Raw genomic sequence first — 72,089 nt, forward strand, 5'->3', positions numbered from 1 at the left:
GAGAAAAAAATATTTAATTAAAAATTAAAAATTATTTTGACAAAAATCTTTAAAAACAATTCCTAAAATCTATTACCTGATCCTATATTTTAATTTCAAGATCCTAGTGCTACCATTGATAAGTCCTTCAACCACTATGATTAGGCAATGACCTTTTAACAATCTTGGGCTTTCCTTTATCCTTGAAACTTAATAGGTTAGCTTTGATTGAACCTTACACCTTATGTTTGAAGGCAAGTCAATTTTCTATCTAATGGCCCATATTTTCGAAGTGATAATCACACCTAGCATCAACATCAAACCACTTAGGATAGGAGTTTTTTATAGCTCTAAAGGAACTCATGCAATCAAATGGTTTTTGAGGAGTTGTGGGAATAGCTTAGTGTAAGTCACAAGGATTGGATCAATGATGGCTCTCTCTTTCTTTTTACTCAAAGAGTTTTTGGGTTAAGCAATTGTTAGACTTACAAGTGCGGGTCTTAGAATAGAATTAGGTGTCTATGCCTGATGGTTCATTGGGAAACTTGGCTACTGGATGGGCTAATAAGTGCTAGGGTTTTAGAAAGCATTGTTCAATATTTGGAAATAGTGTGGCCATGTCCCAATCTATGGGGGTTGAATGGGAAAAAGTCTTGTTTGGGATGCCAGAAAAAGTTCACAAAGAATGATTGGTTGGGGATAAAGATTTGGGTATGAGCCAATTTAAGGAGTCTATGTGAAGTTAAAAGGACCTATCCCATCTGCTTCCTTTTAACTTGGTATTTTTTTGGGCCATCAAATGCATTAACATGACTTAGATAAGCATCAATACTATAAGAGGCTTTTTGATCCGAACACAATGATTATTTAATAAACAAACAAACTGAAAGTGATGAGGACTTTTGAAACCTAGTTGCTTCAATATTTTCCATTAAATTAATAAGTTGCATTTTTACTTCTCGCAGGTTATGCCCAAATTCTTCTTAATTTAGTTCCAAGGCTTGAATCTGCATTTCTAATTGATCACCCATATCTTCTAAATTGCTACCCCAAATAAAACAAAAGAATGCTATGTTATGATATGATGAATGCATTACATGAAAGATGATGATTTATGAATAAGTGAAATGCATGAAATAAATGAAAAATAATTGCAATCCTACTAATGTTAACATGATTCATTTAAAAAGTAAGTAACAAACAAGAATAGAGCTAAAATCTAATATAAAGAAAGAAAAAGACAAAACAAGTTAGTGCATAACTCACGTATAACAAAAGGTATGTGACCAAATTTTGGGTTATTTCTACAAAAGGGAAGGACATGGCTCTACCTATGGGTTAAGTCAATTATGCTTGCTATACGCATGTTTTTATTCATAATCTAAAGATTTTCAAATTAATCCTTACACATTGTCTATGACAAACTAGTAAGGCACTCAAATCTTCACCTATCACAGGCTACCAACGAAAAGGATTCAATTTTAGTAGGAGTATTTCACTAGCCATTATAGAGATTATCATCTCATGAGAGTATAGATACTTTACTCCCTCCTAAGACAGAAAGAGCCAGGTGTAGAACCCATGTAATGCATATACATGTGATAGTGTGTATGAACAAACACATAAATCTTTATTCACAATTTTCCCAAGTCCTAGAAAGAATAAACAAAATAATAATAAAGTTAGTAAATGTAACAAAAAAATCAATAATTTAAGTCCAATCAAACCAAAAGTGAGGATAGTTTAAAATTAATTAATTGCCTAACTCTTTATTTCCTCAACAGAGTCGTTAAACTGTCATAACTATAAGTCCATAAATCTACCATTAGACATAACCTAAGGAATCGTAACCAATCTTGACTGTTAAGGTGTGATTGGCCATTTAAATGAAACTATCTCTTTGAGGAAATCCTGAACTTGACTAAAGGTTTATATAAGAATAGGTTGTTTTTAAGCTTCATAACTAAGTTTAAGAGTTCGATTACATATGGAGAAGGTTATAGTATCCCCATACACCCGTCCAAAAGACATTACCATTTCATTTCAAATTATCCTAATGATCTTTGGTTTTAATGGTCTTCAACTAAATTTTAATGTTTAACTATTGAAAATAATTTCTAAGATTTTTTCATCAATCTGGCAGAACTCCTATAAATACTTCATCACCTCAAGAGTAGTCAAGAATCCTATTCATTTTTTTAACAGACTTCGTCATCAAAAAAACTTATTTATTTATTTTTGTTAGATTTTCTTTTATTGAAACTATATCTAATTCTTCCACCATTTGGATCGAAATCTCATTTAAAAATTTCTTAAATAATCATCCATTTGCATTATTAAGAATTTTATCCTTATAATTTATTCTTTATTTTTGGTAAGATTTATTTCTAATTTTTATTGTATTAAGATATATCTAAATTTTTCACCATTTAGGTTAAATTTAGCAATATCTTTCTTATAAATTAAACTACTACTACTACTACTACTACTACTACTACTACTACTACTACTACTACTATTATTATTATTTTCTAATTTTTAGAATAAAAATAAAATGCCAATTATTATTTGAAATCTCATCCAAAATTTTCCACCATTTGGGTTGAATTTGGAAAAAAAATTTACCTAAAAATCTCTTAGAAATTTAATCATTTATGATTTTCTTAAGATTTTATCATTGGATAATTGTCATGTACTTTCAATAAAATTTATAAGTTATATATATATATATATTTGGTTTAGAAATGAACTCAATTACCTTTATTGCAATTTTGTCTAAATTATTTCATAATTCGGGTTAAATTTAAAGAAATTCACCACTTACAGATTTCTTAAAAAATTTACTATTTAAAATTTTTAAGAATCTCATCATAAAATAATTATCAATTCAATCCTAAAATTTTATTAAATTTATTTAGATTTTTTAAAATAAATACTAATTATTGTTATTAAAACCTTATCTAAATTTTTTACATTTTTGGTCAAATTTAAAAAAATCTCTCACTTAAAAATTTTATAGAAATTATCCATTTGTAACTGCTAACAATTCCATCTTCGAATAATTATTTTTTATTGTCGTAATTTTATTAAAGTTTTATTTTCACATTTATTAAATTATTACAACTTAGAATAACCTCCCATAAATATTTTCCTAAAAAACATAATATATCAAAAATATATAAATAAAATGAAACAAAATAAAGAGAAAAGAACAAAAACAAACAAAAAATAATATAAAATTCATAAAAATAAATAAATAAAATGAAATTAAAAACAACAAATTCATAAAAATAAAAAATGAAAATGAAAAACAAAAGCAAACATGTTGAACAGGTAGGGTCGCAACAGGTTGGCACATGGATCCTAACAAGTCAATGCGTGAATCTTGTAAAATTTTAAAGGTTAAAACGACGTCGTTTAGCTATTGTATAAATAGCCTAATTTCTTCTTTTCTTCCTCAGATCACATTTTCTCTTTCTCTTTTCTTTACTTCTCTCTTTACATGATTTCTGGTCGTTAGTTTCAACCCAAGTTCATAAAAAAAACTCAATGATTTTCTAGAAATATGGTTAAAAAAATTCAAATTTCACTGAAAAGTCACCAAAAACTACAAAATTCACCAAAAACCTCATCGAAAAATTCAAAGTTTGGTTGAAAAACTAAAGCTTTTTTCAAAATTTTATAGAAATATTAAAAAAAATCCAAAATTTCAATCTAATACTTTTGATTTCCTAGATCTTTCAATTACACTAATCCCTTCCAATTAAAACTAAATCAATTTCCAAAAACAAATTTCTCTTAATTCAGAACCCCACTACCAGACCAATGTTTTTCTCTCGATTGTTTCCATGATTGCTATCTAATTGTTTTTATGTGTTTTCTATGTAAAATACTGACTTATTTATAAAGAAAGATCATAAGAGTTTCAACTCACTTAAGATTAGATTTTTTTAACCTAAAGATTATCACTAAAGTAATTCTAATCCCAAATTGCTTCTAATGAAGGCAAAATCCTCACCAACATTAGCCAAATTTCAAACTTCAAAATTTTCAATTTTTATTTTTTGAAATAATAAGATAATTTAAAGATAAACAAAATCAACAACAAATTAAATTTATAAAATAATAAAATAACAAAAATTAAAACAAATAATAATAATAATAATAATAATAATAATAATAATAAAAGAATAAAATAAAATGAATAAGATAAATATATATACAAATAAATGCAATAAAAGTAAAAACATAAAATAATAATAAATATAAATAAATAAATAAAAATTAAACAATTGAATTTGAAACAAATCTAAACCTAACCGATTTGAACTTCAAAGTAAATAAAATGTTTACTATACAAAAAGATGGAGTTATTGATGAATAAAAAAACCTTCTATTGGGCATTTCAAAGCTAACATAGTAATGAAACTTCGTTATTGAACTAGATGGTGCCTTTAACCATTTACCGAGGAAAAAAAAATTTAACTACAGAGCCAAAAACTAGCTTTTGCCAGTGGATGGTAAGAATATTGGCTAAGTTTTACCACATTATGCTTTTCTCTTGCTTCTCATACAGCATTAGCTCATTTTTTCTCATATTAAATCTAGACTAACTAGGAAGAAAGTCACCCCTCAAAAAAGAAGGAAATAGAAATGTACTCCCTATGCCAATCATGGGCTCTTAATCAAAGCTAAGAGTAAGAGGAATGTCGAAGTTAGCTCATTCCTATATATCTTATTGACCCTCTAAACAAGCATAGCAGCTGCCTCTTTCTATTCATTTAATGGATTTAATTCAGTGAGCTCACTTTTTAAAGCTTCTCTCTAGATTTACAGTTAGCTCATTGTCTTTGATTCCTTCTCAACAACAACCAATAAGTCAAATTTTGATGACCCACCAACCTTCTTGGGGGTAACCCATTCAGTTACCCAACTGGAATAATCCAGATACAATTGCGTTGAATTTGTTCACAAGCATGGTCTTTTCAAATAGATGGTAAGGAGTAATGAAAATAAATGATTTAGGGGTTGAAAGAATGCTGAGAAATGACATAAAAATAGGTACATAACAAATGACCCAAACAGAAAGCTCAGCCTCTAGTATAAACATGGTTAGAGGAAGAATTATGCAAAACAATATAAAAGAATAGAAGGTATTAGAAAAGTGAGGTCCAACCCCATAGGTTATTTGACTATTCAAAGGCTATGGGCCTTGTGTTTTTAGGCATCTTTAAGACATAATAAAAGGTGAGGGCTGGGTTTTAGTGAAAAAAAGAGAAGAAACAGAGAAGGCGTTGAAGAGAATAAAAGCAAAGCCAAAAAATACAAAAAGAAAAGAAAAAAAAGAGAGTTGGTTGAACAGAAGTCAATCTATGATCCGATTGAGCTAAATCAACAAGTTTATGATTTAGAGTTCTATATTTTGAATAATGAAGATAGGCTTTGAAGCTCTCTATCAACAAATCTAGTGTGTATTTGTTGAGTCACCTATTTGATGAGATTTTTTTAATTATCTCTTTAGTTATTGATTAGCTCTAGTTTTAGCTAGAGAAGAACTTTGTATATCCATTATTTAATAGTAAAGATTTTTTTCTGGTGGTATATGATTTTTTCCTCTACACTAGAGGGTTTTCCACATAAATCTTGTTATCTTTATTTTTCTTGCTTTATTTATTGTTGATTTTTGTCTGTTACTATAGGTTTATTATGATATATTACTTCATGTTATTATGTTTATTGCTTCAAACCTAACAAATGGTATCAAAGCGATAATTATTTTGAGACATTGATACAAAAGTAGCCCAAGAGAGGGTGATACATGCTCCATGAGAAAATTAATAGTATCAAATTATTCAATTTGAAAGCTTATGATGAAAGATTATTTATATTACAAAAATTTGTATGAGTTGGTATTGGGTGATTCGGCTAAACCAACAGATATAAAAGATGAAAGTTACAAGAAGTTGGACAGAACAATACTGGTTATAATAAAAAAATGGGTTGATATCAGTATGTTTTATCATGTAGCGCAGGAGACAGATGCCCACATTGTTTGAAAAAACTTAGCAGTACTGTATGAGAGAAAAGTAGGTATGAATAAAGTTATGCTTGTTAAAAAGCTTGCAACTTTATAGTACATGGATGGATGATTGATTATAGAGCACTGAAGTGTTTTTCAAGATATATTTAATCAGATGACTACTATGGAGCTTAAGATGGATGAGAAAATGAAGGTGTTATTTTTTTTTTTGGTTCTTTACCAGATAGCTAGAATACTCTAGTTATAACTATTCTTAATTCAGCTTCTAATTACAAAATGACATTGAAGATGGTAAAGGATAGTACACTTAATAAAAAAGCAAGGCAAAAAGATTCAAACTCTAAAAATCAAGCTCTGGTCATAAAAAATAAAGATAGAAACATCAATGATGTTAGAACTTAAAAGGCCATAGTAAGTCTAAACATAGATCCAAGTCTAGAGATAAAGTGAAGTGTTTCTGTTGTGGTAAAGCAGGTCACATAAAATGATACTACAAAATCTTAAAGCAAGAGCAAAAAGATGAGAAAGGTAAGAGTTCAGATAATGACATGTTGTAGTAGTGAATTCAAATAATGATTCAGTTATTTTGATTTGTACACATGATTATTGTAATCATGTTGGTGATCTTAGCATTAAGTGGATAGTTGACATAGTAGAGGCATATCATTGTGTTCCTAAAAGGGAATTATTTACAACTTACAAAGTAAGAGACTTTCATTGCACTAAGATAAGAAATAAGAGTGTGTCATAGATTATTTGGATTAGTGATATTGTTGTACAAACAAGTATGAGCTACATGTTGACTTTAAGGGATGTCAAACACATTCTTGATATGAAAATGAATTTGCTTGCTATTAATGTCCTTGATAAAGAAGGGTATGGGAGTCGACAAAAGAATAGGCAGTGAAAGCTTCTCAAAGGATCTATGGTAGTTACAAGGGAAAAACTATACTGTACAACGTACAAGACATGGATGCAATTGAACGAAAATAGATAAATGCTATTAAGGATGATGGTTCAATAAACTTATGGTACAAAAGGTTGACACACATGATCGAGAAGGGGTTACAAGTTTTGATAAGGTAGTCTCTCATTTTTTTGACCAAAAGAATGTCTCTCGATTCATATGATCATTGTTTGTTTGGTAAACATCATAGAGTTTCTTTTCGTAAGAGTTCTTAGAGAAAAAAATATATTGAAATTGATTTATTCTGACATATGTGGTCCTATTGAGGTTAAGTCATTAGATAGTCGAAGGTATTTTATTACTTTTATTGATAAGGCTTCACGTAAGACTTGGGTGTATATGTTGAAAAATAAAAGCTAAGTATTATAGTATTTTCAAAAATTTTATGCCATGATAGAAAAGATGACAAGACTACCCTTAAAGTGTATTCAAACTGATAATGGTAGGGAATACACATCCAAAGACTTTGAAGAGTATTATTTAAAGCATGGGATCAAGCATAAAATGACAGAACCTGAAACACTGTAACATAATGGTGTAGCTAAAAGGATAAACCATACCATTGTGAAAAAAGTCAAATGTATGTTAAGGATAGCAAAATTACTAAAGCCATTCTTGGGTGAAGTAGTCAACACAGCTTGTTATTTACTTAACAGATCACCATCAGTTCCTTTGAGCTTTGACATTTTAAAAAGAGTGTGGACAGGTAAAGATGCTTCATACTCTCACTTAAAAGTTTTTAGGTATAAAGCATTCATACACATGCCGAAAGAGTAGAGGTTAAAGCTTGACGATAAAGCCATACAATATGTGTTTGTAAGATATAGTGATTTGAAATTTCGCTATAGGGTATGGGATCCAGTAAAGAGAAAAACAGTCAAAAGCAGAGATGTGGTCTTCCATGAAAAAGAAACTATAACAGACCTTGAGAAAAATGAAAAGATTACATGACTTACTATTGAATGTGATATTTCAACACCGATAGGGGTTCCACAAGAAAGAGCCATAAATGGTGAAAATAAGTAAAAAATAAAACTTAAAGATATGAAGAAGCCAGCCACAGTTAGTGATGAGCCAGATGCAATCAATTTTTAGCAAAAAGAGTTACCTTCAACATTAGATGGTGTAGAATTTCAGCCTAGGAGATCTACTAGAAAGCATAGGCCATTTACCAAATATCCAAATTCAAATTTTATTTTAGTTACTAGTGAGGGGGAGCTAGAGAGCTTCCAAGATATACAGGCTACTCCAGATAGAGAGTATTGATTAAAAGTAATGAAAAAAGAGATAAAGTCATTATGAAAGAGGATACTTATGATCTTGTTAAACTTTCAAAAGGAAGGAGGTCATTTAAAAATAAATAGGTGTTCAAGTTAAAAAAGGATGGTGACAAGCTTGTGAAGTACAAAGCTTGATTGGTGGTGAAAGATTTTTTTTAGAAACGAGGCATCGATTTTGATAGAATCTTCTCTCCAGTTGTGAAGATGAGTTTCATTCAAGTGGTATTGGGATTAGCAGCTAGTTTGAATCTTGAGCTTGAGCAACTTGATGTCAAGACTACATTCTTGCATGGTGACTTATAAGAAGATATTTATATGAATCAGCCTGAGGGTTTTGAAGTGAAAGAGAAAGAGCACTTAGTTTGCAAACTAAAAAAAAACTTGTATGGCTTGAAACAAGCTCCATGATAGTGGTACAAAAAGTTTGATTCTTTTATGGTGAGCTATAGCTATAAAAGAATGGTAGTGAATCCTTATGTGTATGTTAAAAAAATTTTTGATGGTAACTTCATTATTCTCTTATTATATGTTGATGATATGTTAATTGTAGGACAAGATGCTGGTATGGTTCGTAAGTTGAAATAACAATTATCTAAATTCTTTGACATAAAGGATTTAGGTCTAGGAAAACAGATTATTGGTATGGACATTATTCGAAATAGAAGAGCTAAAAAACTATGGTTGTTACAGAAAAATAGATTCAATATGTAACATACTAAATCAATTAGTAGTCACTTACCAACCATTTTCATCTGAGTAAGAAATCTTATCCGGTGACTAAGGAAAAGTAACTAGCTATGTCTAGTATTCCTTATTCTTTTGCAGTCGATTTTTTTATGTATTTTATGGTTTGCACATGGCTTGACATTGCTCATACAGTTGATGTAGTGAGCAGATTTCTTTCTAATCCAAGAAAGGTTTACTTGGAAGCAATAAAATGGATTTTCAAATATTTGATGGATACTTCAAAAATGTGTTTGAATTATGGAGTTTCACAACCAATTCTAGAAAAGTTTACTGATGCTGACATAGTAAGTGATCTTGATGGTAGGAAATTTACTTCAGGATATTTGTTCACTTTTACAGGAAGAACTGTATCTTGGCAATCTAAGTTGTAAAAATGTGTTGCCTTGTCAACTATAGAGACTAAATATATTGTAGCAACTGAAACAAGTCAAGAAATGCTTTGGATGAAACATTTTTTCTTGAATTAGGGTTGAATCAAAAAGAGTATATGATGTTCTGTGATAGCTAGAGAACTTTAGATTTGAGTAAAAATGTCATGTACCATTCTAGAATGAAGCACATTGATGTTAAATATCACTGGTTATGTTCAGTGATTAAGGAACTATAGATGTTATTGAAAAAAGTCCATACTGATGAAATATAGCAAATATGACTAAAACAATTCTTAAAGAAAAGCTTGAGCTCTATAGTAACTTTGCCGGAATGGGTAGCCAGAATGGGTTCCTTAGCCAATGTATATTCTAAATAAAACTGATATGGTGATGAATCTCTTTTTAATGAGACGGGAAGGGGAGATTGTTAGGAAAGTAAGGTCCAGCCTCATGGGTTATTTAACTATTCAAAGGCCATGGGCCTTGTGTTTTTAGGCTTCCTTAACAGAGCCCTACATAATAAAAAATGAGGGCTAGTTTTTGGCGAAAAAAGGGGAGAAACAAAGGAAGCGTCAAAGAGAGAAAAAGCAAAGCCAGAAAATAGAGAAAAAAGAGAGAAAGGAGAGTTGGTTGAATGGAAGTCAATCTGCGGTTTGATTGAGCTAAATCAGTAAGTTTATGATTCAGAATTTTACATTCTAAATGGTGAAGATTGGGTTTGAAGCTCTCTAGAAATAAATCCATAGTGTATTTACTGAGTCACCTATTTGGTGAAACTTTTTCAATTGTCTCTTTAGTTGTTAATTAGCTCTAGTTTTAGCTAGAAAATAATTTGTATATCCATTATTTGATAGTGAAGATTTTTTTTTTGTGGTCTCTGATTTTTTCCTCTATACTAAAAGGTTTTTCACGTAAATTTTGATGTATTTTATTTTTTTATATTATTAATTATTAATTATTATCTATTACTGTAAATTTATTATAATATATTACTTTTGTATTATTATATTTATTACTTCAAGTCCAATAAAAGAAAATGATAAGTTTCCTCGAAAGAATAGCAGTATAAAATTTGCTCTCTTCCATATTGCTATCTGCATAATTACAGCATTAAAGGTACTTCAGTATACTGTTAATAAACCACAACCGTCAGAGATTAGAAGTGGCGTAATAATGTACCTTGGAAGTTGTGACTGCTGGAAGGCATAAGCGGAAAAGGTGCATGGGTCATGAATGCCAGGGATGTTGATGCTTCCTGTAAGTGTCATAAGACTCTGGGACTTCATAAAGGACCTAAAAATTTTACACAGTAACTGGCCATTGTCAGGACATTCTATGAATCTTCCATCACAAAAATCTTTAACTAAGCACCTTCTTTTTTCATTTCATTTTCCACCAAGGGTTAGGCGCTTAATTTTGATCATTTGTACCTATCATTCTTAAACTGAAAATTTTTACTGATCAACAGACTGATCTAGATTAACTAAATGTACATATAGAATGTTGCATGTATCTTACTCTTGATCTACGTTAAACCATTAATCAGTTTTGCCAAATCGGTGAAAGTATGATATGCAACGGCCAAAATAAGAAAATAGAAAATTAAATGAAAGTCAATTCAAGCAAAAAGAAATCAAAGTAGCGTAAAATAAGGGTGCATTTACATCATTAAGGAAGATGAATTTCCAACCATTGAGATGTGCACGAACAGCTATGTCCATGTCCTCTGCAGTTGTCCTTTCAAGCCAGCCTCCAGATTCCTCAAGAGCTTTAATTCTCCAAACGCTAGCAGTCCCATTAAAACCAAAGAAATTTAAAAATGCACCATTAACTTGCTGTTCAACTTCAAAGTGGAAACATAAATTAATGTTCTGGAGACGAGTCAACAAATTCTCACCCTTGTTCATAAAAGTCCATCTAGCCTGCACTAACCCTAACTCAGGATTGTCCTGCAAGACAAGGGAGACATACATGGTAAAAGCCTGATCATAAGCTGATCTTATGCAAGGAACTTAAACAAAAATGATTCTGGTTTGTTTCTCCTCACCTGGAAGTGTGCCACAGTTTGCTTTAGAAAATCTGGGTTAGGTTGGAAATCAGCATCAAATATTGCTACAAACTCATACGCCGTACATACCCGCAGCCCGTCGCAGAACTAAGATTCTCAGCCTTGTAACCAGTTCTTACCATGCGTTGTCAATAAATTATGTTGACACCCCTTTGGTTCCATGTAGCAACTTATGCTTTAATTAAATACTGGATGCTTTCTTCATCAGAATCATCAAGAACCTGAATCAATAATCGATTCTTTGGCCAATCAAGTTGGCAGACAGCAGAGATAGACTTCTCATATACCTGGACGAGGACAGTGAAGAAAGCTATCAACATTAGGAAAAATCAACACAATATGCCTAATATTACTATATTCCACTCTTGGATGTCCTTGTCAGCAAGCTAAATATTATCTATCACGGGAACTTATTTGCTATTCCATTAGTAAGCTAGCCTGAAATAATAGCTATTTAGAATTATCATAATGGTTTTAGGACTGTTAAATGAATTTGGAAAACAAAAGAAATAGAGTCGTCATTGATTTTTTTTTACTAGATATGATTGATCACCTATTAAAATTTATATTTTTAATAAATTTTTAAAATTAATTAAAATTTATTAAAAATATAATTTTTTGGTCTGCAAAAAACAGTTTGGGATCAGAAGTTGGTTACACATAAGGAAGGATTAACATCCCCACAGTACCGGTTTAACATGAAACCAATTAATTATATGTTATCTTTTAATAATAGCTAAAATTATTTTAATTTTGGCATTTAAAAATTAATTTCCTTAATTTTCTTTGAAAACCTATTTTTATTTTTTTGCAAGCTTGACAAATAAATAAGAACCGTATATCGAGAAATTCCTAAAAATTTCAATACTCTGGTGATATTAAAAAGAACCATTTTACCTAAGAAATTTTTAAGATTCGCTACTTGAAATTCTCAAAAATCCTATCCTCGATAGTTCATATTTATTTTCATAAAATATGATATCTGCAATTTTAAAAACAAATAGTATTTTCTAAAAAAAAAAACTCATTTTAATGACATTTATAAAAAGTGAGAAATCTTTTATCAAAAATTAATCTAAATGCTCTAATACATTGGAGGCATTTTAGATAGATTTTCTTACCTAAAAATTCATAAAGAATCAATACTCGGATTTCTTTAGGATCTCATCCTTGAAAATTTTTTATTTTTTTAATTATTAAAAGTCATGTAATCATATAATTATCTACAAATATATTTATTTTTTAAAAGCACACTTTTATTTTTTATAAAACAAACTGTTCAAATTAAAAAAAAAATGATTATAAAATGAAAATTCTTCATATTGAAAAAAACTTCTAAATATTCCAATACTTTGACAATTTTTAGAAGATTTTTCTCACTTAAGGAATTCTCAAGAATCATTACTTGAATTTTTCGAAGTCCCATCATTAAAAATTTTTATTTGCATTTAAAACCATATAATGTAGACAATAAAGTAGAATATGCATACAAAAAATATAACACTTATTATGTTCTAATCTTCTTTAATTATTTTCCGATCATTACTAACACCTTTGAAGGGAACAAAGTAAATAAAAAATTTTATTGAAAATTTTCCTAGATACCCTGATACTTTGGTGGTATTTTAGAAAAAATTTTGCATATAGGAATTTCTTAGGAATCTTTACTCGAACTTTTTTGAAATCTTATCCTCGAAAATTTTTATTCACTTTGTTCTTTTTAATTAATTATTTTTTCTAATTTTTAAACTTTGATTATGCCAATTTTATTGCTAAAAGAGTCATTACACATTATTATTATCATCTGTCAAAACTTCAAAAAAAAAAATAAATAAAACTTTTTTATTGGATATTTTTCCAAATACTCCATTACTTTGGTAGTATTTTTTAGAAAAATATCCTCACCTAGATATTTTAGAGAATCACTACTCGAATTTCTCTAAAATATCATCCTTGGAAATTTCATTCAATTTATTATTAATAAATGAAGAACAAATTTGCATTTAAAATAAATTAAGGTGCAAAAAACTAAATTGCATAAAAATCAAAGTGAACATAGAAATTTAACCAAACTAGCAATGAAAGGAAAATGCATGGGATTTAAATTATAATCATATTTGAAACAACATTAGAGAAATAAAATGATGATATAAAACATACATGAAAATTAGCCTTATTATAAAATTGCAGCATCTTTTCAAAACTTTGTAAAGTTGTTAACAATCCAAACAGGAAGAATAAGACAAGATTTTGAGCTAGGTGAAACAATACTATTAACAAGTGAAAAAAACAAAAATAGAAAAAGAAATTCTAACTTTCCCATAAGTCTTCATCAAACCATAAAGACTAGTAGATTCAATAAATATCTAAAAATTAATGACCACGTACAACATAGCATTAAACAAATCAACTTGAAAATGTATTGACCATAAGTTCCATGAAGTCAAGCCAAAGATGCACATAGCATGTAAAAAAGAAAAAAGCCAATTCAGTCAATACTAAGCTATATAAATGAAAACACTGTAGTAGCTAAAAACAACAAAAAAAAAAAAGTAATTGAAATCATGCTGCATGAATAAACAATGAAAGTCAACTTGAAACCTTTTTTACCTTGGCTTGCTTATTCTCTTCCCATTTCAGCAACTTTCTCTCTATTCTTTCTGGTAGCTTTTTCTTTTTTCTTCCTTCAGTAGCTTCTTCTCCGACCTTTTTTTTTTTTAGCAACCCTCTCTTTTTCTTTCTTTTTTCTCATCCTTCACACTTTTCCTATTATGTTGTCTCCTCTTTTTTTTTTTTTAGTAACTTCTTTTTCATCCCTTTTTTTACGTATTTGGCTCTTTTCTTTCTAGTCTTTCCTTTCACTTTTTTACATTGGCTTTTTTTTTCTCTAGCCCATCATTCTTTTCCTTTTACATTGGTTTTTTTCTTTTCTCCAGCCCTTCCTTTTTTTTTTACATTGGCTACTTCTTTTTTAGCCTTTCTTAATTTCTTCAGTTTGCCTCATTTTATGAACCCTTCTTAACCAGCAGACTCATCTTTACCAACCACTCTTTTTTTTTTAGCTATTTCTTTCCTATTTTTCTTTTTTTTTTTCGTTCAGCTATTTCATTCCTCTTCTTTTTGTTTTATGTTGGCTCCTTTCTTTTTCAGCCTTTTAGCCCTCTTCCAACCTCATTTTATTTTACGTTGTCTCTCTCCTTCCAACCTTTTTTTTTACGTGTTTGGCACATTTTTAGCCAACACTCCATTTTTTCCAACTCTTTCTAGTCTCCTTAAAAGTCAGCCACCTCAAAAAAAAATCTCATTTTTGATGAATATAGATCCTAGGATGAGATTTCATCCAAAGGTCAAAGCTTGTCTTTTTATTCTTTTTAAGGAATCACCTTTAGCCATTGGATTAAGATCAATAAAAGATCTAATGGTTCACATTATTCATTGCAAATGTTAGAATTGTATTCCCTTCAAACACATAAAAGACCATTTTACCCCTAGTGTAAATTTTTTGATATTTAGGTCATTTTCTTAGAAATCAATGTTTCCATGCTCATTTTTGAGATTTTAAAACACCAACAATTATGAAATATTATAAAATTGAGATCTAAAAAGTTTCATGAAAATCTAAGCTTGGGAAAGTAAAATTATAAAAATACCTTTATATGCATATTTTGGTAACTTCACACTTTTCGAGTTATTGCTATCATTTCAAAATGCACCAAAAATCATGAAATATTAAAATCTGAGCTCAGAAAGGTCAAATTACGAAAATATCTTTATAAGGGTATTTTCATAATTTCACACTTTTCGAGGTACGAATGTGATTTTAAATGCATCAAAAATCATAAAATATTATAAAATTAAGATCTAAAAAGTTTTATAAAAATTTGAACTCATGAAGGTCAAATTATGAAAACATCCCTTATAACAGTATTTTGCTAAATTTGTATTTCCCCAATGCAAAAAAAAAATGTAGCATTTTAAAAATCACCAAATTTGATTTTAAACCATATTAATTTCAATTAGACTTTGAACTCTAAAGATTAACACCAATTCTATTCATTTTGATCAAATTTTGTGTAAGTTTGATTTGATTTGACTTTGAGGTTTACCTATTTTATTTATTCTTTACTTTCCATACATTCACATGAAAAAATATCATCAATATAAATCCTATGTGAAAAAGTTTGACAATAATCATATGGGTCTTTTTTTGCTTTATTTATTAGGCCTAAATATTGATGCATTTTATGGGCTCTTTAAGAGGCCTTTTTACAATCTTCAAATAGACTTTGTTCAACTATACTAAAATGCTTCGGATAAAATTTGATGTTTACAACTACCTTCTTTGCATATTTTTAAGAATAAAAAATAATGCAAAGATATAGACAATAATTTTATCTAGATGATGATTTTGAAATTTTTGTTTTGTTTTTTGTTTTTTTTTTTTTTGTAAATTAATAAACTAAACAAATTTAAGCAAAACTCAATAACTTTCGAAAATAAAACAAGAGATCATGCCCAGAGGTCTTACAAATCTCAACATCTTTGAATGCTTCTCTCAATTAGAGCATTGAAACTTTAAAAATTTTAAATGATTCATCTGAAGGTCTTGGAGATTATGTTTGAAGGTCTTACAAATCTCGACATCTTTGAATGCTCCTCTCAATAAAAGGCATTAAAACTTTGAAAATTTAAAATGGTTTGCCCGGAGGTCTTAGAGATTATGCCTAGAGGTCTTACAAATCTCAATATCTTTGAATGCTTATCCTAATAAGAGTCATTGAAACTTTCAAAATTTAAAATCTTTTGCTCAGAGGTCTTAAAAATTATCTGGGTGCCAACTTAACCGGACTTAAGTTTTATCTTGTACCATACCTCATCTTTTTCATTTTTTCAACAATCTATCTACTTTTTGTAGATCATTTTTCTTTTAACATTTCAAACCTTTTTGATATTTTGATATCTTGTCAAACTATTTTTTCTCATTTTTCATGATAAACTTTTTTCTCTCTCTCTCTCTATTTTTTCTGTTTTTCTAATATTTACAAAGTTTACAAACACAATTCTGATACAAAATGTCTATTTCCATCAAATGATGCAAATGCAAATGTCGATGTGAATGCAAATGTCAATTTGAATGCTTGATACAAATACAAATGAATTTTTCACGATGCAAATGACAATGTTCCTTTCATGTAAATGCCCCTACAAATACCCTTTTTTTTTCAAGATGCAAAAACCATGATGCAAATGCAAATTTCTTTCTTATGGTGTGAATGCAAATGTCTTATACAAGTGCAAATGCAAGTGATGCAAATGCAAATGTCTTTCTTGTTATATAGATGTAAGTGATGTAAATGTAATTTTTTTTTTTTGTGATGTAGATGTGAATGCAAATGTCTTTCTCATGATACACATGCAAGTGTAAATACAAGTGATACAAATGCGAATGTCTTTTTTGTGATGTAGATGCAAGTGATGCAAATATGAATGTAAGTGTCTTTCTAATGATACACACGCAAGTGCGAATGCAAATGATGTAAATACGAATGTCTTTTTTTTATGCAGATGCAAGTGATACAAATATAAATGCCTTTTTTTGTGATGTAGAGCTAAAATAAATGTCTTTCTCATTATGCACATGCAAGTACAAATACAAGTGATGCAAATGCAAATGTTTTTTTTTTTTATGCAGATACAAGTGATGAAAATGTAAATTTCTTTCTTTTTTTTTGTGATATAGATCTAAATGCAAATGTCTTTCTCATGATGCATATACAAGTGTGAATGTAAATGATGTAAATGCGAATGTCCTTTTTTTATGATATAGACACAAGTGATGCAAATACAAATATCTTTTTTTTGTGATGCAAATGCAAGTGATGTAAATGCGAATGCAAATGTCTTACTTATGAGGCACACGTAAATATGAATGCAAGTGATGCAAATGAAAATATCCTTTTTTGTGATGTAGCATGTAAATTAAATGTCTTTTGCAGTTGATGCAAATTCAAAGACTTTTTTTTATTTCATTCATTTTTTTCAAAAAAAAAATTGTTCAAAATTTCAAGGTTCACTCTTCACCAAAAACGATCTTAATATCTTGTACAAAAATGCTCAACTAATTTTCAAACTTTTACAAGGTAATCATAAAATTGTCCCACATAAAGTGTTTTCATAATCAATGAGAAAAATTTAAGACACATAACTTTCAAATCTCTTGTAAATTGCTTATTACTATTTGGAATGCTTATGGATGGCATGATTGGCAATTCAATTTTTTCATTGGTGGGCATATTTCAAAGAAAGCTCGATGATTACCATTTGGGATGATTTATAATTCAAAATTTTCATTGATAGGCATATTTCAAAGAAGGCTCAATAAGGGTTGTAAAGATTTCTCTTGGGCTCACAAAAGAGATAATTTTTCTAAAACACTTTTCTTTTATTGAAAATATGATACTTCAATGTGCATCAAAACTAATCAATATTTTTTTACGAAGATTTAGGAAGAGAATAGGGCTAGCTTTGCAAAATCTTTAATGGGTACTGATCCTTTAAAAGGTTTTGCATTGTGACTTTTTGTTTTGGATAAAAGCTTGGAACTCTAAAATTCTTTTAGGGTCTCAAGAATGGTTGTAGCTCTAAATTGCCTTTTCTGGATTTTCACCTTAGAGCTATATTTTTTTAACAATGAAGAACTTGGTAAAATCTTCAAGGATATAACTCTTCAATTCAAGTGTCCACATTTGATCAGAATGGACTTTTCAAGGTACGTAATGTAGGCCAAGGTTTGGGGTTCTAAAAAAATGGATAAATAGGTTCAAAATATATTATTCACGGTAATTAGGCCAAGGATCATACGGAGTATTCTCTGGAAAAAAAGCCATGTGTCTATCTTTCTTTGCTCTTTTTTCTTCTTTTTCTTTTTTTAGCACACCATGCACTTAAAAAATTCAAAACTAATCTGAAAGAGGAAAAGAATTTTTTTAAAAGGGGTTAATGATCCAAATAGGAAATTATATAATAAGTGGGGATTCAAAAGATTCATGATCATTTTTTTAAGAGAAACTCTTTAATTTTAAGCCTTTATACTTAATCTAATATGGACATTTCAAAGGTTGTAACATAAGTTAAGGTTCATCATTGTCAAAGAAAATGATTGAATGGCCTAAAACAAGTATTTAAAGGTATTTAAAACTAAGGATCATTTTTTCGTTTGAGGATACACTTTGAAGTCTATTTTTTTTTTCGCTTTCCACCTATTTTATTCTTCTTTTCCTTTCATTTAATTTTTCATTTCTTTTTTTTAGCTTTTTTTTAGCTAAGTGGATATAAAACTTATTATGAACTTTCATATTTGAGCATTTACCCTAACATATGGGATTCCATTCGAACATCCCTATTCTTAACCCTTAAATGTGTTCTTTTTTGCCTGCCAGTGTGGAAACTGATCCTTAGTTAGGGTTTATCTTGAAATAATTCAATCAAGCTCAAGGGGTAACAAAGGATAAATTTCTATATTTTTGAAAAGATAATGAAAGACAGCCACTTATTATTTCAAGTATAAAAACTTAAATTGAAGAGGAGTTCTCTTTAAGAAAATGATCTCGAAGAAAAGTTTTCATTTCCACAGTTTCTTTTGTTATTTTTTTTGCTATTTTTTCTTTATCTCTTTTCCAAACTTTGAATTTTTATGACTTTATTGGACTTTGTTTGAATTTCTTAAGTGCATGATGTCACAACCATTTTTTTATTTCTTTATATTTCTTTTCTTTTTTTTTGGTTTTTTTTTTGGACATTTGACTCCATCTTTAGCAGTCAACTTCTTGAATTCTATTTTGAAGCTTTATTCACTTTTTGCTTCGGACTTTCATTTTCGAAGTGTATGTTAGATGTTTTCAATATCAGACACTTTTTTCAAGTTGAGCTTTTGAAGATATTTTTATTTTACCCCTTAATGTAAGAAAATCCATGATCAAGGTTTATTGTAGGAACAATAAATTTAATAGGCTCAAAGAAGTAATAAGTGGATAATTTTTCTATAAACAAAGGATAGAGAAAGATGGCCATTCATCATTTCAAACACGATCACTTGGTTAAAAGAAAATTTTATTTGGAGAAATAAATAAAAAACACCTTTTTGTTTTTGTTTTCATTCTTTTTTTTGTTATTTTTTTATAGGTTTTTTATTTTTATTTTTTACAACCATCAATCATTTTTGTGTGATTGATGCCCCATCTTGTTTTCCTACTCAAGGTTCTTATGAAGGCAAAAATCAAATCATATGAATGTCCAAAATTTGATTGCAAAATTCACAAAAAGGTTCATTTTGGTTTCAAATTGTCTAGCATTTTGGTAAAATGAAGGAAAAAGGTATTAAGGCATGAAACAAATTGCCTTAGGCAAGAAGTAATTTTGCTTCTTTTTGTCACTGTGCCTTAAGACATGAAACAACGGTTCAAGCATTTTTTGTGTTTATTTCATCGAAAGAATTTAGATGGTTCAATCATATTCACAAGATATGATACACAATGAATTACCAATTAAAATTTTCAAAGAGTATCTTGCTTGGTTTTCGAAATCCAAAATAACTTTAAAAAATGATCTCTTTTGTTCATTGCCCAAGAAATGATCATGCTTTCAATATATCAAATGATAACAAGGTTCATAAGTGAAAATTCATATCCCTTAAAAGATTAATATTAGTGAGTAAAATTATTCAAAAGGATTGAAACATAGGAGTGGTCAAGGAAAAAGTGTAATGATATTGGATGAGGTTTTATATATATATATATATAATAATCACCAATTACTTTAACATTCTCACCAAAAAAAATGTAAATTTCCCTTTTAAAAAGCCTATATTTTTTATTTGATCTTGAAAACTATTTTATAGGGGACTTTATTGCAAATCATCACATTTGTTTTTTGTGAAATGCTTTTCATTTTATGATTTTGAAAACTAATTATGTGGGACTGTTATTCAAACAAATGCTTAGAGATAAAATTTCATTGAAAGCATTCATTTCTTCCAAAATAAAGCTAACAAGATTAATTTAAATAAAACTTAAGGACACATGCACATGTCATGCACAAAAGGTTAAAGGTTCAAAAGAAAACCATTTTATCTTAATCTTTCAACATGTAAAACTTTCTTCCATATTTCAACTCTTCATATTTTGTAACTGGACAGAATTGAATTCCATTGTTCCATCAGTTCTAGAGCCAGAATACCACTCTTGATAAGATCTTCAACCCTTTCCTTTAGTTGTTTGCATTTTTTAGTTGGATAGCCAATTATACCCATAAGATAATCATACTTGCCATTAAGATCATAACTCTTTGCTAATTGATTAGGTGTTATTTTTAGAGGCACAGGAGTGATGTATTGACCTTCTATTAGCAAAAATAAAAGACGAGAAATAAGGATTGGAAGTTTTTCTTATTTATTTCTTTTTTTTTATTTTTTCCTTGGTCATGTGTTAGGCTTAAACGTAGGGATAGGATTGCGAGTGGTCATTTAGGAATGGAGATTTGCTAAAAAACTTAGATACTGGCTTGGCAGTAGAGATATGGGCTTTGATGAGTACTACTTATAACTAGAAAATAGGGTTGATGAAAAGGATAAGCATTACCTAGAATGAAGTTCTTAGGTAGATGCCCCTTAAGTGTGACTACTTGTACCTCCCCTTTGTTTTTTCTAATGTACTTTCCTTTTCAATATCAATTGCATCATTCAACTTAATTTTACCATTCTTGACTACATTTTCTATCATTTCCTTGGTAATCACATGTCAGCAAAGTCTTTGGAGATATTCCCAATCATTCTTTCGTAATAGGGAGTATTCAGGGAATTAACAAATATAATAAGAATTTCTTTCTCTGACAGAAATGGTTGTACTCAGGCTATCATGTCTCTCCATTTATGTGCATATTTCTTAAAAGTTTCATTGGTTCTCTTTTTCATATTTTACAGTGACAACCTATCAAAAGCCATGTCTAATACATGCTTGTATTGCGCTAAGAAGGCCATAGCCAAATCATTCCAAGAGCAAATCTTACTTCGATCTAGCTGGGCATACCACTTTGTTGTAGACCCAATGAAACTATCTTGAAAGCAATGGATCAACAACTTATCATCATAAGCGTGGTCTATCCTCTTTTGGCAATACATGGTAATGTGTGTTGAACGGCATTTTGTTCCATTATACTTCTCAAAATATAGGATTTTAAATTTTGACAGAATGACAAGATCAAGCACTAGACTAAACTCATTGGCATCAATGCTCTCATAGATATCATGGCCTTTAATTGCCTTCAGTCTCTCTTCCAACAGACCATCTTTATCCTTTATCACCATTTTTCCTTATGGATCTAGCACCTTTTTTATTTACTCCCATTCTTTTGGATTATCTAAATTAGGCACATTAATGGAGTCATAAGGAGTAGGCTTAGGATTTACATTTATCCGAACTGGAGCCAACTTGGCAGAAGTATCAATATAAGGTTAATGAGTTGCTGAAGGTGCTTGTGACATATGAGGGTCTTGAACATATAGATATGTGAACCCAAGTAGACACAATGGTGCTTCAACTGTTGTTTCCTTTTTTGTCCCATGTGTTTCAACAATTCTTTTCCCTTTTGTCAAAGCTGCCAACATTTGTCTTAATTCTGCCAACTATCTATCCATATTATGTTGTATTCCTATAACTATTTCCTTGGTCTCTCTTTAGGCCTTTTCAATTTTGTCCATCTGAGTTGCGTTTTGATTTTCCATAATTCTAGTAAAGCTCAAGTATTGTAAGTGTATAGATTTATCTTGTTTCCTAGGATGCGTTATCCTAAAATCTTTTATTTTCTGCCAAAAGTAAAAAATGCATGGTATGAATTATATTTTCAAAAATATCCTTTTGCTTCTAAGGTTTGACAAAAGTATATTCACAATTATCATCCATTAGCCTTAGCTGACATGAGAAACAATGAATTCAAACAAATAATGCATGATATGCAAGTCAAAATTTATTATTATTAAAGGAGCCTAAATTCCCTCATATATTCAAATCGGGTTATGTAAAGACATTCTTCCACCTCAAAAGTTTGGTGAAAGTGTATTTACAACCATCACTCTTTTTCACGAACTCCTTTAGGTGTATTATTAAAATGAAATGTAAACAAAGATGTTCATTCATTTCCAAAAGTTTCAAGTTTACACATCATGAACTATCCTAGGACTAGGGCCAAAAAGTGTTAGACTTGTTCTTACTCTCCCTTATCTCTAAAAAAATCCAAAAACAATTGACCATAATTTCTAGGAAGTACAATCCTTTGCTTTAAAACTTCTACTTTTTATTCATCATCTTGGGTAGTTTGACTACCACCTACAACATTGCTAGCTATCTCAACATGGATCAATGAAGGATTCCTATAAAATTCTGGCTTCATTTCGACATTAAAACCTAAATATTCAACTTTTCTTAGTCTCTGTACCCTATGGTTCAAAATCACGCAGTCTTCCAAAAAATGGCTCACGACATCAAAATGGTATTCAAATCGGGCAATGGGATCATACCATTTGGGAAAAGATGGTTTGCAGGGTTCAACAGGGATAAAAGCAATGAGGAAGTTTTCTAGCAGCAATGGATATAACTCTATGTAGGACATCAGTATTGGATAGATAGGGCTTTTTCTTTTACTGTTGCAAGAGTTTTTCTATTATATGTTTAGTTTGCTTTACTAAAAAAAATAGTAGTATAGTTGGTCTTAAAGTGAATTAAAAGAATGGTGATGGGATAGCATCTTGAACAAGTGGTTGTGAAATGTGAGGTGGTGGACATGAATTCAAGTGTAGAATTCTCGATGGTTGTATAAAGTTTGGGGGCCTAATCCTAGGTGCTTTAAGAAGAGATCGAAAACAGTCATGAGAAGAATTTAGGTGTAAGTTTGGAATTGGAATGGTTGGTGAGGGTTGTTTGAAACTAAGTAACTCTGTATTGAACATCATGCTTTTGAGTTAAATCATTTGTGTGGCCAATTCACTCATTCCTTTCTTAAGCTTGCCCAAACTTTGGTCACTATTTGCATCACCCAATGCCTTAGTATACTCGAGAAAAGTGTTAGAACTAACAGGAGCCAGTTTATCTTAATTTAATGGAATTGAAAGTGACAACAAGCCGTAAAGAGTAACAAACTCAACCCCACCACTACCTTTAACCATTTATATTAATTGAGCCATCTGTTGTTTTATCTCTCAAAACTCGAGCCAAAATTCCTCTTAATTAAACTCCAATGCACTAATCCTTGCTTCCAATTGCTCTCTTATTTTCACCATTTTGATTCCCACTAAGACAGTCATTTTATTTCAAGACTTAGACCCAAAAATTCTATATTATGACCCTTATTGGATGAATGCCTCAAAAACAATGACACACAGAACATGTTTATGAATACATGAATATGATTACTAAAATGTCATGAAAAGCATATATGCCTAAGACAATGGATTTTTATTTGTTCAAGGACCCAAATGATAAAAATTTCATCAATGAATGTGTATGCAAAAAATGTAGTGTTCTGTTGTAGGGATGGTGGGATGTGAGATGCAATGCATGTTTTATAAAACCCTACCATTCATGATTCCATGAAATAAAATGACATACTTGTATAGGTGATGAGATGTATACCTATAACATATTTGTATAAAATGCATGAACCTACTGTGTGCATGAGATATGTCTATATGGAATGCAATCCATGTGTTGTATTCACCTAATGAGGCTGACACTGCCTTAAGATATATAATAAGACATAGTGCATCACTACCTATTAAGATGTGCATGGGAGGCATGTATCATTTATCAACACGTGCATAAAATGGGATGCATATACTATCTATTGATGTGGATGGGATGCAATGCATGTATTATCTTATTATGATGTGGTCAGATAAGATGCAAATACTATCTATTAGGATGTATGGGATAGGGTGTATATACTATTCGATTTTTTTTTTACATGATGAAAAAATGTATGTAACAGATCAAATGAAAATATGAAAGACAAAACAATATTCAAATTTAAAATTATTTCTTTTTAAAAAAAGAAAAAAAAAATTCAAAAACTTACAATTTTTATTTGGACAATAAACAAAAAAAAATTTAAGAAAAACCTTTATTTTTTATTTTTTATTTTTGATAGCGCTAAAAAATTTCTTCATTTTATTTTAAAACATTTCTAAAAATGCAAATTTTGGATAACCATAAAATGAATGAACTTTATGTTAAAAGATACTTTTTTTTTCTTTTAAAAAAATGCTTTTTTTCTTTTTCAAAATTTTAATTTTACCCATGCCATTGTTGTTTTACACTATTTTAGTTTTATTTACACCATTCATACACCCAAATACAAATTGTATTAGAATGTTTCTTTATGCCCTAATCAAGTAATTTTCTACAAAAAGGATTGGCATGGCTCTACCTAAGGTTGGTCCCCTAACGCTCACAATATGCTGAGTGAGAATTTATACATCTAAAAGGTTCTAAAGTTGTTCATTATTGGCATCCATATAGGACTAGTAAGGCACCCCAATCCTCACCCATTATAGGCTATGAATAAAAAGGGGTTCAATCTGAGTGAGAGTATTTCGCTTGTCATTGCAGAGGTTATCACCTCATGAGAACATAGATATTTTACTCCTTCTTAAAATGTTTAGAGCCCGGGTATAGAGCTCATACATGATATGAAATATGTCAATGTATGTGTGAGAGAAAACAACATTACAATCTTTATCCTACATGCCCCACAATTTATTGAGAACAACATATACATAAAATAAATAATGAACAAATGACATAATTAAAATGAAATGCATGTAAATTTTTTATTATAATTGTTATTTAAAAACAAAATCAAAATCAAGAAAATTAATGTTAAATACCAACTAATACCATTAAATTAAAAGATAACACATAATTAATTTTTTACTTGACTCTCTAGAAAAAGATGTCTCCAGTGGAGTCGCCAAGCTATCATAACTGTTTTAGAGACTACTAGACGTATTTGGAAAACAAAAAAAATGGAGTTGCCACAAATCTTTTTTGGCTATATGTGATTGGTCACTTATTAAAACGTATATTTTTAATAAAATTTTAAAAATAATTAAAATTTATTAAAAAGATAACTTTTGTGGTCTACAAAAAATAGTTTCGATAGTTGGTTACGCATAAGGAAGGATTAGCACCCCTACAATGCCCGTTTAAAACGGTACCAATTAATTATGTATTATCTTTTAATAATGACTAAAATGGTCTTAATTTTGGTATTTAAAAATTAATTTCCTTAATTTTTTTTGAAAACCTATTTTTATTTTTTAGCAAGCTTGAAAAATAAATAAAAACCTTATATTGAAAATTCCTAAAAACTTTTCAATACTTTAGCAATATTAAAATGAACCACTCACCTAAGAAATTTTTAAAAATCATTACTCGAAATTCTCAAAAATTCTATTCACGATGGTTTATATTTATTTTTATAAAATATAATATCTATAATTTTAAAAACAAATAGTATTTTCTCAAAAAAAAAATTTATGCCATTTATAAAAACCAAGAAATCTTTATTGAAAATTAATCTAAATACTCCAATACATTGACGGCATTTTAAATAGATTTTCTTGCCTAAAGATTTTTTAAGAATCAGTACTCGAATTTCCTTAAGATTACATCTACATAGATTTTTTGTTTTTTTAATAATTAAAAGTCATGTAATCATATAATTATCTACAAATATATTTATTTCTTAAAAACACACATTTATTTTATATAAAAAACTATTCAAATTTAAAAAAATGATTATAAAATGAAAATTTTTCATATTAAAAAAAAACTTCTAAATATTTCAATACTTTGACAATTTTTAAAAGACTTTTCTCACTTAAAAAATTCTCGAGAATCACTACTCGAATTTTTCTAAATCTCATTATCAAAAATTTTTATTTACGTTTAAAACTATGTAATGCAAACAATAAAGTAGAATATGCATACAAAAAATATAACACTTATTATGTTTTACTCTTCTTTAATTATTTTTCAATACTAACACCTTTGAAAGGAACAAAGTAAAAAAATTTTATTGAAAATTTTTCTAGATATCCCAATACTTTGGCAATATTTTAGAAAAATAATTTTACCTAAGAATTTCTTAGGAATCTCTACTCGAACTTCTTTAGAATCTCATCCTCAAAATTTTTTATTTACTTTGTCTTTTCTTTCTTAATTAATTAATTTTTTTAATTTTTAAACTTTGATTATATCAATTTCATTGCTAAAAGAGTCATTACACATTATTATTATCATCTGTCAAAACTTTAGAAAAATAGATAAATGAAACTTTTTTTATTGGATATTATCCTAAATACTCCATTACTTTAGTAGTATTTTTTTTAGAAAAATATCCTCACCTAGACATTTTAGAGAATCATTACTCGAATTTCTCTAACATATCATCTTTAAAAATTTTATTCAATTTATTATTAATAAATGAAGAATAAATTTGCATTTAAAATAAATCAAGGCACAAAAACTAAATTGCATAAAAATAAAAGTGAGCATAGAAATTTAACCAAACTAGCAATGAGAGGAAAATGCATGGGATTTAAATTATAATCATATTTGAATAAACATTGAAGAAATAAATGATGACATAAAACATACATGAAAATAAGCCTTATGGCAAAAATTTCAATAGCTTTTCAAAACTTTGTAAAATTGTAAACAATCCAAAAAAAAAAGAATAAGATAAGATTTTGAGTTACATGAAACAATACTATTAATAAGTGAAAAAAACCAAAATAGACAAAAAAAATTTAGACTTCCTATAAGTATTCATCACACCATAAAGACCAGTAGATTTAATGAATATCTAAAAATCAATGACCAAATACAACATAACATCAAACAAATCAACTTGAAAAATATATTAACCACAACTTTCATGAAGTCAAGTTGAAAATGCACATGACATGTAAAGAAAAGAAAGCCAATTTAATCAACACTAAGTTATATAAATGAGAACATTGTAGTAGCTAAAAATAATTAAAAAATAATTAAAATCATGCCGCGTGAAAAAACAAAGAAAGTCAACTTGAAATATTTTTTACCTTGGCTTGCTTTCTCTTTTCTCTTTTTAGCAGTTTCCTTTCTATTGCTTCTAGTAGCTTTTTCTTCTTTTTTTCTTTGACAACTTTTCCTTCAGCCCCTTTCTTTTGGCAACCCCTTTCATTCCTTCTCTTTCTTATCTTTCTTTACCTCCCCTATTCAACTTTTCTCTTTTTTTATGTGTTTGGCTCTTTTCTTTCTAGCCTTTCCTTTTTTTTTACGTTGGCTTCTTTTTTTTCTTCAACCTGTCCTTTTTTTTTTACATTGGCTTATTTCTTTTCTCCAACTTTTTTTTTTGTACATTAGCTTTTTTTTTTCTCTAGCATTTTTTTCTTTTTTATGTTGGTTTCCCTCTTCTTCAACCCTTCTTTTTTTACATTTAACTCTTTTTATTTAGCTTTTTTTAGCCAACAGACTCCTTTCCACTAACTGTTTTTTCAACCATTTCTTTTTTATTCTTCTTTTTTTTTGTTTAGCCTTCTAACCTTTCTTTTCCTTTTGTTTTATGTTGGCTCCCTTCTTTTCTAGCTTTTCAATCTTTTTTCAGCCTTTTTTTTTTATGTTGGCTCCCTTTTTATTTAGCCTTCCATCCCTCTTTTAGCCTTCCCAGCATTCTCTTCCTTTTGTTTTACATTGGCTCTAATTTTTTTTTAGCCTTTCAACTTTTTTTTTTACATGTTTGGCTCTATTTCTTTTCCAACCTTTTAGTCTTTTTTTTTTTACATGTTTGGCTCCATTTTAGCCAGCACCTCTTTTTTTTCCAGCTCCTTCCATTCTCTTTAAAAGTTAGAAATAATGGTATTTAATGTTGTGCACTAAAATGCATCAATGACTCAATAGAAAAAATTGTCACCATCTCCTCTTGCAAATGTTGGTTAGCATATTTAGCTTAGGGATGACATTTGTTATTTTCAAGGTACTTATATCCAAATTTGACTATATTTTATTATAATCAAATTTTATAATTATTTGAATACTTTTGATCTTGCACTCAAATTTTACTCATAAATTATACAAAATCGTTAATTATCTGAATTTATTAAAAATCATTTACCAAGTGAAAAATTGATTTTTAAATTCAATTTAAAATCTATTTTAATTAAGAAAAATTAAATTAATAAATTAAAATTAACTAAAGAATAAATTATAAATAAAAATTATAATTAAAACACTTAATGAATTAATATAATTAAGTATTACATTAATAACAAATAATTTATAAATAAAATATACATAATATTAAAATTTTATTATTTACAATTGGGTTAAGATAGTGGGCACATTAAGATCATTGCTCAAATACTACCCAAACTTATGATAGTTAATAATTTTACTATTCGAATCTTATCCAAATTTGATTTTAAAATACCCTAATATCATTAATAGGATTGGTTAGTGCAAGATACCCATTTATAAGGTACCCATCACCATTCTTAATCCAGCTTATGTTACAAACTATTTTTTTCTCTTTTTTTCTCAAACAATCATAGCCACAGCTTATTCTGTTTATGGTCATGGACTCATGGTATTCAATCTTGTTAAATTTTGAGGCTTGAAGAGTAACTAGTGTAGGTGTGAAACATGTAAACTTTTTTCATAATTTATACATATTACGTAAGGCGCCTACACATTGTCACTAGTCAATTTTTTCGTTCTGCAATTCATTTTCATCTTTTTTTTATTTTACCAAATTTTGAAAATGAAAAAAAAGGCAAAAAGTAAAAAAATCCAAATAGAGGTGAACACGAATCCCTAAGTTGGTCTTTTATTCTCATAAAATATAAATTATACAAAAATTTTAATTTTTTGTATGTAGGACCCAGTTAATACCAAGCTATAAACAAAAAAAAATGATGAATACATGTATAAATATAAAATTAAATAAATAATAAAGCATATACTTTTATATATACTATATGATGACATGAGATAAAAGACAAAATATGTTTTTGATCCACCATCAATTTTTATTAAAAAATCGACTCTAATTGATTCGATATTTTTAACAAAAATACTCATATAGAATTGAGACAAATAAAAATATATTGGATACTAATTGTTTTACCATCCCTATTAACTGCCTAATTTTGTTGTAAAGTTGATCTAATTAAAAGGTAAAATATAAATAAAAAACAAAATGAAATAAACAAACGGGATGCTATGTGAGCACCTTTATTAACATTATTTGTTTACAAAAATTTGTAAATAAAACAATAAAGGAAAAAAAAGAAAACAAAAAATTTTTAAAATAAGAAAAAGAGTAAAAATACTTGTTATCGGATCGAATCAGACTGAAACTTATCAAATACGAATAGTTTTGCCTATCCATCAGCTCTTTTTATTACAAAATTTATATAATTTTAAAAAAAAACAATGAAATAAAAAAAAAACAAATTAGAATGCTACACGGACACCTCAATCAGGTTTTTTTAAATAAATTTTCTAAGTATAAAACAAAAAAAAAATTGTAAAAAAAAGTAAAAAAGTTTTTAAAAAAGAAAAAAAAAATGTATCACATCAACATATTGAATGAGTTTCAAATAATGATCAAAATGAGTAAAATTTATATAATTGATGAATAGATAAATAGATTATATCTTAATTATATATAAATATAGTATTTTTATTAAATTAAGATATTAAATAATAATTTTATTAATATAATACATGTATAAATATAAAATAAAATAAATAATTATCAAATTAAAAAGAGAAAAAGTGAAAAATAGAAAATGAAACATATTTTTAATAATTGATCAAATGGGCCCTACTTTTAAAATTTTTAGAATATTTTAAAATATTAATCAAATAAAAGAAGTAAAAAAGAGAATGTAAATAACGAGAAAAAAAAAAGAACTAAATCGCATTACATGTGTCACACCCTCAATATCAAGTGGGTCATCAAAAATAAAATATAAATAATTATTTATTAAATATATAAAAAAGGAAAACTAGAACAATGAGAAAGTAAAAAGTAAAAAAAAATGTGGCATACTCTTGGCTTTAAGTAGATTCCACATTAAAAAACTAAAATCTTTTTAAAAAAATTAGCTCTTTTTGTTGCAAAACTTATGTAATTCAAAAAAAAAATGAAGGAAAAAACCCAAATTTGATTGCTATGTGGACACAACAATCGGGTCTTTTTACAAATTTATTTAAATTAAAAATAAAAGAATTAAAAAAATTGTCAAAAAGAAAAAAGGAAAGAAAAAAAAGGTGTTACGTTTACACCTTGAATGATAATGCAATAAAAGTTAAAATAAGTAGAATTGATATAATTGATGGACTAATGCATAGATTACATCTTAGTTATTTATAAATATATAATTTTGATCCCAAAAAAAAGGTAAAAACCAAAAAATACAACAAAAAAGAAAACTTCATGTAAAGTAGGTCCCATTTTTAAAAAATAAAATGTATTAAAAATATTTATTAAATATAAAAAATTGCAAAAAAAAAGAAAATATAAAAAAATAAACAATAAAAAAAAGGCAAAAAGAAAGTGAAAAGAAAAAAATGAAATAAGGTGTAACATGTACACATCCGTCAATGTGTACACATCTGTCAATTTTTTGTAAATGATCTAATTTCTAAAAAAAAAAAAAGACAAAAAACAAAAAAAAAATGTTGAATTGCCATGCAACATTAGCAATAAATAGCTTTTTTTTGCAAAATTTATATCATTGATTAAAAAAATAAAAAAAAAACACTAAAAATGAAAGGATTGAAAAAAAAATCTGATATGACGTCGACATAATAATATCAAATGAGCCCATATAATAAATTTCAAAACCTTTAAAAATATCTATTAAATATAAAAAAGACAAATAAAAAAAATAAAAAAGAAAACAATGAAACAAATGACTTGACATGTGATATACCTTTGGCATTAAGTAGATTTCACAAAAATTTTAAATCTAAAAAATTTTTATTAAATATATAAAAAAATTTAAAAAGTAAAAAAAGAAAAAGAAAAAACAAATACATGGCATACCCTTGATATCAAGTGGGTTTCAAAGTAATAAAAATTAAAATAAAAAATATTTGTTAAATATTTAAAAGGAAAAAAGTAAAGGAAAAACTTAATATCAAGTGAGTCCCATACATAAAAAAAATTTATTAAATAAAAAAAAAAAGTAAACAAGTAAAAAAAAAGCAAAAAAAACTACTAACAACACATGAAACACTAAGTTGACTGTACATGTGCAAATTAGAATGGAAGATTTATAAAATAGGGTATAATAAGAATATTTACATTTTATAAGAAAAAATAACTACACAAAAAAAATTAAAAACTCTACAATTAATAATAGGGATTTTGCAACTATTATATTAACATTATTAACCATAATAAGAAGATAGAATCTCTCTACTTCTTCCCACCTTTCCAACGTGAACTTTCCTTTTTTCTTCAAAACGTAAACCTTTTGTGTCTGTTGTCTTCCTTACTTTTTTTTCCTTCCTCCTCCTCTACTCCCCATCTAGTTCATTTGTCTTGCATTCCAATTTCCTTCATTTTTTCAACTGTTTTGTCTTTACAAAATCAAAGTTGAAGGCTTTAGGGTAATTGACAATTTTCACCCATTTTTCTCTATTCAAACTACATCATCTTATTAAATATAGGATCTCTTTCCTTTGTCTTTTAATTTACTCTTGATTCTGAATATTTAATCTTATTGAATTATTGTTTATGCCAATTCTGCAAATAGGTTTATGAGATATCCTATTTTCATTTATTTTAAGTTGAATTATTGTTTATACTATTTTTAATGGTTTTAGATATCATGTTTACAGTGGTCTTTTCAATATCTTATTCTTAATGGTATTTTTCTATTTTCAATAGTCTTTTAAGAAGAAAAATTACAAATGAAAAAAAAAAGATAAGAAAAATAATTGAAAGGCGCATGTGCATGTTCAACTTGGCTATTTGATTGGGTTATTCTTAACTAATTAAATGAATAAATAAAATATAGGTATTCATACTTTATAAGGTCTAAGGTTTAGGGATATGTGATATATACTTTTGGGATATGTACATTGTACTTTTAGGATATGTATATTTAGATACAAGTATACATATATGGTCTTTAAGGACTGAGGAGAATTTACCTACAACATTGAAAAGAACCATTTTCATCAATTCCTATAAAAAAAGCCATTTAATACTGATATCAATGAAGCAAAATTAGTAAGTAAACATATTTTTTGTTGGGATATTTATTGGCAATCATAACTTCATTTTCTTATTAGTGTTATATATCTCTGTAAATCAAATAGGTTTACTCATTCATGCAAATAATCATTGGATTGCAAATTGTGTCAACAGGGTAGCTCGTGAAATTCAAATTATTGATAATCGAACCATATCATTTGGATATATTAAAGATTTAAGGTTTATGCCACATTTTGTCTTTGATTTTTTTTTCCATTTGTTTATCATAGATTAAAGTTTTCTTACTTTTATTATGCACTTCGAATCATAAAGCTGCAAATGATTTAGTGTACTATAAAAAAATTTTGTTCTATTTGATTAGCAATCCGATAAAGAGTTAAGGTTATCTATTTATGTTTTTCTTTTATCATCACTATCTTGGAATTTATTAATAGTAGTAGATTGAGATAAGGCAACCTCATAGCTCAACTCAATAACACAATGCAAATGATTGTGAAGTGTTCTTAATTAAGCACTTACAAGCATTCAATGGCTAGATCAATCTACCACTCATCTGTGTGAGTTTGCTTTATTGAGACATAATTTGCGATGATTAAAACTATACTAATGTTGATTTAGGCTGTTAGCATTTATGTGCTATTTAACTTGTTGAATGCAAGTGGATATAAAAAAGTATAATTTACAATTTGCTGCAAATTTGATTTTGGATTGCCATAACATTGAAAGATACAAAATTGTGCAACTTACTTCAAACTAAGTATAGGAATTAACTGTGAGATATTTGATTGTACTATTGATAAAAGACAATCAATACCTTATGTAATTGATTAAACTAAAAGGTTTAGGTATTTTATTGGAAATGGTTATACTATATTTGTAGATACTTAATACTTTATGTTATTTATTATACTTGATAATGTAATGATATTATGCAATTTTTTGTGTATATTACTTTAACTATGAAGAGTCAGATTTATGAAATTTTACTTATGTATGATATTACGTACATTTGTTGTGGTATTTAAATGTCTTAAATTATTTGAAAATGTGAAATTCTCTTGCCTGTATAAAGGTATTCGATTGCCACCCAACACTTTTTGATCATAGATGAAATAGAAGCAAGGAAGTTGAATGCCTTGATTAAGATAGTCAATTTGCCTTTGATATATTTATGTAATAGAAACAATGAAGTAGAATGCTTTAGTAAAACAATCAATTGCTTTGACATATTTATGTAATAGAAGCAAGGAATTCGATTGTAGTAACAATTGAAGTTGACTACCACCTTAAATATTTTGATAATAGCTAAAACCAAAAAAAGGAAGTCGAATGCCTTGGTTAATGTAGTTGACTACCTTGACATACTTATGTAATAAAAGTAAGGAATTTAACTACCTTAACATATGTGTAGAGCATATATTGTCGTTAGGCTATTAATAAGTCATTGTAATTTTTTTGCATGCAATAGACGTTGCAAAGAATGTAGATTAAAATATGTATAAATAAAGATTAAGATATAGAGATTTGTTAATCTCAACCATGGAGATACTTGCTCTGTTGAAAATTGTTTATCTATGTCGATTACCATTTTAACTATGTTTTATAATATTGCTCTATACATATAATCAAGTACAATCAATTTTTAAAATCAACCACATTAAAGGCACTAAATATCAAAACATCCTCAAGTACAAAGTATAATAATAAATGAGCTAAAAATATTCATTTGTTTGCAGCATGAGGTAGGGAATTAGATAAAGTAACTATACATTATCACTATAAAAAAAAAATTAATACAAAAATAACTTCATTTATGCAAAATGAGACTTTTCTTCCTTTGAGCAATTTGAGCATCATTAGGCAATGCAACAAAAAGACAAGCATCTCAAATCTATATTTTCTTCACAAAAAGTATCAACTATACAATCAAAAAGTTATATTCCCTATCTATACCTTATGCACAAAAACTACAAAAAGTGATTATCCACATGTACAAACTCTTCACACATGTTAAAATCTACTTGTATGCACCTGTGGACAATGAGTTAGTTATCTTTAAAAGATGCAAAAATCAAAACTAAATTCAATAACATCGAATAACTATAATAGTGCAACTAACTAGAGACAAAACATGAATATTGAAAAACTTACAACATGTTAAGCTAGGTTTGGAAATCCATATGATGCTCGATTGTGACCTGATTATTTATTTTTTTTGACATCAAATTACCCACTTAAAAATAAATTATGATTTAATATGTTTCACTCTTGGTCAGCTAGGTGCTCTTTTGGTCATTAGAGACAACAAAGAGAATTCACTAAACGGTCTATTTAGGCTGTTAAATTTAGGTATGTTATAAGTCTTAATTGGAGCCATCATGACCACATAAATCAAGTTTTGCTTACTTGATTTATAAAAGTCATCAAAATATTGGTAAATGTCTCCATGTTTAGCTTTAATGATGGCATAAGCATGAAAACAAGAAATTTCACACATTTGCCACCTAAGACATGTTCATTCTCGAGTAGCCAAGCTCAAAGCCATATCTTTGTTGTCATTATTGACCTTAGCGGTGGAATCACTAACATAAAATATTAAGTCAACTTACCATTTCCAATGTTCTCTAGTAAATTATCCTTAATATTGTATCTAAATTCTCCTCAATCCCTAAATCGCTATGTACATATACTTGTATCTAAATGCACATATCTCTAATGCACTATGTACATATACTTCTATCTAAATGTATATATCTTAAAATCACAATGTACATATCCCTAAGGTAATATATACACATGCCAAAAGTACATATCACATATCACATATTCTCAAACTCTACACCTTATAAAGTATGCATACCTATGTTTTATTTATCCATCTAATTAGCTAAGAATAACCTCATCAAATAACCAAGCCGAACATGCATAAATGTCTTTCCACTACTTTTCTTGTCCCATTTTTTCCATTTGTAATTTTTTTTCTTTTAAAAGGCTATTGAAAATAGAAAAAAACACCATTAAAAACAAGATATCAAAAAGCCAACCCTAAACATGATATGTAAAATCATTGAAAATAGTATAAATAATAATTCAACATAAAATAATTGAAAACAGGATATCTCACAAATTCATTTGCAAAATCAACGTAAATAATAATTCAACAACAAAATCAAATACTCAAAATCAAGAGTGATGTAAGATACAAAGGAAAGAGATCCTAAACTTAATAAGCTGATGTAGTCTAAATGGAGAAAAACAAGTGAAAATTGTCAAAAACCCTAAGCTTTTCAATTTCGATCTTGTAAAGACAAAGCAATTGAAAAAAGAAAAAAATTGTATTGCATGACAAATGAACTAGATGAGGAGTAGATAAGGAAAAAGGAAAAAAGGTAAGTAAGATATCAAAACATAAAAGGCTTATATTTTAAAGAGAATGAAAAAGTTCACATTGAAAAGGTAGAAAGAGATAAGAAAATTCTATCTTTTTATTATGGTCAATAAAGGTAATATAGTAATTGCAATTTCCTTGTTATTAATTTAGAATTTGTAATTTTTTAAATAAGTATTTTTTTTATTAAACCAAAACGGAAACATTCCTATTATATCTTTTTTATGTAAATCCCCTTATTAAAATGTTCTTTTGGAATTACCTTTAAAAAAAAAAAAAAGGTTATTCAGTGTTATAGTTGGATGTTAAAGACATATTTTTAAAACAAAATGATCGGTATCTTTATATTATCATTTATCTATTCTTATATATTTTCTAGATTATAATTATTTATATACTACTACACAAATTTCATAAAAAAATATAGAAATGGGAAAATAAAATAAAATGCTTCTATTCTAAAACAAAAAGAAATTATATAACCTTTTTTTATTTATATTCCATAAACTATTCACAAAAAAAAAAAAGAATTTGTATTTAATTTATTGATAACTTTCTTTTTTATATCTCCATTCAAATCTACAAGATAGATTAAGATCTATTATGATATATAAATTGAATTAATGAAATAAAAAATATAAAAATATTTTCCTTTTTATATCTGTCTATTTTTTTATCATCTTACATTTATAATTTATATATATTCATTTATACGCGAAAAATATATCAAAACAAAAAAATATAAAAAAGCTATTAGGATTGAAAAAGCAACTCGTGGGGACATTGAGGGCCTAAACAGGCGAGGGCAAAATAGCATTAAAGCTAAGTTGTGTTCATGGATTCGATTCAATTTTTTTAGATACTGTATAAAATTTAAATTTTTGGATATTATATAAAATTTAAAATTTAAATTTTGATCCGAATCCGAATCGAATATTCTTTTGATCCGAATCGAACCAAAATTTTTCAATTTGGTTCAATTTAATTTATCAATTTTTAATTTTTTTTAATATAAAATTTTAATATGTTTAAGTAAATTTTGATATAAAATTATTATTATTATTTTATAAAAATTTAAAATATATATAAAAACTAAGAAACATGTATAATTCAATTCGATTTTTTTTTTATTTTTCACATTTAAATTTGAAATTCAATCCGAAATTAATATATACATTTAATATTTAAATTTAATCTAAATCAAATAAAAAAATCAATCCGAATCAAACCAAATACTATAATTTCCAATCAATTTTCAGATTTTTTAATTTATTTTCTCACCTCTACTGACTTGTCCCCAAGCTACATTTAGTCTTTAACTCAAAAATAATAACAGTGTTAATTTAATGTATTGATACACTGAGAAATTTAACGAGTTCGTTGCAAGTGAAACAAGACGGACTAATGCCAATATCAGACACGTCGAATAATAGCTCAAATATTTAGCAATACATGTCAGGAGTGGCACAAGTCTAGTATTCAAGGTTGAGCTAAATTTGTTAGCAAAGAAATTCCTGCTAATAATTGTAACCATATTCTTCCATTACGTCAACCTACAATGGGTGTGGGCCATCTAATATTTTGGTACCAAAACAATCTGATATTTCTATATATAATGAATCCCCATATAACGAACCCAACTCCAACCATTTCTTTTCAATGATGAGACGATCAAAAAATATGAACAAAAACAATTAGCGACAAAATGCAGCCAATTATTGCTTACTATCTGCTATTTCAGCTCTCTTCACCCCATTCCCTCCCTCAGGTTCTGAACCGTGTAAGGGCAATTCACGTTTCAAACCAAGGGTTCTGGCTGGACATGCCTCGTCTGAAAAAGAAAAATTGCTGCTGTGATGGCTGCTATCCCTTGCAGTAGATGGACTTGATTTAGAATAGGCCACCTCCATGTCTTCTGAATCTTTCATTTCATAATTAATTACTACATTTGAATCTTGCTCACAGCTTTTTTTTTCTTTTGAAACTGATAAATACTGCTTCATGTCAACCATCTTCGTACTTTTTGCTTCTAGTGCAGCTTCGGAACTGGCTGCAACAAACAGATCTCTGTCACAACTGGGCATCTCCTTTATATCAGAAGAACATAGCTGAGCACCAATCCCCTCCATATTCTCTGGATTTTCTCTCACGGCTATAGAATTAACCCTGTCCATATCTTCATCATTTATTCTAATACCTTCCGAATCAATCCGGAAACATGACTTGTTCTCATAGAAGGAAACTTCCTTAGAAAAAGATGAATTCAACTTGAGCTTAATCACATCACTATCCTTGTGTCCATGAACAGCATCACAATTCATTCCAGTAGATGACTCAACTTCACGTCTAGGAAATTCTGAATGCAAACTACTGTTCAATGACAGGGACGAAGAACAACTACAAGAATTAATGGACTCTTTTCCAGGTACAAACTGAATTTGTTCCTTTGGACAATGCTCTTCTTCACCTTTCATCAATATCCATTCATCATTCCCCTGAGTTCCAGAGCTTCTAAGACATGATGGGCGTGCAGAAACCCTGCACAAAACAGGAAAACCGGATACCTATAAGGTCGCTGGTTAAAACAGTTGTAAAGATAATTACACATACAAGAAAGCAAAAGGAATTCCTCTAAAAGTATCTATTCATCCTTTGGCTGGGCCAAAGCACTGAACAAGAATATTCATATGCATGCCTTAGTTGGTCCCATAGATGCACACACATGGGATGCATATTTTGACAACCAAAACCCATCTATGGCTCTCTTTTACCTATACAGCATACCACAATATATTTAAACAAAGGGGTCAGTATCCATAAATCTTCAGTTACAAGTACTGGACAACAAAAAGGATAAACAAATGTCAAACAATAACTGCAACTTTATCTCAACAGGCTAATTCACATCAAAACCAAGAGATTTATGGGGCAGAACCTATAGACTTTTTCTGATTAGTTCTGACAAACTCCTTTAAATTTTTATAATTTGAATGGGCACTCTAGCTGTCAAATTTCAGGTTACAAGTCCTTTACAAAGTAATCCATAGCTACAAAGTAAATCAAAGCTTTAAATAGGAGAAAGGGAGAGAGAGAACTGGCTTTAAGTACCAGTTCTTATCGAAGGAGGAAAAAGGTACCTGCTATATAAAAGCATATATGCTCCCTGAGAAAGTACCTCTTCCAATTCAACCCTCATAACCTGGAAAAAAAAAATAAAAGAGAACAGGTTAAGATAAAAACTGGGAATCTAAGTACACTAGACATGACAAACAATTTTTTTGTCTACCCTGTTTCTAATGATGATTGAATGGGGATGACACGGAAGCCTTGGCATAAAGACACTCCCGCAGAGAGATCCTTTTAATAGGCACAACACTCACAATCAGAAAAGGGAAATGAGTGCTAAATGCACATGAGAAAGAGAGAGAAAATACCTTACAGTCATCAATTCTATACCACTTTCCACAGAAATCTTTGGTATAGCAGATGTAATGACCAAAAAAGGATGCATTTAGCATATCCACATGGACAACAACTGCAAAAAGTTTGTAGACATTGGTATCATCTCCATCTTCACTCATGTAAGGGGTAAGATCTAACATCTCAGGAAAGCTGACTCTTTTGTTGAGTTTTCCAAACCGACCACTCTGCAAAGATTTTCAATAGAAATTTCAGATTTGATAAAATGAAGCTTCAATGATCTGATTTAACAGCAAAAGGAAAAGACAACAAGCATTCACTGCCATGTCAACAAATGCCAACAAATTACACGTGCATTGTAGACGAAGGTAAGACCTGAAATCTTTTTAAGGCAATTGTAAGAATGTTAGGAGCCCATCGAATAGTAAGGCGCTTCCATGCCTTGACATAGTCATTGCAGCTGAAAAGAGGAATAAAATACCATAATCAACACAAGTTCCAAGAATGACATCAAACAAATAGTTGCACATAAAAGTACAATAAAATATATAAAATATAGCTAAAATTGATGAGTGGATAATTTAAAATCATGCAAACAAAAATATATACATCTTGAGACCAAGTGGAGGAGAAGCAATCATACCCATCGCATTTGTACATATTATCTCCATGAAGCCACTCTTTAACAGTGAACTGATCAAGGCATTCCTCCAACGATGAAGCACCTCCATGAATTTCAACGGTTAAATCCATCATATTTTCATATTGATTTGAAATCTTATTGCAATTTGTGCAAATCACCTAAAAGGTTTCAACACGATGATAAAGTGTTGGACATCAGACTATCAGAGTACAAACTTAAGCATTGAAAAACACCAAGCAAGGTGATTCATAAAAATAATAATAATAATAATAATAATAATAAAATAAGGAAATGTCAACTGAAATCACCTTCAATTGATCAGATGTTCAACTTCTGAACAAATGCTCACTTAGTTATGGAGCAACACTCTTATTCACTATGACTTTCTAATTCATATAGGTATTCTATGTTGGTGAAGAAATCTAAATTAAGAAGCAAATTTTTAAACCCAAAGTTCCAGAATTTTGTTTACTAAAGGATCCATAGATACTGTATCTTTATGAATGGTGAATATTTGAGGTTTCAATAGAGAAAAGGAAAAGTCAATTATTCTAAATCAATAGGATGCATCACCTGAGACAGTAGATGGCCACCAAATATATGCTGTATAAGGGTTGTCTCTTGAGAGCTACGATCAACAGCTTTTTCTCCACCAAATTCATCAAGGCAAACTGATTGCATTGTATCAATAGCAAACCTGAAAAAGGGCAGAGAATAATTACAAAATAAATCTAGAAGTCCACAATTTCCTCAAGTTAATTCCAAGAAGATGTCAAAATGAAAATGCAATCGAATACAAGTGATATTAACCTCATGAATTCATGTGCATCCTCCTGTCTTCCACAACCAAGATTACCTCCAATATTAGGCAACCGTGATAGAATGTTAATTGGTGAAAATGGATGCAGACTTTGGCTTGATCTTTCAACATGCGTTTGAAATTCACATAGAAAGCACCAATCATTACGTCTGCCTGGAAAATAGAAATAAAAATCATACAGGCCAGATTTTCAAGAACTTAGAGATGAAAACCCTAGCAGTTCTAGTTTCTCAATTTACATTCTTTCCGATGGCCTTTCTCCAACAAGTAAGCAACAAGTGGCTGCGTGGATACAAGACATTGGAGAACCACATTAGCAAAGCAACTGCAGAAAAAGGACAAACAGGAAAAATAAATAAAAATCAGAAGGAACATAAACTTATCTTGTCTAATCAGAAGTTCAAACAAAAAGAACTATAAGCATTGTAAACATGAACCTGTTTCCACAATTTAAGAGTCCACATGGAGGGAATCCTCGTTTCTCCCAGTTGAAAAGTTTTACAAACTTATCATATGGGAAAAGAACCTGAAAAAATTAGAAAATGAGATTCAAATTTACTTGTATTTGGTTTTAAAAAGGGTCAAAAGATTAACCTTTCTTGGCTTCTTGATTATCTTAGAGGTTCCACTCGCAGGAAGCAGAGCAACTCCTGAAAACGGTTTTGTACTCCCAGTCTGGGCAGAATTTACTTTGCACTTTGTTTTATGCCCAGCGTTCCAGTGCACCTGTTGGCAGGCTGAGGAGCTGAAAAAGAGAGCAAAGGTAATAAAATTAAACCATCCAAATTATAGATGTAGTTATGTAACCAACAGAACAAGAACAGAAGGTTTGTAAATCATTGTTCACTAGCATATTAACTGGGAATTCTTATTTTCTTATATTGGACACCAAATGCAAATTTTAAAGTCAATGAGCCATTGAGACTGGCTTTGCTTGGTAGGAAAGATGGAAAGGGATGAGGATGGAAAACTTGTTAATCTAATAACCAGTAGATTAACAAGTTTTCCTTCCTCATCCCTTTCCATCCTTCCTACCAAGCAAAGCCTAAGAGGCTTTTGTTAACTCATTCATGCAAATAAAACTACAATTATGGCATCTTTCTGTATATTTGACTGATGGAGTGATCAAAATTTATAGACATTATCAGCATTGAACAAGTCCGGATTCAATTAAGCATAACAGTACTTTTATAGAGGAAAAAAATAAAGTAAAAGTACTTATAAGAAATAAAAAAGAACAAGTAAAATTCCTGGATCGATAACAAACGCAATTCTTTCTAACCATAAATCAGAAATACCAATTTGTTTAAAAGAAGTAAATTAAAAATATATATACAAATTAAAAAAAAAAAAAAAACCAAAAGTTTCAATCATAAGCACTTAAGTCAACGTCAATGTAGAATCAAGAAACGTCACCGGTAAACAACAATTATAGAAAATTTTGGAAAGCATTTAGTCACTAGGAGGATTAAACAAGTATTATAACATAAAAAAAGAACACACTTTCTTTTTTCTTTTTTACTTTTAGTAATGCCGAAAAGTAAAAGAAACAGGTTCTGCAATCATGAAAAAAAGTAACAACCCCGCAAGAATTAATCAAGAAGGGGGATCACACAAGAAAGTAAATCTTTTAAAAAGAAATGCATACATACCAATAACGAACAGATTTGCAACGAGAGCACTTCTTGGAAGCGGGATTAGAGCAAACGGCGCAAGAAGAGAGGTCGGAGTCGATGGGGATGGAAGGCATTGTTTGGTCACGATCGAAATTAGCGTCGACTTCGAAGTATTTCGACGCCGTATTCTTAAGCAAGTGAAGAGCCCCCAATGCGAATATAAAGAGCGTAAATATTGATTGCAGGAACCAATTTAGATCCAACGTTATTCCACTGACATGCATCTAAACAGCCTGCTCGATCCTGATCCTAGGGTTTTTCTTCATCGATTTTCCTTTTGGCCCCACACTTTCCCCCTTTACCAATTTTATTTAACTTCTTTTTATTTTTAATTGCTCTTACTAACAAGCCCCAAAATACTGAATTAGCAAAACTTTTTCCCTTTTTTTTCTCTTTTTGGTTATGCAGAGGATTTTGGTTTCTTACTTGTTAAGAAATAAAAGTCGCCACTCAGCCACCACACCCTCGCCTTTGTATTTATGCCTCTGAAGCGTGGAAAGCCCAAAAGGACAAATGCAATAGCTAATGCTAACATAATGCAGGCAACAGGAGGAATACCCACCGCCACCCCTTCGGCCCTTTTGGGCTTTAAGGACAAAACAAATCCGTGTCAGTATGAGTTTCTTTTTTTTCTCGTGACGGGTTTGGGCTGATACGAAAAGATTGCACAAGGTCTATATCACGGTACACCTCAGTATTATTTGTTCTTATTAAACTTTTACCATTTTATCTCAAAAATATATTTCCCAAGGTAAAAATGATATAAGTATTTATATTTTAAGATTAATTTTAATATATAATTGATGTAAGATTTATGATTTTTTTTGTTAGAATTATGAAATTCTCTTCTACTTCAATAAAAGCTCATTATCTTCAATAATACATCATTAATATCTAACCGATTCTGATAACAAATATTAAAATCTATATCAACTTATAAAATATGATCTTCTTTGATCGATTGAGTTTTACGATTTTGTCTAAAAAATTATCTTAAAAATTGAAGTTCAAAATCAATTCCAATACACAATTCATGTAAATTCCTAGCTTTTCTTCAAAACTAAAACAATTTGCATATACTTTTAGACTGTATATATCAGTCAAACTAGAACATAAATAACTCATTAATTATCAACAAATAATAGTCTTAATTAGTTCGTGCAGTTGTTATTGTTAGCTAAGATTTTTAAGAAGTTAATGAGAAAAATTTTTTATATTTTCCCATGAAAAATGAATGTAATGAGACGATCTCTCCTTTGCAAACCCTTTGCTGGGAAAATTGAAAACAACAGTGTATATGGTCAATTTTCTCTTTCGTTACCTTTGCTTTTGGAACAAATTTTTAACATTTCAACAACTTACGAAATTGTTTTTTTTTTTTTAAGTGATTGGAAAGATTTGTGTGATAATTGGAGATGTCAGAATTTATTAGTTTCCTCGTATAAAAATGTTCTTGGAACTGAAAGTTGCAAGGAAAATACCTTTCTGATTTTTTTTATACGAAACACCTTTTTTATTAGGATAAGGCATCAATGCTTGCCCAAGTTTTCTTCTTGAACCATAACAAGGCTAGCAAATATTAACAAATAACATCAAGACCACAACCTGGGGTTGGGTCGCATCTACATCTAATGACATATTGGCCCATTTGGTCTTCGTTATGAACTCGATCCTGAATATGAAAGAGTTTGGGTCTAATCAAGCTCTAACAATGCTGATTCACAACGAAGCTCAAAACTTTGCGGACTTGTAAAAGGAGGAAGACAAAAAAACAAAGGGCGGGGGGGTGGGTGGGCTGGGATTGCTGCTGTACAAGTTAAATGCATTTAAAAGAAAATGTTTTCTTATTGATTTTTGGTTTGTTTAATTACAGAGGAATTGACCATATTGCTTTTGTACACCGTAATTAGATGAGTTTATTAGGTCGGACAATTTAAATCAGGATCCCATGTAACCGACCCACTATCATGTTTCAAGTGCTCACATGGATACCACGTGTCTAATAGCAATACCGCTAGTCCAGCAAAATTTGATCTCAGGCACCTAGGTAAGTTAATTTTTTCAGCCTGTTTATTGTCTCAGATACAACGGAAACACTGAAAGGAGACATGAATATCTTTCAAGGAGAATTACCAAACTTTGTAGGTTACAGGAGAATGTGTTGGAAAGTTGGAACAAAAGCAAGCTTGAAAATGAAAAGGAAATATATAGGCAACTTAACCTTCATTGTCTAATCATTGTTGGAACTAATTAAAATATCTGGAAAAATGATATAGTTTGTGGAAATTAAAGTTGTTGAAGCTGGCTACTTAGGTTTGAAGAAACAACGGACAAATTCAACTTAATTTGTTATTTTTCCTCGTGTATGTGGTCACCAATCTTTGTATTCAGTTAAAGCGGCCCACTTCATTGCCTTCTAAGCATCCACCCAAGTCTGAACCTATCATTTGGCACATTTTCTTTAAGTGCTTCGGAAGTTTGAAAGCTAAAATATTAATTATCATTCTTCTGTCTTTTTCTTTTTTTTTTTTTAAATAAATCACATGTGGAAGACACTAATATTTTTGTAGTTGTAATAATTGTGGACACTCAAACCTAATAAATTGGGTTAACGGGAACCTGCTTAACAGCCTTTTAGTTTTAAGAATTAATGTGTTGTTTTTTATTTTAGACTTGTTTCATATGAAAAGGGGAAGGTACCAATTAATGGGAGAAGATTAGAAGAAAACAGTCGCAACCGTTCTCCATTTTCCATCCATATTGCTCCATTATCTATTGTTGTTTAAATTGATTTGCAATTGATATATATATATATATATAATATTACAACTACCATTTCTTTTTTCTTGCATTATAAAGGGGGACATCCTCTTTTGAGTCTGAGTAATACTTCAATACAAGCGAAGCACGTGTTTCCTTCAAAGCAAGACAAACTTTTAATTTAAAATTTATTATTATTATTATTATTATTTTCGTATAAAATAAAAATGATGGTTGAATAGGTACATAGATAAAAAAAAAATTTTAACTTAATTAATTTATTTATATAATTATTTTTAAAAAATAATACCTAATAAATTTATAATTTAAATTTTAGCTATTGTAATATATATATATATATATATATTTTCCAACTGCAATATTTTTTTCAAAAAAAATTATAGCTCCAAGAAGATTTTTGAGTGCTTGGGTCACGACTTATCAAAGCAGTCCTTTTCCATAAACTTTTGTTTGTATTGTACAAGGGGAAAAGGAAAAGTAATTACGTTGAATGAAATGATGTGACATGCAACTTGTTTTGTCTCGTCAAAACCAACCATCCAAGGATTAGGGCCGTCGGCAAGAAAACCCGGAGTGGTGTTGCCCACTAAAACCATTTTATACACTTATCCAAGCCGATTATACAGCCCCAAAGCAAAGCAAAGGATTAGGATATTCATATATCCGCATCACTTATGATTTGACATGTGTTTTCTTCGTCTTCCTTTTCTGTTTTTGTTGGCATATTTATACTAATTTTTTAGAAAAAGAACGGAGATTTAACAGTTGAGATTTGAGGGGAGCTGTCAATTTTTTGTAACAGTAGAATTTTGTCAGGGAATTGTCCAGTGGCCACCGGGGTTTCTGGGTTGTGTTTGGTTTTTTCTGGTTTCCACCACCAAATGGTCAATCCCATATTTGCTTCATTGTAGTTTTTTTTCTTGTACGGTTTTATAACTACTCGTATCTCCTTTTGTCCTTTGCATAACATAAATAACATCACATGCTTTAAACCCTTCAACTGCAGATCTAATATCTCTATTCTTTTTTAAAGGTAATATTTAGTACAGAAGGATAGATAAAATAAAATAATAATAATTTTTTATTTATATCTAAAAAAATATTATAAAAAAATAAATTATCCTTTTAATATAAAATAATTTAATTCTTTTAAAATAAAAAATTATTTTTAATTTATGAGATTAAACATATATATTTTATTATACTCTAAAAAATTATATAAATAATTTAAATTATATAAATTTTAAGAAAAGATAATTTTAATTAGTAAATAAATTATTATATTTTAAATTTTACATATATTAAATACAAGATAAAATGATATTATTTAATTTAATCTTATTCTTAATATTATATTATTTTTATCCTATTATAATTTTAATACCAAACACATCCTAAACATATCTTTAGCACTTTTTTTTTTTTTTTTACGGTTGGCTTTTTTTAAAGAAAGATTTTAAGGGTTTTTAGGTTTATGGATTGGAAGATTTATTAGACTTTAAATAGTTTGGTAAATGTAAGCTTCTTCTTTTTTATCAATATTCTTAAGTGAAATGGTTTGAGACCAATGTTACATTTACCATACCAAATGTTCTTGAAACTTTACTAATACATATTAAAAAAAAAAAAGTCTCAATTTAGGAACAATGCTGGAACAATATGCTTTAATGATTAGATCAAACAAGATCGACAAGAATAAAATAAACCAAACAAAATAATATTTACTTTATAGACTGAATAAACAAAATATTTTTTCCATGAAAAATAATTTCTGAATAAAACTATCTTTTAAGTTTAACATTTATTCTAATGATTTATACTAATTTTAACTTAAAAAAACCCAATCGGAGCCAAGCATGCCACCTAGTAGTTATGCAAGAGAAGTAGCATTTGATTCTTTGTGTTTGCGTGGCCTAAATTTGTAAAGTATTTCATTTGTAACTTATTTTTATTATAATTTTATAATTAATTAATCATAATAAAATATAATATAGAAATTTACAATGTGAACTTTACATAATTTTTTTAATAATATAAAATATTAAATTATAATTGATTAATTATATTATAATAAATATAAATGATGTATTCTCAAATTTGTATAGCTAGTGTTTGCACGCACACAAGCTTCAGGTTAATTTCTTTTTCATTGTAAAAGTTTCGAGGCTTAAATTTCCACCAAGTTGCTGTTTGCTTACAAGCTTCGAGTCAATGAATTACTCAAAATTTTAAATCTATGTTTTATATGGACTATGGAAGCCGATCTTTTTGGGGTCGTCGCTCGTCAGCATAGAAAAGGGTCGTTTTTTTGTCGATTTATCTTATCTCTCGCTAACACTCTTTTGAATTTTACAGTGGCCCTAGAATACGGAATCAAAGAGTGCTTACCCTAATCAAAATGATCATAAATTATGTAAAAGAATACCCAAAAGAAAAAAGTTAATGGAACGTAAAATTGAATAAAAAAGAAACATAACCGCATAAGCGGTCTGTACATGATATACGATACAACAATGATACTGTTGTACGATTGGTAGATAGGAGTAATAGATTAGTTTCAGCTGTCCGAAAAAGTAATACTACTTGCAATTAGTAATTGCGGCTAGTGCCAGCGAACCATGTGGCCCATCCTGTCCAGGACTTTGTGCTGGATTAATTAATAAGGCTCCAATAGCAAGTAAACTTTTTTTTAGGAAATTTGTTGTTTTTTAATTCAGAAAATGAACAAGGCCCAATTAAAGACGTCCATCTATTTTATTGTTGTCTAGATTAAAATAATAAAAAATTTTAATATTTTATATTTTTATTGTATAAAACTAATTTTTTAATTTTTTAATTTTTATTTTTCATCCAAATAAATTCTTTAAATTTTAATTTGTATCTAAATAAATTTTTAACTTTTAATTTATAGCTAGATAAGATCTTAACATAAATTTGATTTTTCACTTGAAATAAGATAACTTGGATATAAATAAAAAAATTTTATTTAGGTATAATAAAAATATAAGAGCTTATTTAAATAAAATGATAAAGTTCAATTATTTTTTTAATATTTTAATCTATTGTTTACTTAAAAGTTGCTATGATTTTATATTCATGTCATATAAAATATTAATAATTTATAAATTTATATTATATTTTACAAAAAAATTTATGTGTTATAATTTGTATTTATAAAAAAAATTAAATATATATTTTTTATTTTTTAAACTCATATATTATTTTTATTAAAATTTTAAATCGAGTTATTTTTAAATTTTTTATATCATTTATTATATTTTAAATTATTAAATCTATAATGCTACGTTAATTAATATACAACTAATTCTTACCACTAGCTAGGAGGCACGTAGCAGAAGAGATTCTTTTGGTGTGTGTATGTGTTTGGTACATATCCAATTCTTAAATATTGATCAGCAAATTAAGTATAAATTTTCGGTTGGTTTAATGATTTTGAATTTTGTTAAATAATCTATAAAAAAAAAATTATACTTTTTTCCCTCTTCTTCAAATGTCAGAGTCGTAAGCAAAAGATGTGAAAAAAGAAATTAGATATGTTTTGTTTAATTAGTTATTATAGACCAATTAAAAATTTCTCATAACAGAAGAGAAGCGAAGGTAATTAATCCCCGAGAGCTGTGATTTCCTAGCTTTAAGATGAAACAATTCAAACTGCTGTGCATTGGTATGTTGGGGATTTAGAGATTGGTAATAATGATTTTAAACGTGCGGCAAAAGAACTTTTTCTAATTTTTTTTTAAATGATATAATTTGAGGATAAGTAAAACGATCACAAGTGATAGAAATTTAAATTTTAGATTTGTTAGATGTTAATTTTTAAAAATAATTATATTAATAATTAAATTAAGCTTCAATTTCAATTTTAAATAAATTTTATAAAAGCATGGAAATAATGATATTGTTCTCTATAAATATAAGGTTAAAATATTAAAAGAGTTCTTCAATTTTATCACTTTATTTAAATAAATATTTATATTTTTATTATACTAAAATAAGTTTTTATTTTTTGATTTGTATTAAGTAAGTCTTTGTGTTAAACAAAATATTGATTTATGTTAAGAGTTTATTTAGATACAAATTAAAAGTTAAGAATTAATTTAGATATAAATTAAAGTATTAGGGCTTATTTGAGATGTAAAATAAAGATTAAAAATTTATGTGAATGTAATAAAAATGTAAGTGTTAATAAAAATAAAAATTAAATTATCGGTATTTTATCGATAATCCATCGATAGTTATCGATAGAAAAATTCGGTCAGGTAAAACTATGTGGTACTAAAGATAATTTTGGTAGTGTTAATTGTTGTCATCTCATCATAATCATTGAATTATTAGTTTGCAATCAACTTATAAGGTATACAAAGACATTGATGCATGCATGGCTACATCTTGCAACTTATATATTAGTTTTTTATTATTCGTAATTTTGTTTATTCTCTCCTTAATTTATATATAATATCTACTGTACATCATCTTGCCATCTATATATATATATATATATATATATATATATATTGTCAATATCGCCTTCAATTAACTCGTGTGAATTGAAATCAAGTTAATTTCTACTGAAATTATATGCCATAATTATATGTAAAAAGCTATCCTAATTACTACTTGCTTGCTCATGTACTTTTTCATTTTTATCATTTGCATAGAGAGTTGAACCTGATATATAGATATACATATATACTTGATCAATGAATAAATATAGTAACCTTTGTCTAAATGTTTATCCGGCGGGGAATATAATTTTGATTTTATAATGAAAAATTATGGCTTCTTGAGTTTGAGGGGAGAATAGATATTATGTATATAGTAACTTGAATCAGCCAAATAAATCACTGTAAAAAATGTGCTAACAAACAGTCTCTCTCCATTCCTCCTCCCCCATCCCAGTCTCCCACTCACCAAACAGGCAGCTTTTTGCTTGCAGTTTACATGATGATCTTATATGTAAATATAATATATATTTTTTCTAATCAATGTTTATTTGAAGGCCAAAAAAATGATAAACTTGAATCCAATTCATGAAACATTATTCCTTTGTAATTAGTTACTCCTACATTAATTGTTGACCAAGACCTCCAGCTCGGTCCTCAATGACATATTGTTATTCTAAACTGATGTTTAACTGACCTTAATTAGAAAAAAGAAAAAAACAAAGAAGAAGAAGAAGAAGAAGAAGAAGAAAAGAGATAATGCAAGTTGGCTTTATGGTTTCCACTTTTCATCATATTTCTCAAATTGGCAATGAGCACAATTTACCTGGCAAAGTTGGTTTGGCGTTTGGCATTACCTTTAGAAACGGAATGACACCTGCCATTTTTCTGGTTATGTACACGCAAGTGGCATTGTGTGGATGATGCGGCATTATGGCTAGCAGGCTATCACATGGAAAACTACTGTGCTGAATATATATATATGAATGCACACGCACAGTCACGCTATCTTCAAATGGAGGAAAAAGATTCCAAAGGCCAGACGGTGAATTGAAAAGGAGAATATGCCTTAGTTGCAAAACTCTAAGCATTGTCGCTTTTAATAGCCTCTGACCGATTTACAACACCATGGCCACCCAACTAAAACACTTGTGTTTACCTAAATTATGTTCAATTCTTTGGCTTAATTTTCATTTTTCACTTTTTTTTCCACAACAAGTGCTAAAACAAATATCCCACTAATATATTAGTTTACTTAATTATATATATATATATATATATAAATAATTAAACTTTGAAAAAACATACAAATTGGTATCTAAATAATTAAAATATATAATTTGCAATATAAACTTTCAAATTAGATATAATTTTAATTCAAAATTTAATATTGTTAAACTAACTCGTTTATATAATATTTAACTAGCTAGTATAATTTTATTATATATATATGCATATTATTTGTTAAATAAACTTCCATTTGTTTTGTGAAAATTGACTTCTAAAATATGTTTTCTGAAAAATATTTACATTTTCTGAAAAAGTAAAATAATTTTTGTTATTTGGATGAGTTAATAAAAAATATTTTTTTTGTTATTTAGTTGTTTTTTGAAATTTTTGTTTTTTTAAATAATATTGACATAACTATTAAGATATTAAAAATGATTTGTTATTAAAATATATTAAAATAATTTATTATTTAAATTATTAATATTAAAAAATAATTATATTTTAATAACAATATTTATATTATATTAATATAAAAAACACTTAAAACAAAACTATTTATTATTTATATTAATATTTTAAATAATTAAAATAGTATTACTATTTTTAAAATATTATTTTTATAGAATAATATTAAAAAATAGTAATATTTATTATTAAATATTAAAATTATTTATACTATTAAGATAGTTATATTTTACAATGAAAGTATCTATTATTAATTCATAACACAAATACTATTTATTTATACATTTTTTAAAATAGTAATATAAATAGATATATCAATAAAATATAAAAATAATATATTTTAAATTGAAAAATGTTAAGGAATTATTAAAAATATTCATATTATGAAAATAATAATATTATATTATTTTACATTAATTATTAAAATAATAAAATATTATTTAATATATTATTTATTATTAAAAGAATAAAATAATACTATTTATTATTGAAATATTAAAAATATTTATGTTTAATAATATATAAAAATAGAAATATTTAAATAAAAATATCAACATACTGTTAATGTTAATATGTTATTAATATGTTAATATTTTAATTAAAATTAAATAAAAATATTTTATTAATATAATAATATAGAAGGTCAAGTCAAATCAACTTCAAATTTAAAATATCATGTCCAATGTCTAACTTGAGTTTAATTATAAAAATATTTAAAATAAAATATTTGAAGACTTTTAATATTAATATTTTAAATTTTTAAGTAAGATTAAATAAAAATGTTTCTTATTAATACAATAATATTTCATATAAGGTCAAATTAAGTTTGAGTTAAAAAAATTCATGTTAAAGATCTAACTTGAGTAGAGCTTTGCTTATGAGCTTGGACGTAGTTCTACCAATAGATTATTTTTTTTTAGAAAATTATTTTTCCCTTTTGAAAAAGGAAAGACAACATAAAAAAAAAATAATTTCAATTTCCATTAAACTGTAAGATATATTCTATTGATCAACTAGTTTTTTATCCAATAAGCACCCAAAAATACAAAAATTATTTTTCAAAAGTTATTTTTTGTGAAATAAACATAGCCTAAAAATATTAAATATTTTGTAAAAACATCAAGTGGATGCCACATGATAAATAATAATTGATCGATTTTTTACCATTTTTATGATTAAGATAAAAAATATATTTTTAATTTATATTAAAAAAAGATGTTATAATATATGTGTTGAATATATAACTTGATAATATTGATCAAACGCTATATATTTGTAAGTTGGTACAATTAACGAGATTAGAGTTTAAATTAACATAATATATAATTTGAAAGTTTAAGGTACAAAATGTACATTTTAATTCCTTAAATACTAATTTATATTTTTTTTTTCAGAATTCAAATATAAAAAATATAATTAACTCGTTTGTGAATTACATTCCTCTGTACTTCATGCATAATTATTGCATCAAATAGATAAAAGAAATGTTGAGAATGATCCAACAAAATTTGATAATTTAAAAAATGATACGATGACCTGACATAAAAATAATACGAAATAAGACATAAAAGTGATAAATTAAAATTAAAAAAGTATATATGGATTTAAAAAAAAAACAAAAAAAATGCATTTTAAATTTTTTGTGTTGACACTAATTACAATATACAGTTTCTGTATAAAAAATGATAAAAATTATTAATATTTTATATGATACAAATATGCAAATGATCAAATTAAGATCCAACTGGCTAGCTGGCTGCTAAGGTTTTGCTATTGTCTAGCATGTCTTAATGGGGAGAGGGAATTTGATGATATTAATCACACACACATTGTTCTCATCCCAAAAATAAAAGAACCTACTTGTGTTAGGCATTTCAGGCCAATCAGTCTTTGTAATGTCATATACAAAATCTTAGCAAAAGTGCTATTAAATAGACTCAAATCTGTACTACCAGTATTCATAAGCCAAACTAAAAGTGCTTTTGTCCTTGGGCGTCTTATTTCAGACAATATCTTGGTCGCTTATGAACTTTTGCACACTTTGAAAAGCAAGAAACATGGGAGGGATGGATACTTTATTCTAAAGCTAGATATGGGCAAAGCATATGATCGAGTGGAATGGAACTTTCTTGAAAAACTAATGACTAGGCTAGTATTTGACAAAAAAGGGACTACTTTGATCATGAAGTGTGTTTCATCTGTGTCCTATTTTATTCTGGTTAATGGTGATATCACAGACTCTTTTAAGCCTAAAATAAGCCTCCGGTAAAGAGACTTGCTTTCTTCATTCTTGTTTCTAATGTGCACAAAAGGATTATCATCACTGTTGCATAAATATCAAATGGAGGGATTGCTGAATGGCCTACAAGAAAGTAGGACTAGACCTAGGACTACTCGTTTGTTCGTCGCCGATGACAGTATCCTAATTGCCAAAGCAAGTAGAACGGAGAGCAAGGTGATGAGGTACATGCTGAGGAATGAAGACAGTTTGGGTTAGTGTATAAACTTTGCTAAGTCGGCTATTTATTTTAGCAGCAACATAATGAAAAGCAGTAAGTTAGAAATCAAAGAGGCACTGGTAATTAAAGGCACAGCAACATGGAGAAATACAAGGGGGTATCATCAATGGTGGGCAGGGATAGGAGGAAAGCATTCAGAGAATTGAAAGACAGAATGCACCATCGCCTAGCAGGAAGAAATTGTCAATGTTCTCTTAAGGTGGCAAGGAGGTCCCTAAAAGCTGTGGTATGGGCAATCCCAACATACACCATGGGATGTTTTCGGCTACCAAGGACATTTTTGTATGGAACTTAACAGCATATTAAGTAATTTTTTGTGGAGGCAGAGCAATGACAAGAAAAGAATCCACTAGCTTAGCTGGGAGAAAATGTGTCGGCCAAAAGCATTAGAGGGGATGGGGTTTTGTCAGATGGAAAGTTTTAATATGACAATGCTGGCAAAGCAAGGGTGGAGATTATTAATAGATCCCACAACATTGGCGCATCAAATGCTCAAGGCAAAATACTTCCCAATGACATCTTTCCTAAACTCTAAGTTGGAACATAACCCTTCCCTAACGTGGAAGAGCATTTGGGGATCCATACCAATATTGGAGCAAGGCACCTGATGGAGTATTGGAGATGGGAGATCAATTCCGGTGTGGAGTGATAAATGGGTGCCTTTCAATGAGGGCTTCTTAATTCGATCACCAAGCCGAGACTGGATGGAGAATGAATTAGTGGAAAATTTAATCGACGATAACTTAGGGAAATGGAAAATGGAAAATGAAAAATGAAAAATGAAAAATGAAAAATGGAGCTATTACAGGAGAGGTTTTACGTGGATGAAGCAGAAGCCATAAGCATAATACCACTAAGCAGGAAAGGTGGTCCTGATATTATGGTGTGGCATTATGACAAGATTAGGAGATATTCAGTAAAAAACGGATACAGGCTGATTTGCCAGCGAGAAGAAAACAACATGTCACCTAATAAAGAAGCTGAAAACAGGTTATGGAAGAAAGTCCGAGCTGCACCAGTTCTAAACAAAATAAAAATCTTCATGTGGCGAGCTTGTTGTGGCATTTTGCCAACCATAGATAGTCTAGCACGAAGGGGAATTAATGCTGAAGCGACTTGCAGTTAGTGTGAAAAGGAAGCAAAGACAATATACTCCATGCTCTTAAACGCTGTGACGTGGCAAGAGATGTTTGGCAACAACTCCACTACACATGGGAAGACATATTGAGGAAGATACCATGGAGATAGAATGGTTGAAGGAGTGGATAAGAACAATCAATCAAGAACAGTCACAACAGTTGGCAGTAACGAGTTGGGTGAACTAGACGAACAGGAGCAAGGAGACACATGGGGAGGCAAGAACTCCAACATCCCAGGCAGATTGTCGAGATGTACATTAATGAGTTCAACAATGCACAGGAACGAGAAAGCCAAGTAGCAAAAATGACAGATCATAGATGGAAACCCCGTGACCTGGTCTTTACAAAGTAAACTTCGATGGTGCATTGGACCATAAGGAGAAAAAGGGAGGAGGATATGTTGTCATCTGTGACTCAAACAGCCAATTTATGGGGGTATGTGCCATTAAGTTTGATAAGGTTGATAATCTGTTTGTGGTGGAGGCGAAAACGTTTGTTCAAGCGTTAAACTTTGCTAAAGATATGGGATTTCAATCTATAATTGTTGAAGGGGATGCGTTAGCAATCTGGAAGAAAGTGCATCAGCAAGAGTCTGATTTCTCTCCTATAGGTATGATACAGGATGAGGGTAGGAAATTAATAGATAGTTTTATCATCTGTGCATTGATGCATGTAGGACGAAAAAGGAATGCAGTTGCTTATTGTTTAGGTAAGTATAGCTTAGATGCAAATATGGATAGCGGCCGGATAGAAGAACCCCCTCCGTATTTATGTAATGCCTTAAAAGACGGATTTATTTGTTAGTGAATGAATGAAGACATTTACTAAAAAAAAAGAAATAATTACCCCATAAAGAAGAAGAAAAACATTTGTTTAACCATAGTTAACAGCAAAGGCAACTATAATAAAGATGATCTAACCCAATTTGGGCTTAAGGTTAATGGTTATAAATAAATATTCTCCACCCTCTTTGCTTTCTTGAAGTTTTAGTTTAGATTTGTATCGGAAGGCACTTCCAGCATGCAATAAATACTCAGTGCTGCTGCTGCCAAAGAAAGAAAAGACAGTACTCGTACTAGTTACTAGATTGAATCATCATCATGTTCAGCACCTTTGCGCGTCACATCCAAATGCCGTCTCAACACGTCACCTAGAAATAGTAAAGAGTGGCCGGGGACAACAAAGAACTCCCTCTTATTTAACAAAAAAAAAAACTCTCCTCCTTTCTCTCTCCCTGTCTGTCTCTCAAAAAGTTCCTTCAATTTTCTGATTTTGTCTCGAATATTGTTCATTCCCCAGGGCTAGAAGAAGAGTAGACGCAAAAAACACTCAATCCTCTTTAAAATTTACTTGTAATTAGCTCAAGGTTGCGTGATATTTTTTGCACAGAAGAAACTTTGAATTTAACCTCAAAAAAAACAAAGGGAGGAAGAGAATATAAGTAAAATACAAGTCATTAATTAAAAAGGATAAAAGGCCAAGAATGAGAGAATTGTCTAATGTTTTTTAACTCCAATCGCACATGGGTTCTTGGGTTTTCGCCTTCTCTCCACATTTTTGTTTTTCTTTTCAATCGCATGCTCTCTTAATGTAACTCTTTTCATTTTTCTCTCTCCTCTCAACACTTGGCTGCTTCACATTTTTTTTTTTATTAAAGAAAGATTTTCTCATTAGCATTTGAAGGTTATTGACTCAATTGTTGAAGAGAAAGATATTCTTCAGATCTACAGTGAAAAGGGTTTTTGAGTTTTGGCTGTTGTCGTCAACCTTTTGCTTCTTCTTCCTCTGAAGACTCTGTTCTTTGCAGGATTGGCTATGATTCAATCTCAAAGGTTAGCTTACTAATGTGTTTGTTCAATCGTGGCTATTGGCGAATTTCACCTTTTTTTTGTTGGTCCAATTTTTTGCATGTTCTGTTTGATGGATCTTATTCATATACCAGCTTCATTCTCTTTAATTCCCTGTTGCCTCTTGCTTAGAATGTGATACAAAAAAGAACGTGATACAATTCAGTTGATACTAAAGTCAGCTAAAAGTTCTTAGTTTTTAGCCAAATTTAGCCTTTTTGTTGAAAATTGAACAAACATAGAATTCTATCAACTTTTGGAGTTTATTTAACTTCCGTTGGTTAAAAGAGATTTCTAAAGTCTATTTTGTTTTCAGTTGATGTTTTTTTCCCGTTGGTCAACATTTCCATCTTCTCTTTTTGATAAACAGGTTAACTTGTTTTTTCTGCTTCGTATGATTTGCTACTATTAACAACATTCTCTGTTCCAAGAACTGCACATCTTTGTCGTATGATTCACTTTCAAATAAATTTGATTTGGAATGAAGTAGTACGGCTGGACAAATCTAAGAATCAATTGGTTTATTTTCAAGGCTAAAGCTCGGTGCTTTATTTTTCTTTCTTATAACTTACCGTGGATTACAACTAATAGTCTCATGCATGTTCTGTTCTGATTAAAAGATGCTTTATGGAGATAACTGGACATACCTGAAGTATATACGGGAGCAGTGAAGGGCAGTTTGGTGATCTTTTGTTGTTCATTTATGTTCTGAACATTTCAAACAAATTAAGTAATTTCCATGTTTTGAGAGATGGTGACTGATAAAATTGAAGACATGGACATCGAAGTCCTTTCTTCAATGTGGCCTGAAGATATTGAACACGAAGCTGGAAAGCAATTTAATGTAGAAAAGCCAGGAGGAGACCAAGACACGTTGGAGGAGGTTACAATTGTAGAGGAGCCAACCATAGTAGATTTCAAGCATCTTTTAGAGCTAACTAATTATTCTGAAAAGGGCTCGTCTCAGTTAGCATACCTTGTAAAACACTGGGAATTCAAGCAAGCAAATGCTGTTCGTCTTCTTAGAGAAGAACTTGACAATCTAAGTAGGCAAAGGCAGGAATCTGAGCTTAAGAAATTGGAGATATTGGAGGAACATCGTTTTGAGGAGGAAAGATATGGAGAAGATAAACGCCCAATTTCCATACTGGATGAAGTGTATGATATATGGCAAGAAGTTCCTCAAAGGAAAAATGATGTTGTGGTTCCAAATAAAAGAGTTGAAATTGATGCTGAATATGACACTGTCAGATACTGGAAACAGCGTGTCATGCATTTGGAGAAACTGTTGGAAGCAAGCATCCAGAGAGAGCAGCTACTTAAGGAAAAGTTGCAGGAAAGCATAAAAAATCTGGAAAGACAGTCCTCACCGGTAGAAGAGTTGTCTCAGATTCTTAAAAGAGCGGATAATTTCTTACATTTTGTACTTCAAAATGCACCCGTTGTTTTTGGACATCAGGTAATCATGAAAGATTTAGTGATATAACATGCTGCCTCACAAATAAACTTGTAGTGCCCTAAACCTATACTTTTAAGAGTGTTCCAAGCACATTCTTAATTCATTGCACAGGTTCTTGAGTGATGTCAATTTCAATGTTGTTAAATATGTGATGTTGTGTGCAGAATGAGATATCATCAAATAAATAGTTTCAGCCAGGAATAAATATGGTAGTTTGAGCTGATGATCATTTGTTATGCAGAGCACTCAAATCCTCAGTTTATAGCTTTTCATTTGCCTATAACTAGATATCAAATGAGTACAAATTCCAAAATTAGCTGAAGTATGATGAGATGTATACACTTTCTTTTTTTTTTCACTTTTGACCATAAATGTATATGTTGATTTTATATTCTTTTCAATGATTATAGTATGATCTTTTAACTAATGAAATTAGTTTGATCAACTTTCAGGATAAAGAGCTGCGTTATCGCTTTATTTATAATCATTTTCCAAGTTTACAAGAGGAGGTAATTTATTGCCCCAGAAGTTCTTATTCAAGGTTTGATAATCTTTTGTCAAGTGTTGGTTGTCAGCACAAATTTTGTCCTCATATTAGAATTTTGCTTCTTTTGTAACTTCCTCCTCACCTTCTTTGTCTCTTCATTCACAGTGAGTAGCATAAGAATTACCTGAAACTTAATGAGTTCTTATTTCAGGACATTTTAGGAAAAACGGATGTGGAAATTTTTACTGGATCTGGTGTTAAGGAGTCTCAGGATTTTAAAAAGGAAGTGATGGAAAAGGGATTACCTGCAAAGAGGGAAATCACATTTGAGACAGAACTATTTGGGTCAAAGACATTTTTGATATATGTGGAACCTGTTTTTAGCAAGGCAGGAGAGACTATTGGTATAAATTATATGGGCATGGATGTAACAGACCAGGTATACTTAGTTTGTTCCTATTGATTTTCTAAGCTATTAATTGAGAAGGAGAAGAATGGATATTTAAGTTTCTGATTGCACAATAGGTAAGGAAAAGAGAAAAGATGGCAAAGCTTCGAGAGGAGATTGCAGTACGAAAGGCAAAGGAAAAAGAGCTGAACAAAACAATACATATAACAGGTTCATTTACTTGGTTACAACTGAATATTTGTGAATTTTTCTTTAGCTACCTTTTAAAGCACTGAAGTAAACTCTGCCTTGCCCTTTTACACTTCTCTAGAGGAGACAATGCGTGCAAAACAAATGCTGGCAACCATGTCTCACGAGATAAGATCTCCTCTCTCTGGGGTTGTCAGCATGGCCGAGATCCTGGCCACCACGAAACTTGACCCAGAGCAAAGACAATTGTTAGATGTCATGCTATCTTCGGGAGATTTGGTTCTTCAACTTATAAATGACATCCTTGATCTTTCCAAGGTTGAATCAGGTTTGGATTTTACCCTTAAATTGCATTAGAAGCTTATCCACATGTTTGTTTTTATTATTTTTCAACTGTTTATAATTAGTTTATTAGAGCTGATTTGTTTTTGTCATCACAACTCTTGAGTTTGACAATAATACTACTGCTATAAAGGAATCAGAAGTTGAACCTAGTGTGAGAGATCTGGTGTCAAAGTGATCTTGTAAGGCATATGTTTCTGATTCATAACATGCTTTTTTTCGTCTCAGAATTTTATGCTATCTGCATCTTCATATTCTGCTCAATCACAGATATATTATCATCTCTTATGTTGGAATTTCTGCTTTTATCTTCTTTTATCTGTTTTTTTAGGTGTTATGAAGTTGGAAGCTACAAAGTTCCAACCAAGAGAGGTGGTAAAGCACGTTCTGCAGACAGCTGCAGCATCATTGCAAAAGATTCTTATCTTGGAAGGACATGTAGCAGACAATGTTCCTATTGAGGTGAGAGTTTTATGATGCATTTGCATCCGGTATTATATTTAGACATTAAAGCCCCTTTCCTCATTCTCTCCTATTTTTGGAACTTTATGCATTGAGATGAGGTCATTGGAGATGTCCTAAGAATTCGACAAATTCTCACCAACTTGATCAGGTACTGAATTATGATAAGTCATGATTTCTGTTTCATTTTTCTATTGATTGTCGTCAAAATATTCTATGGTATAAACAGGCTGCACTGGTAGCATTAATCAGGACTGAATAACTGATCATTCAGAGAACTAAGTAATAAGTGTTACTGCAAGTCTTAGAATATAATGATCCTAACAATTATGCTGATAAGATCTTTTTGAATTATTTACTATTTATTGCTTTCATTACTCACATGCTAAGTAAAACCTTTTAATTTTCTGCTGCAATGCGATCAAGTTCACACATGAAGGGAAGGTCGGAGTAAAACTTTATGTAGTACCAGAGCCGCCTTTTGCAAAAGAAGGATCTCAGCACGGATCTGATGGATCAACTGCTAATCAATCTACTACTAATGTAGTGAAAGAAGAGACATGTCCATCAATGTCTCAAACTAGCAGTGATCAGAAGGGATTTCATGGTAAGAAACACGAAGATTCTTGCCAAAATCATTCATTTAGTGAACCTGGTACTTCAGTCGTGAATGGAACAATAAATGGGACTAAGGAGCAAGCAGAGTTAGCTGAAACAACAGTGTGGATATGCTGCGATGTATATGACACTGGAATTGGAATACCAGGTACATACCTATGCTTATTTTTAATCATTTCATTGTCACTGGAAAATCTGAGATTTTGTTAGATATATAAGTTGATTCACAATGGGGAGTACATGATATATTTTCCTGTCTTTCTTTGACAGAAAATGTTTTACCCACTCTTTTTAAGAAGTACATGCAAGTGAGTGCTGATCACGCCCGAAAGTATGGTAGGACAGGACTAGGCCTCGCAATATGTAAACAGCTGGTGAAGTCTTCCTTCCATCAACAATAATGTTTTATTTGGTTTGAAAATTTTTTTCTGCAGTTGATACTGCCAAATAAGTATTAATCTAAAGCTTATGCTTGTAGCCTAATTGCCTTCCCTCTTCTTTCTTCAGTTTAAAGAAGAGGTCCAATTTAACTATCTATCCTAGTTCTGCACTTAATGGACAGAAAAGCATATAATTTCATATTAGAATATAAATAGTTTGTTCAGTGCTTTCAACATCTTTTAGTTCATTTTTAATACATTGTTGCTCCGCACATGCCAAAAATATCTTTGAAGTTTTATAAGCTAAGAGCTTGTATGGAAAGGACAATTTACAGCATATTACTGTCAACAATAGTAAATTCCAGATCATCCAAAAGTTGGGAAATTTGTGATTCCATATATTTTATGTATGTTTTCCTTTTACTCTGAGAAATTTAAGTTAATATTTGCAGAGATTTGATCTGATGCTCTTGCTGGTGCCAGACCTAAGTCCTAACATCCCACGCATTTGCTACAGGTTGAGCTAATGGGAGGCCGTCTTACTGTGTCTAGCCGAGTGCATTTTGGTTCTACATTTACGTTTATCCTACCTTACAAGTTTTCTCTATCATGTAATCATTCTGATGACCCGGATGACCTCTCAGATATGGCTGATCATGGTGCTACATATGATGATGCAACTGCTGGCTTTTTCCAATTCCAGCCTAACACTTTCTCTGTTTTCTTCTAATGGATCTCGCAGAACTCAAAAATTAACACCACATGATTTTGGCTACGCAAATTCACATAAACTTAATTGGTTCTCACAGAATTTTTATTCATTTCCCATGAATAACGGTCAAACAAAGGAGATGGATTTAGTTGAGGATGCTTGTTCTGTGGCTGAAGCTGTAGAGATATCATCTAAGCCTGAAAGTTCATTTAGACACAGCCCAGACCCTGATAATGTAAGTGCAATTTGCAGAGACAAGGATCATCAAAATGATGCAAATGGTCAGGACAAAGTTTCTACCACAGATGTGTCAAGTCGCTCAGAGACAAGCAGAGAAGTGGATGCAAAAATGAAGTTAACTGAGCCCCAGCCCTCACCTAAGAGGCAGGAGAAATCTGACACTGGTTACCAGTCCAAATTAAACAGCAATCGAGAAGTATCAAGTTCTATCTCAAAGCCTAAGATCCTACTTGTGGAAGATAACAAGATTAATGTAATGGTAACAAAGTCAATGATGAAGCAGTTAGGCCACACAATAGATGTTGTGAACAATGGTGTTGAAGCTGTCTGTGCAGTTCACCACCATAATTATGATCTCATCCTGATGGTAATTCTTTCAGGATCTCTCAATTCCTTCCTCTCTTTGCTCTCCTCCCCATATATGAGTTGCTTCTTACTGGGTTAAAATCTGCTCAAATTTTACCGTTTTTTGAATAAACATTACCATTAGCTTGCCCCTTTTTTTTTTTTTTTTTTGTGATGATGAAAACATAAAGAAAAGCTAGCTGCGTAGTTAGAGAAGATGAAACATCTTGTCTGCATTTGAATTCAAAAAGCTGCTTTATCGACTTCAGTTTATTAGTAAACATTTACTACATTTATCTTGCAGGATGTTTGCATGCCAGTCATGGATGGCCTTCAAGCAACAAGATTGATTCGTTCCTTTGAAGAAACTGGTAATTGGGATGCAGCAGCAAAGGCTGGGATGGAGCAACCTTTGCCTTCCTCAGATTCATTCCAACCAGGTTGTACACTTTCAACGAAGCGGATTCCCATAATTGCGGTGAGCTCATCAATTTTACTGCCCTCAACTTGAACTTAGATAATTTATCCTCTCTCTTCCTACCTATTTCAGTTTCCTTACATATGCTGCATATTTTATAACAAAAAATCTTTGTATTAGGCTGGTCCGCCCCTTATCAAGTCTAGGAGAAACACCGAAAACGTTACTGCATTCTCTTTGCACCTGTGTTTAAAATGACAAACCAGATTCAGCTAATTGATTACTGGGTGTCAGTAGGCTGATTCTATGGTAAATATAATCTCATACAGTTAGCAATTAAAGCTATATATTCTGATTAGTCTAATTGTTACCGCTTATAAGGGGGTAAAGATTGTCTGGTTAGCCAACAGCCTCGTGATGTGTTGGTGAAGTATTGGACTCTTAGTCTCAGTGATTAGAGTTCAATCCCGACAGCCTCAAGTATAAAAAAATTATCTGACTAAGCTGGTCTGTTGGTAAAGCTATTATGATTTTCTTCTGAAATTGGTTTTTTCCCCTTACATAATCAAGTTTAGCTTTTATTAACCTAGAAAATAGTCTTAATCGTACTTCAGTACAGGATATTTGCATTATTCTTCATAAGCTGCAATAATAACATTAACTTTTGTTGGTGCAAATGCAGATGACTGCGCATGCATTGTCACAGAGTGCTGATGAGTGTTTTGCAAATGGTATGGACTCATTTGTTTCAAAGCCCGTAACTTTCCAAAAACTGAAAGAGTGTCTTGAACAATATTTGCCATGATGCATCTTGTATAATAATGCATGTGTATAGATAAATGGCAGCATGATAGGGAAGTTTTGTGAATGCATCATCTTCTTCTTAGTCATTAGTGTCTCATTATAGATTGTATAGTTATATGTCATTTGTTTTTTGTCCGTCTTCAATAACTTTTTCTTCAAGGTTAGATCGAGTTTCTGGAATGAGTTAGCAGTGAGGGCATTAAGGTAAGTGAAGAGAAATATCTGCACGACAATGCATATAAGAAATTTCTGAAGTATACTTCTTTTGATCTTTTGGAAGATATATAATTATTGTTAAATGAAGCAAAGGGGAAACTATGATGTAATGACCTGTTTTTTTCCCCTTCCATTGGCATTGGGGAAAGAGATTTGAATAATGGTATATTATAAGCCAAACTGAAATGGGGCTTAACGCTTGGTTGAGCTCCTTGTTTATCCGGGTCAGGACAACTTGAACCATGCTTCTTCAATTCGCTTCATTTTTTCACCAAGTAAAATTCAGGATTGTCCTTGAAGAATCTGCTACGAGAGGGGAACCTCTTGCAAACGGTATCAGCAAAATGATTAATTGCATAAGGCAGGTAAAGGGATGAGAGATTGAGAAAGAACTCACAAAACCAAAGGCATCAGTTTTGAATTTGAATTTGAATGTTTTTGGGTCCAATCATTTTAGGTAAACTATCTTTGGAGTTTTTAAACCTTGCATGAACTAGTGAACAAAATGCTTATGGAAGTGGTTGAATTTTAATGTGGAACAAAAAATTAGTTAGTTTGTTTATATGAATCAAATTAACAAAGAATATTTAAACGAGAATTTTTGCAGATTTCAATTACTCCAATTAAATAGTATGCATTTCAAACCACATACCCATTTGAAAACTCACATCATGAAAATAAAACATTATTCTAAAAGTAATAACAGCTTAAATAAAAAATAAGTACAAAAATATCTAAGCAATATATGCAATATGTTGTTTTTAATCATTCAAATTAAAACATATATTAGATATTGTTAACTTAAAGACTTGAAATAAATCAAGAAAGGATGAATTGGTTGATGATAAAATTTTCAAAAATCAATACTTAATAAGCACAAATTCTACAAAATAATTTATCTGAGCAAATGAATACAATAAATGAAAGTAAACTAACAATCTTAAAAATAAGAGATAGAGATAGATAATTAGACACCAAGATTTATAGAGGTTCAGTCTTTTTTTTAGGCACCTACATCCTCTCCCTTAGCCTCACTTGCCAAGGAGTTGAATCCACTATGTGTTGAAAGTTACAACTTAGCTTCTCAAAGCTTTACACAATCAACACCACAAACTCTTAAGGGTTATCCTCCTCTTTAAACTTACAATCTCACAATAAAAAGCTTATGAAGTATTATGCAAACTTAAAAAACCTCTCTAAGGTTAGGTGTTTGATAGCTTGAAGTACAAAGTAATATTAACAAGAGGATTTTAGAGAAAAACTAGTACAAGAAGGATTTTCTACATTTTTTTCTCTTTGAACTGGTTTGAATGCTTGAACAAGATAGTTGGTGGAGGTAATAAGTTCTTTCAGTTTCTCATACTCTTAATTTGTAGTGGAAACATCCATTTATATGTAGAAAGGAGTAGATAGCCATTGCTTTGCATTTAATGCTTCAAACTTACAAAGTATCAGACAACAAAATAGCCGTTGTGGCTTTCTAGGCATCAGGGGATCGATCTCCTGATATAGACGATCGATTGGGTCAATTATATGAAAACCTAATTTCATGCGAGAAACCACATACCCGATCGATCAGGTAATATACTTGATCGATCTAGTTCTTGGGTGATCGATTCCCTATGTAGGAGGATTGATCCTTTTGGTTGATTTTTAACATCATTTTGCATTATGTATAAAAAACAGATCAATCTCTTTAAGGGAGGGATTGATTGGGTAAGTTTAAACCCCAACCAATTGATCCCTACAAGGAGGGGATCGATTGGTTCTTGATGAATTTTCATGAGTTTAGCTATTGAAAGAAAAATAGATCGATCCCTTTGGCTAGGGGATTGATCGGGTGAGGGAGGGGATCGATCCCTCCCCTTAGGGGATCGATCTTTTCTATCCAAAACATGCCTTAATCCATTTTGTGTCGAGAATTTGCTTTGTTTTAGTTCCTAAATGAATTTTGGCAAGATAAAAGGCTACAAAAATGTTCAATTTAAGATTAGGAGAGTTTGATTCACGTTAGGCAAAATTTTGTTTTGTCAATTCAAAACTTCTAATCAATTCAAGGCTAACAATCTCCCCTTTTTTGATATGACAAAACCAAGTGAAAAATTTGCTTAAAAACATTTTTTCAGTTGAAAAATAAGCTCCCCCTGAATTTAAGCATAAAGAAATTTTAAGAGATTTTAAAACAACTAAGAACAAGAACAATGTCAATATCATCAAGTAGGAATTTTCATACCGTTAAGATCATCAGTCAAATTAAAATTTTTCATACCACCAAGATCATCAATCAAATAGAAAATTTTCATACCAATTCCTCTCCCCCTTTTTGTCATAGCAAAAAGCATAAAGTCAATCAATGGAAGATGGCAATGAATTCAAGGCCATACCAATTCAATTTGACAACTTAAGTTCAAACCAATCTGAATATCAAGCAATATATCAATCATCAAGCAATATAGTGATTTCACAAGCCACAATTTCAAAGTGATCTAGCAAATATCATAATGAAAATGAAATATATATTTCATTAATATAAACGTTAAAGACCAAAGTTTGATAAAAAACCATAATACAAAGAGTTTTTAAGGAAAAATTTACAATAAAAAAAAAGATGTGGGAAAACATATGAGGAAAGGCATTAGGATGAATCATTGAGAAGGAGGTGGAAAATAAGGAAAATGAGGAAAGTGCTACCCCATTTACTGTTGTGCAGACCGAAGGTGTTCAATATCAGCTCTAACTTAGCGAACTTAGGAAACTAGCTCATTTTGAGTCATTTTCATGTTTTCTAATCAAGAATTCATAATCCCAACCATTAAATGTAGACTGTTCATCTATAGCATAAGCATTTCTAAAGCTCATTGGGTATCAAATGATGGGGTATAAGGTTTTCCTTAAGGTGTATCAAGAATATTTAAGATTTCATGCTCTTCGCTCTCTTCTTGCATAGCCTCAATATCAGTTTTTCTAACCTATAAACCTACTGCATTTTGAATATAACCTATACTATGCAGAGTAGGAGCACCAAGAATGCTAAATGGATCATTGCACACAATCTTTTTATCTCCTATAGTATTAATGTTCAATTTTTTTAAAAATTACTGATTTCAAAACCATAAACTAAAGTGTAGTCTTTATTTTGCACTACCCTTATCATATTACTAAAAATAAAATGCACCAAATTGGGTTTTTTTATGTTTGATTTTATATATCCACCAGTAATCTTGTTTCCTAATGGTTGAGTATTGGTGCCAAAAGGTGTCAATACATGAGTGATAATAAGGTGTAACAACCTATCATGCATTGAAAGTCTAGTGGCTTGACTAGGAGCAACTGTTAAATTATCATTTCTAAATATATTTTGAGCTAGTTCTAACATATCACACCTAGTGTTGGTGTCTCTCTTATCATCTAGCATAAATACTTCAACTAATAATTGCTTGCTAACTATAATTTCTTTGCCCATCATATAGGTTCTGAATCTATCAGGATTATATCTATTTACAAACCCTTCAATTTCAATATAAGTAGCATTATTATAGAACACCTTAACTAGATTCTCAAATAAAATTTCATCTATGCACAAGTAGTTCATCCACTAAAATCTCTCAAATGCATGTAAATAAGGGAACTCAATAGATTGTAAGAATTCAAGAGAGATTACCCTTCCATGCTTGACTTTTTTATGAGCAAAATGTGTTTCATATCTCTCCTTAGTATCATGATTGGCAAAATTTTGATTGAATGAAGGCCTCATTGATGAGCTAGAAGCCTCCCTTAGAAGATTCCTCCTTGTTCCAACACTTTTTTTAGTCTTTTAAGCTATGAAAACAATGGGATAGTTGAAATAGGTAGGCATATGTGAAATTGATGTAGAAATTGGTGATTGTAAATGATAAGTAGTAGAATATATTTGAAAGAGGCAAGAAAATTGAGTAAATGTAGTAGTTTCAAAAAGAGGATCAATTTTCTAAAGTGAAAAGAATGAATGGAGATTTTTATGTGATTTGAAGATTTTTAAGGATGATTTTTACAAGAAAGCAAATAGAAATGAAGTAATTTGCAAAAAATTTTGGTTAAGAGAGATTAATTTTGAGAGAAAATAAAGCAAGAATTTTTAGGGTTTGAGGAGAAGGTGTTTGAAGAAGAAGAAGAAGAGATGAAAAGTTGGAATGATTGGGCAAGAAAAAGATGGGACTCAATTTTGAGCGAATAAATTGGTACACATAATGCTAGTTTTGCATGACCCAATCGATCGGTTATGAAGGGGGTTCGATCAGGTATAGGTTTGCCATGGACCGATCGATCAGGTCCATAAGGGGGATCGATCGATTGCTCACATTTTCCACTTAATTTGGCTACTGGATGGAAAGTCGATTGATCCAATCCAAGGGGGATCGATTGGTTCCTCAACATTTTCCCTTAATTTGGTTACTGGATGAAAACCAAATCGATCCGGTCTAAAAGGGATCGATCGATTTTACCTGTAGCATTTTTTTTTTAAGATTTAGAAACCATGCAACATGAACATTCAAATATGCATCATACAATCATACACAAGATTAAAAAAAATGTCAAAATAAATATACATTTGATCAATCAAGGTTGCAACATTCATCATATCACTAAAAAATTCATTTCAATGAGCATTCATCATACCAAGTTCACCTTTAATTGCATAAAATCTATCATTATCAAGAGGTTTTATGAAAATATCAACTAATTGATGCAAGGTATCAACATATTCAAGCATAATATCACCTTTTTGAACATGATCTCTAATCGAGTGATGCCTAATTTCAATATGCTTAGTTTTAGAAAGTTGAATTAGATTTTTGGTGAGATTGATGGCACTAGTATTATCACATTTAACGAGAATATGATCCATGGTATTGGCCTTGAATTGATTAAAAGTTTTGATTTCACAAAACAAAAATTTACCTAACTTGAAGCAATCTCTCATATTCTTGAATTGAACATTTTTTCACCCTTCTATCTTACCAAATGTCATTTAGGAACTAAAACAAGATAAATTCTTAGAACAAAAGGGATTAATGCATGTTTTGATAGAAGAGATCAATCCCTTAAGGGAAGGGATCAATCTTTTCCTTTACCAGATCGATCCTTTAGCAAAGGGATTGATCCATTTTTCTTCCAAAAGTAAAATTTGTGAAGTTTTAGAAAGAATCAATCGACCCCTTCCCTGTAGGGATCGATTGGTTGTGGTTTCAAGCTTACCTGATCGATCACTTTTTATATAGAATGCTTTCCTCACTCAAATTTCCAAAAAATAGATCGATCCCTTTACATAGGGGATCGATCGCCTAGGCATGGGATCGATCCCTCCACTAAAGGGATCAATCTATTTTGAAAGAAAATGCCTTTCTTATTTGAAAATAAGCAAAAGGGATCGATCACCCAAGAATAGATCGATCAGGTGCATTACCTAATAGATCAGGTAAGGCCTTTTATGCATAATTTTGAGATGTTTCAAAGCTTACCCAATCAATCCCCTAAAGGAAGGGATCAATCCCCTGATACCCAAAAAGCCCTAATCGCTATTTTATCTAAAAGTTTTATAGGTTTGAAGCATTAAATGCAAGGCAATGGCTCTCAACTTTTTTCTACCTATAAATGAATCATTTCACTATAGAATAAGAGTAAGAAGAGCTAAGAGAACTTATTGCTATTCACCTACCATCTTGTTCAAGCATTCAAAGTAATTCAAAGAGAGAAAAGTGAAAAAAATTCTACTTGTATCAGTTTTTCTCTAAATTTTCTTGTCAATACTATTGTGTACTTTAAATTAGCAAACATCCAATCTAAGAGAGGTTCTTTAAGTTTGCAAAACATTTCATAAATTTTGTATTATGAGTTTGTGAGCTTAAGGGGGAGGATAACCCTTAAAAGTTTGTGGTGTTGATTGTGTAAAGCTTTGAGAAGCTGTGTTGTATCTTTCAACACATAATGGATTGAACTCCTTAGCAAGAGAAGCTAAGAGAGAGGACGTAGGTGCTGAAAGAAAAGACCGAACCTCTATAAATCTTGGTGTCCAATTCTTTAACTCTATTTCTTGTTTACTCTTATTCATTGTGTTTATTTGCTTAGATAAATTATTTGCTGAATTTATGATTATTAAGTATCCATTTTGAAAGTTTTATTATAACCAATTCACCCTTATCTTAGTTTATTTTAAGTCTTTAAGCTAACAATTAGTATCAGGGCTAGTACTCTTTTTTGTAGGTTTAACGATCCAAGAATGATCCTGAAAATGGCTCAAAAAAATATAATGATCAATGTGGAACAACCATCCTCAAGCTATAACAAATACAGTGGCCAACAAGAGGTGTGTTTCATGGCAAATGAAATAGTTACAACATGTCTTGAAAATGAAAAACATTCAATTGTAAGAACCCTTATCTTTGTTGTTGACAACTACTCATATTAGAAAACTAGGATGAGCCTGTTCATTCAAGCTAATGATTATGAAGTTTAGAGAGTCATTATAAATGGTCTTCAAATTCTAATAAAGGTGGTGGATGGTAGGAAGGTGATCAAGCAAGAGAGTGAATGGGATGTCAATGATATGAAGATGGCTCAACTCAATGCCAAAGCAATGTATACACTCTTTTGTGCATTGAGGCCTAATAAGTACAATAGAGTTTCTTTGTGTGAAAATACAAAAAAAATTTAGGGTAAGTTAGCTATCACTCATAAAGATACAAATAAAGTGAAAGAGACAAAAATTAGCATACTCACTCATGATTATAAGTTATTCAAGATGAAATCAGATGAAATCAAATGAAACAATTAGTGAGATGTCAAACTGCTTCACTGATATCATTAATTGTTTAAAGGCTCTTGAGAAGACTTACTCAAATATGGAAATGGTGAAGAAAATTTTTAATAGTCTACCAAAGAGCTAGGAAGCTAAAGTGACAGCCATTGAAAAGTTCAAAGATCCTCACACACTCTCTTTGGATGAACTGATAAGTTCTCTCCTTACATATGAGATGAAGCAAAGAAAGGGATAAGAACCAATAAAAAAAGGTCGCATTGCTTTCAAATCTACCTTTCAAGAAGATGAAGAAAATCTTGAACAAGAAGAGGATGATAAAGATGAAGAGATGGCCATGTTTACAAAAAGATTCAAGAAGTTCATGAGGATGAACAAGTTCTTAGGTAAAAGAAGACCACAAAAAGGAAATGACTAAAAGAGAATCAAGTAGAAGAGAAAAGGATAAAATTATTTGCTATGAATGCAACAAATCTGGTCATATTAAATTTGATTATCCTTTATGAAAGAAGCAAAACATGACAAAGCCAAAGAGAAAAGCAATGGTAGCAACATGGAGTGACAGTGACTTCTCTGAAGATGAATCAAATAAGAAGGAAGTAGCCAATCTATGTCTTATGGCTCTTGATGAGCCCAAGGTAACTTTTAATCTATATTATTTAAATTCATACATATTTGATGAACTACAAGATGCTTATGATGAATTAGCCATAAAATTTGAGAACATGAATATGAAATATAAGAAAATGATCTGTAAGTTGAAACTAGAAAATGAATCCTTGACTAAGCAAAGGATGACTTAGAAAATGAAGTTGAGCTCTTAAAGTTGAATGTCAATGACTTGACTAAGAAAAATAAAAATTTGCATAACTCATTTTTTAGATTTTATATGGGACATCAAAAGCTCAATGACATGTTTGAAACACAAAGAGCATTCTTTGACAAAAATGGATTAGGCTATGATAGTGGCAGCAAAGAGACTCATTTAAAGAATTTTTTTGTTAAGGCAAATGATTCATCTAGCATATGTGCATATTGTCATAAATTA

At 29.8% G+C, this 72,089-nt stretch overlaps 1 protein-coding gene and 2 pseudogenes across 2 annotated transcripts; 1 reads left to right on the forward strand and 2 right to left on the reverse strand.

The window, feature by feature from the left end:
- Positions 1-10,470: 10,470 nt before the first annotated feature.
- Positions 10,471-21,812, reverse strand: LOC111303991 (putative xyloglucan glycosyltransferase 5; annotated as a pseudogene).
- Positions 21,813-37,478: 15,666 nt separating this feature from the next.
- On the reverse strand, positions 37,479-43,226 carry LOC111302839 (ubiquitin carboxyl-terminal hydrolase 18-like). The gene is made up of 11 exons (XM_022898697.2): positions 42,700-43,226; positions 41,642-41,792; positions 41,485-41,573; positions 41,287-41,372; positions 41,038-41,200; positions 40,801-40,924; positions 40,228-40,385; positions 39,960-40,044; positions 39,599-39,811; positions 39,302-39,363; positions 37,479-38,702 (listed from the first exon to the last, which is right to left on the reverse strand). Exons 1-11 carry the CDS (start codon positions 42,945-42,947, stop codon positions 37,880-37,882), a joined length of 2,202 nt encoding a protein of 733 aa, XP_022754432.2. The 5' UTR covers positions 42,948-43,226; the 3' UTR covers positions 37,479-37,879.
- A 13,465-nt stretch (positions 43,227-56,691) lies between these two features.
- LOC111302841 (histidine kinase 5-like) lies at positions 56,692-64,286 on the forward strand (annotated as a pseudogene). Its single transcript, XR_016326472.1, has 13 exons — positions 56,692-57,152; positions 57,788-58,626; positions 59,079-59,135; positions 59,325-59,552; positions 59,639-59,732; positions 59,833-60,039; positions 60,385-60,515; positions 60,617-60,665; positions 60,928-61,281; positions 61,404-61,507; positions 62,031-62,832; positions 63,115-63,288; positions 63,911-64,286. The product of XR_016326472.1 is annotated as a histidine kinase 5-like (transcript).
- The last annotated feature ends 7,803 nt before the right edge of the window (positions 64,287-72,089 follow it).

Source organism: Durio zibethinus, chromosome 13 (genome assembly GCF_047325235.1).
Source record: "Durio zibethinus cultivar Kanyao isolate XHJ-2024 chromosome 13, ASM4732523v1, whole genome shotgun sequence".
NCBI lineage: Eukaryota > Viridiplantae > Streptophyta > Magnoliopsida > Malvales > Malvaceae > Durio > Durio zibethinus.

Coding starts and splice junctions, on each gene's coding strand:
- LOC111302839 (XM_022898697.2), bottom strand. CDS start 42,947: ATGCATGTCAGTGGAATAACGTTGGATCTAAATTGGTTCCTGCAATCA. Junction 41,574..41,641: donor TAATCAAGAAGCCAAGAAAG/GTTAATCTTTTG, acceptor TAATTTTTTCAG/GTTCTTTTCCCATATGATAA. Junction 41,373..41,484: donor CTCTTAAATTGTGGAAACAG/GTTCATGTTTAC, acceptor CTTTTTCTGCAG/TTGCTTTGCTAATGTGGTTC.